Here is a 71,201-nt window from a genome sequence, read left to right as displayed (position 1 = left end):
TAGCATTACACGACTGGAACAGCGGTCTTTGAGCACAATCCCATTCTTCCATAATTCTCAGCACCAAATAGCTTTTCGGTGATGTTTATTAATACTCCTTAAATGTTACAGATTTGAGTCCAAGCACAGATAACTTCTCTACACAAGTGCCGATTATGTAGTTTATTGATTTAAAGACTTCCCTTCTCTGGGACCAACCACCTTCTCCAGTCTCCCCCGCTTCTTCATTGATTGGAGAGCTGGAGTCCAGCTTCTGCTTCATTATTAATAGGGGTGTGACTTTAAACAAGTCACATATCTGTACTTCAGTTACACCACCATTTTTTTTTTTTTTTTTTTTTTGAGACAGAGTTTTGCTCTTGTTGCCAGGCTGGAGTGCAGTGGCATGATCTCAGCTCACTGCAACCTCCACCTCCCAGGCTCAAGGGATCCTCCCAACTCAGCCTCCTAATCCGTTGGAACTAAGATTTAATGAAACAATTTATAACAGCGCCACAGTAAGTTCCGGGAGTGTGGTCAGGCATGCCTCCCTCCTCACTGGACCCACAAGAAGCTTTCAGGGTTCTGGGAGAAAGATGCCCAGGGTGCAGAGGCCAGGGTGGGGAATCCAGCACAGGGGCCTGGCCTCACAGGGGAGTGGGAGAAGGTTTTCTGAGGAAGCTGTGTGCAAGCCGAGATCCTTCCCGTTCCATGTGCTCCAGTGCAAGGCCCACAGGAGCCCTGTGAGTAAGGCCAACCTAGACCCTGCATGGGGGATTCCCTTGACAGCGAGGGAAGGGCATGGCCTGAGGAGCTGAGGGCAGTCTCAGAAGGATGGCATCAGAAGAACCCTCATCGTTTCTATCATCAACGCTTACAGTTTTGTATCCACATGGGGGTTGTGACTGGGTGATGTGGGGAAGGGTTTGTCAGCGGGTTAGGGGTCAGCGGGTTGGATGTTGTCTGATGAAGGAGGCTTGTCTCTAAGTTGGAAGCTGTCTGACGGAGGAGGCTTGTCACTAAGTTGGATGCTGTCTGATAGAGGAGGCTTGTCAATTGTTCCGTGTCTCAAGGAATCTTATCTGGAAGAGGGCAGAGGACTGCCAGGAGAAAGCCGTTGCTGGTAATGAGTTGGTTGCCACTCATTTTAACCAAGTGAGTGCAGTGCTTGGTATTTTAGGGGGTGATAAACTGATCTTGATATATTTTCTCTTGGAGGTCTCTGTTAGAGTCACTGCGGGGTAGGCGGTCTCTGTGGAGATCTCCATGTTGGTTTTGAAAGGTCTCTGTATGAGTCTGTGTCAGGGTTTTCTCTGCAGGGGGAGTTTCTCTGGGAGGTCTTCATGGGGGGTCTCAGTCAGAATCTCTGTTAGGGCCTCAGGGGGTCACTGTGGGGAATCTGAAAGTCTCTGTGAATATGGGGGTCCCTTTGGGGCTCTCTGTGGGAATCTTCGAGTGTGGGGCTCTACATGGGGTCTCTGCGGGGTTCCTCTGCTGCAGGTCTCAGGACCCTGTGTCCTATAGATGTTGGGCCCACACTGGAGCTGCCCAGGTCACCATCCCAGACAGGACTTGGCTCCAGCAGTAGCCTGGATACCCAAAGAGACACCAGAGCCTGTTTCCAACAGGTGCCCTGCATGGGTTCCACCAGGCCTGGGGACAGGCCTGTCCCCTCATCCTCAGCCTCCATCACCCCTGCAGATATAAAGCTCTCCCTGGGCAGAAGGGCCCTGGGCACAGCCCTTAGGAACTGGCTCTTGCCTGCTCAGCCCTTGCCTTTGGGCTCCCCCTCCCCTGGGAGTGGCACTGGCCACTTTTGATTGTAGCGGTCACCAGACTGCGAGGACCCTGGTTACAGCAGCGGGCAGCTTGTGTGTCCTGCACTTGCGAACTTATGTTCATCTTCCCTGATTCTTCTCCCACCTCCCACCCTGGGCCTAAGGTCCCCTTTGCTGGTTCCTGACCACAGAGTCCCACCAGAGGGGCAGGCAGCAGCCCTGGGTGCCCCTGACATGCCAACCCCACACTCATTAGTGGGCTGAGAGGCTCATCCTGGAGGCTGCTCTGGAGAGTGATTCAGGGGATACCAGATGCAAACATGGGTGTTATCAAAACTGAGCCACGTGCTGGCAGGGCCCCGGTCCATCCCAGAACTAGCAGGAAGGGAAGGTCCTGGGGAAGATGTCATCTCTTCCCCACCAGGAGATCAGGGAAGGAGCTGTCCCACCTCTGACCCAGGTCCAGTACAGGACACTCCCACATTCCCAGGCTACCATGGGGCAGGGAGGCTGCTGGATCCATCACTCCTCCAGCCTGAAGGGAGCCTACCACCCTCTCAGTCCATGAGGATCCTGCAGACCCAGCCGTACAGTAGCACAGAAGTCACCTTGGTGAGAACCGGGAATGCAGTCAGCCGGAGCCCAGGCAGGGTCTCCACAGGGTTTGCTGTCCTTTGAAGGCTCTGGGTCATGATCCAGTTTGGAAACCAGACACAGTGTGGGGACAGGGAGAAGAGGGGGTCCTCCACATCCCTGTCAGCTTCCTCCAGGCCCAGCCCTAGCCCTGCTGGAAGCCACGCTCAGGAGGAGCGGATGCTGAGCCCCTTCCTGTGCCCTTGCATGGCAAAAAACAGAAGCCACCACCTCTGCATTTCTGTTGAAAGGGGTCCCCCATGGCCGTGGCGTCAGAGACCTGCTGCGGACTGGATGGCTGCTGTGGTTGGGCTCTCTGGTTCCAGAAGGGATGGGGAGTCATGGCGTCCCACTCCTTCCACAGTGGTATCATCTGTGGGCAGTCCACCCCTGTCCCTTCTTTCTTCTGTCGCAGCTTCATCACTGCCTTCTTGGCGATGAGAGTCTCCAGCAGCTTCTGCACGTCAGGGTGGATGAATGTGCACTCACCTGCCTCCGTCTGCTGGGGTGTGGGGTCTCCCCAGAAGGAAGGCTCTGGGGGGTGGTCGGGAAGATGCTGTTGCTGGAATTTGCCATGTGAGCAGGTGGAGAGGCCCCACGTGGTGGCAGCCTCCTTCCACCAGGAGAGGTCCCCGGTGGGCTCGCCGGAGCACCCAAGGCCAGAGATCACCGTGGTTGGAGCCGGTGGCCGCTGCTGGTGTGGAGGGGAGCTGTGGGGGCCGGGGCGTGTTGTGGAGCCACACGGAATTCCAACCAGGCTAGAGACACGTGGGGGTGGAGAGGCGGCCGCGAGCCCATGGGGCTGTGGTGAAGGAAGAACAAGCACATGTGTCCAGGGTGCACGGCGTTTTAGGGGAGGGAGGCAAGGGCTCCGGTGGCCTGGCGGCACTCAGGGTTGAGTGTGATCCAAAAGGCTCTGAGGAGGTCGTCGGGCCTGGTGACAGCGTGGAGGCCAGAGGAGCCGGGGAAGCTGGTGGGGACGGGCAGGATGAGGGGCCCAGCAGCCGTGGGCCAAGTCAGAGGTAGGAGGAGGAGCTGGAACCTGACATGTAGGTGGCCTGGGGCAGGGAGGTGGGTGAGGTGGGGAGGTGGGGAGATGGGCTGGCTGGCACTGCTGTTTACTATACGTTGTTTATCCTCCCACATCGCTTTTTCAGTCTCCTCAGCCATGCATTGCTACCTATCGCCCCCATGTTGTTTGTGAATCCTTCCAAGGATAGGCGGGGACGTTTAGCGGGTGAGGGCCCCTCGTCTCTGCCCCACCTCCATTGCTCGGCAGGGACCAGTGGCAGCTGCTGGGGTTGCCCTGACCGTTTTGCTTGGCTGGCAGCTCTAGGTGGAGGGGGGCTGCCTACTACTGGAGCCGCAGGATCCTTGCGCTGGGTTTCCTTCCCCGGGATCTGCAAGCCTGAGGAGCTGGGTAGCTGCTCTTTCTCCAGCACCTGAGAGGCCACCTTCTCTGGCCAATGGGAGCAGTCAGGAACTGGGCCAGGGAGCACTGCTGGAGCTGGGTCAGGCTTCCCAAAGGGAAGGACGCCTCCTGCAGGGCTGTGTGCGCTGGGCACTCCATGGTCCTTGGATTGGACACTTCCCTTTAAGGCCCTGGGACTGCAGTCGAGGGAAGCGAGGTTTCCCTGAGTCTCCAGGGGCCTCGAGGTAGATGCTGTTGGTTCATTGCTACGGGGGCCCCCTTTCTCCTCCTCCTGCCCCTGGGTCTCTACCTCATCGTCCATTGGTTCTTCCATTGGTTCTTCCGGCTCTTCTGCTGTCGCCTCCATTGGTTCTTCTGGCTCTTCGGCTGCTGTCACCTCCATTGGTTCTTCCGGCTCTTCTGCTGTCACCTCCATCAGGGCCAGCATTTGTAGCGAAGGCAGCCTCACGGGGCTTCCGTGGGCCAAGTGCCTTGCAGACAGCACGACTTTCTTCCTTGAGGGGGGCCTCCACACCGCAGGAGGCAGGGCCCGCCGTAGGGCGCTCGAGGTTGGGGTGAAATTCCTTCCGGATGCAAAACGGGGCTGAAGACCTCGGTGGTGACTCAAAAATCGAGCAGGGTATCGGGTTTCCCGTTGAGGCACACACGCAGGAGCTGCAGGGTGAACCCGGCCAGCCAAAAAGTTCGAAGGAACAAGAGGAGACCATTGGGGTTGCCACTGCTGCCGGGGCCTGCGGTGGAACTGGTAAAAAAAGCTCCTGCATTTTCCCATATTGTGGGAAATTCCCACAGACGAAAGGTAAAACATCAGTAACAGACAGTATATGCGTGAGTCTACTACACCTGAGTGTGTACACCCACTAGTCTGTGGCCAGCAGGCACTGGGCGGCTGGGCTCTTATGACATCACAGTGGGGCTGGTGACAGAGCAGGGTGTGGGGCAGTGCACAGGAGCCCAGCAAGAGCACCTACAAGTTGAGTCACAGGGCACAGGGTCTTTGACTCCCCACCCGTCTAGCTGGACTCTAGCCCCTCGGATGTCCTGCTCTTGAGGGCAGGGGTATGGCCCTGGATGGGCCCCACCGTGGGGCTGTGGGGCATGTGTGGCTGATCTGCCAGAGCCCTTACCACCTGGTGCCTGGCCCAGGCGCTGGCTGGCACCCAGTGGCCATGTCTTGGCCGGCCTTGTCCCCTGGGTTACAGGGCCAGACCCTGCTGGAAGCAGAGCTCAAGACTAGCCAGATCCTGCCAGGCTCCCCTAAGGCCTCAGCACCTCTCTGCAGCCTGGAGCCAGGCCCGCCTTCTCCGTTGTGGTCCTGGCCTCTCCAGGCAGATTTCAGGAGAGGATGCGTGGCCTGGCTTGACTGGCTGCCGCCCCTTACCACTTCCCTTCCTGGCAGGCAGGGTCTCCACACAGCTCCAGATCACCCCACACAGAGGAAACTGGGCCCCAGCACCTGCCCCGGGAAGGGCTGATGAGCCAGGGCCGGGGCCTATCTCCCACAGAGCCCTGGCCCTCTCCTGAGCCTGTCCTCGCCACTAAGCCCGGTGTTGCTTTGTGCCCTGAAGCCTTCTGCCCACCCCACAGATGGTTTGGGAGCTGGGCATGGAATCCTCTGTGCGCTCTCACCCCACCTGCCCTGCCCTGCCCTGCCCTGAGGGACCATGAGATTTCCCATCACAGGAGCATTTCTCATTGCTTAGGAAAAGTGGAAACCAGGGGAGGAAAATGAGAGAATCTTTCTCTGTAGGGTAGGGGTGGGGGTGGGTCACTGGGGTGGTGGGGGAGTAATAGGCTCACACCCCAGTGAGGATAAGATCCATCACCCGGGGAGTGGAGCTGGGGCTCAGCCACGTGGCATTAGGGCTCTTCAGACGAAAGAGCATTTTTTCCATCTGAAGTGCAATGTCTCGTCAAGCAACTGAGCCTTGGGCATCCCCTTTGGGACTAGGGACTGGGGCCCAGGCCTGCATCACATAGCTGGGGCCTCCTCCTCACTAAGGGCTCCTGGGTGCAGGGGAGGGGCAGTGGGAGGAGGAGGCTGAAGCACAGCCCCTCCTTCAGCTCCAGCCCCTGGTCCCTCCACCCCACTGGGTCTACCAGATCCTACTCCAGCAGCTCACCCTGTCAGAGACAGGCCTGGCTCCATTTTCTATTCTGTCCCCTGGGACACCAGTGTCACCTTGTTCCCCTTGTCCCCTTAGAGATCTAGGCCTGAGCCCACCCATTTCATAGCCTTGGAAAACCTGAAGCTCTCCGAGGAATTCAGGTGGTTTCCTAAGGATTATTTCAGAATCTCCTCTGTTCTAGTCATTTCCCCACACCCTACACGTTTTCTACTTTCATCAACCCGGGATAGAGCTTTGAAATTCACAAAACTAAAAAGTATAATGAAAATACAAATGACATTTTTTAAATTAGGAACATAATTTTGAGTTACCCAATTATGGAGTTTGCTGTAACAAAACCACAGAAACACAAACACTTTGACAAATTATGTTCAAAACAAGAATGAAGCCTTTACTTATTGTCTTTAGATCTTTTGTATGTTGCCCTGACCCATTTCTTCTTACTCTGCCCCAAATACAGTCCTCACTGTCCTGGGTTTTGGAACATGTGCGCACCCACCATAAGCCAGGAGTGGCTTGAGACGATCCGAGGTCCAGCTCCTGTGAGTGGAGAGCGGGTCTGGGCACCCCATGCTTGGCTCCAGTCCAGCGTTCAGCAGCCTCTTCTGATCTCACTCATGTCTGTTTGCTTCACACCGTGTCCTGTCCTTCACCTCCCGCCCGCTCCAGACCCCTGGGGCCTGATGTCTGGCCTGTACCTGATAGGAAAGATGCTTTGAGCCCTGGAGGAGGTGTTCTCATTATACTATTAGACATCTTTTGGGCAGCAGAAACTCAGGATTAGAGACTGCACTGTTTAATCACTATGTGATAAATGTACGTAATACTTGAAAAGTGGCCTTGAAAATCATGTGTATCTTTGTCATGCGTTCTATATAGCCTCAATGGGAGTGAGACCATCTGAGTTTATGTGGGTCTGTTCTCATGAATGTGTGCTTCAAGAGCATTATCTTCCATCTACAGTCTCTTCCTTTATGATATTGTCACTGGGGAGGTGTGACAGTCCCTGACACTCCCTAATGTGGTCAACTGGGTTAACTGGCAAGAGTGGAGACCCCAGGGATGCCTGCTAGGTCATTGAGAAGCATGGGGGCCCTCATGCTTCATTTGCAGGGACCCTAAGCCTGAGAAGTGGATCTCGCCTTGACTACGTGATAGGGCTTGGGCACACAAGGAACCACCTGCCATCAGGCCACTGCCAGCTCAGTAGGTGCGCTCTGTGTGACGAACAGGGACCGGAGAGCAGAGGCAACGGGTCTCATTAATTCCACATTTAGGGAAGAGGTTTGTTTCAGGTTCCATTCCTCCTCAAACCTGATGCTCTCCTTTCCGGATAAACAAGAGGAGCGCATAGGTGTGGGGGTCCCAGGCTCTGGTGGACTGTGTCTGCATGTCCATCCATGCGCCTCTCTTTCCTCCTCCACTCTGTGGGCTCAGCTCTCAACTGCTGTTCATCCAATTGCCCATCCACCTGCCTGCTGCAACGAGGACGAGGCTTCCCAGAGCCAGGCTCGTGCTCCTGCTCCTTTGAGAAAAATGAGCTTCAAGGCCCTACATTGAAACCCCCACCACCACACACACTTCAGACACAGTGGCGCCCACAACAGACCCCTGGGGGCTTCTGTGGGACACCACACATACTTCAGAAGAACTGGGCCTCTCATCTCACCTGGGCCGACCTGGGAGCCTTCTTGTGCCTTCCTGCCTTTGTCATTCATCTTTTACTACAGACAATTGCCGTTCCTCCTGGTTCATGTAGGACCATCCTTCCTGCGTTCCGCAGGCTCCTGATGCTCAGGAAGCATCTCCCCGGTCCTGGGAATCTTTCTGGGCTCTGGTGTGGACTGGAATCGCAGCTTTGGTCTCCCCCACATTTCCACTGCAGGGAAGTGAAGGAAGGAGGAAGAATTCATTAGAAAATGTGAGTGAATTTCTCTTTGGAAGAACAGCTTCCCCTCCCCACCATAGTCTCTGATCACTCCTTAAGCATTTAAAACGAACAAATACACCTACACAGACATTTCCTAGTATGAAGCTTAAGTTCCTGGGAATATCTCTCGTGTTGCATACACATGAAATTCATGCACCTCAGCTGCACAGCCTTATCACAGTCAATGGCTGTCTGCCTCAGGAGAGGCCTTGAGGTACATTTCATAGTGTGTGTGTGTGTGTGTGTGTGTGTGTGTGTGTGTGCGTGTGTTTTATATTTACAAATTTTATTACTTTTTATCCCAAAAATACATATAAATGAAGACCTGCTCTTCAAATGCAGGGAGGCCTTTGCTTAACATTGTCATATGAAAATTAGTATCAGCTCTTTAACACACAATTTACATACATACATACACACTATATGTAAGCAGCTAATACGTTTCTACTTACACATATTCCTCTGGTGATGCTCCCTGCCCAGCATTACAAAACTCCTGCTGGTCTTCCTGAGCCTTCAGGTCCTGAGTGTCTCGATCCCGTCCCTGACCCTGCCTACTCCCAGGCCTCCCGTTAGACATTCTTCTTCAGAGGGAATGGCCCCAGTGTCTGTCCGGGTCACTGTTCCTAGCTCTCCTGTGTTCCCGTTCTCATGGTTCCCTGTGCTGTCGATCCTTCTGTCCTCCCTGGGGATGATCCTCACGCTCCTGCTTCACTTTGACTGTTGAGTGGTGAGGAGTTCGGGTCCTCTTACTCCAAGCAGACTTGCTTCTTCTCCCTGGGTACTTGTTTTTCTTTTTGTGTTGGGACCGGCTAAATCCTCGGGCTCGGTTCCCGCGGTGGCCCGAGTAGCCCGGCTCTCTGGCTACCGCCGAGCTGTCTGGATGATGGTGGGTGGGAGGGGCTGCTTCTGGTCTCTCTCACTAAACCATAAACTCCTTGATGGTGGACAGTGTCTGGGCTTAATTTCTTTCTTTAAGATAATTGGGGTGTACAGTACAGTGGGCAGAGGGATCGGTGGTGGGGGTCTCCAAGACTACCCTCAGGTTCAGGGACACTTCAGAAAAACTTGCAGAATTCAGAAAAGCTATTCTACACATGGTTATAGTTCATGACAGCAAAAGGACACAGAGGACAATCAGCAGAAGTAAAGAGCACATTAGTCAGGCCAGGCACGGCGGCTCACGCCTGTAATCCCAGCACAATTTTGCTCTGTCACCCAGGCTCTAATGCAGTGTCCTGATTTTGACTCACTGCCACATCAGCCTCCAGGGTTCAAGTAATTCTCCTGCCTCAGCCTCCCAAGTAGCTGGGAGTATAGGCACGTGCTACCATGCCTGGCTAATTTTTGTATTTTTAGTAGAGACAGGGTTTCATCTTCATTGTGTTGGCCAGGCTGGTATTGAACTTCTGACCTCAGGTGATCCATCCACCTCAGCCTCCCAAAATGCTGGGATTACAGGCGTGAGCCACCATGCCTGGCCTGGGTTTCTTTATAAACATGTCTTTAATATTTTACCACCTTGGAAATTTTTTTTCTTTTTACTATAAAAAGCATATACCTCTAGAAATTACGATATGAAATATTCATAAAATATGCTAATCTGCTACAAAATGCCGGCATATGACAATTCACAACTGTCTACTTCCTAGTTTTTTCTGCAAAATAAAGGTTACAAATAGATAAAAATTATATGTAAATGAAACTACTAGAAATAAGGTTGAAAAGAAACAAATTTGAGAGAGGGCCCAGTGGTTCACACCTGCAATCCCAGCACTTTGGGAGGACTAGGTGGACAGATCACCTGAGGTCAAGAGTTCAAGAGCAGCCTGGCCAACATGTCTGGCCAACATGGTGAAATCCTATCTCTACTAAAAATACAAAAATTAGCCAGGCATCATGGCACATGCCTATACTCCCAGCTACTTGGGAGGCAGAGGTTACAGTGAGCTGAGATCATGCCATTGCACTCCAGCCTGGGCAATGAGAGGGAAACTCCATCTCAAATAAACAAAACAAACAAACAAAAACCAACTTTGTACGTTATACAAAGGATACAAGGAATGTAAGATGGGTTTTTGTTAAGGGAAAAAGAGTATTTTTTCCTAAAGTGGTTGTAATAGTGATTATTCAAAGATTGTTCTAGAAGAAGCAAGAGAAAAGTGTACAATTGAATGGATATAGGAAGCTGTAAAATGTCCATGGAAAAGAGAAACAGAATCTTACCTCATGTGGTCAAGCTGATCACGATGAAGTGGATTTACTTATAAGGTATTGGAGTGAGCCTTAATGTCAACAGTACACTGATGCAAAATTAGAGTTTGGTTTTCTCTCTCTTAAAAATGACAATATGGGCTGGGTGCAGTGGCTCACACCTGTAATCCCAGCACTTAAGGAGGCCGAGGCAGGTGGATCACCTAAGGTTGGGAGTTTGCAACCAGCCTGGCCAACACAATAAAATCCCATCTCTACTAAAATACAAAAAGTTAGCCAGGTGTGCTGGTGGGCACCTGTAATCCCAACTACTCGGGAGGCTCAGGCAGGAGAATCACTTGAACCTAGGAGGCAGAGGTTGCAGTGAGCCAAGATCATGCCACTGCACTCCAGCCTGGGCAACAAGAGAGAAACTACGTCTCAAAACAAACAAACAAAACAAAACAAAAAAACAACGTATTTTGGAATTATTGGTCTGCTTCTAATAAATGGTCATAATAATTTTTCTTTACTTTTTAAATAATCCATCTGGGAAACAGATTCTGTGTTTTATCAGAATAATTGGTTGTGTTATCTTTATCATCTCCTCAATTATTTAAGAGAAGTGAATTTTCTCCCTTTTAAAAGCTAGGCTTTGGGGCTGGGTGCAGTGGCTCACATATGTAATCTCAGCACTTTAGGAGGGCTAGGTGGGAGAATCACCTGAGACCAGGAGTTTGAGGTTACAGTGAGTCAAAAATCACACTACTTCATTCCAGCCTGGGCAACAGAGACCCCTGTCTCAAAAAAAAAAAAATATATATATATATGAATCTAAACTTTTTTTAAAAAAAAGTCATGCTGCCTTCTATAGCTACCTTTAAAATATTTTATTTTCACTTTGGTTAGGTATTATTTCATGGTGACCTATGATCCTATGTTCAATCCTTTTGACATTTTGACAACTTGTGATATTTTGCCTTCCCAAAACCAAATCCTAAGTCAAATCTGTATCTCAAACTGACAGATTTCTTGGGGGGGGTCCCAGAAAATCTCAAAGGATTTGTTTTTTCACCTTTAAAAAGAAGAATGTTTGAAAATCGTTTTTTGATATGTTAAATTACATGAAAATCTTTGTTAAATAAGAAATGATACTTGATCTTCCATGTGTTGTATTAGCAAGAGAAAACATTATTAATACAAACAATTTAGGCATGTTATAAAATACCTAGAAATGTATTAATTTTTTTCCACCCATGATCATTCTTCATGCTGCTTTGCCTGATAGTAGAAAGTAATGATGTAATTGTCAGCAAAAAGCATCAAACTCTGTAAAATATTTTAAGAGATTTATTCTGAGCCAAATATAAGTGACCATGGCCTGTGACAGCCCTCAGGAGGTCCTGCGAACATGTGCCCAAGGTGGTCGAGGTGCAGCTTGATTTTATACATTTTAGGGAGGCATGAGACATCATATACATTTAAGAAATACATTGGTTTGGTCCAGAAAGGAGGGACAACTCGAAGCAGAGGCTGAGGGGAAGCCTATAGATAAATTTAAACATCTTCTGATTGATAATTGGTTGAGTTTGTCTAAAGACCTGGGATTAATGGAAAAGAAATGTTCAGGTTAAGAGAAAAGTTTGTGAAGACCAAGGTTCCTTTGAAGTCTTGTAGTGGCTGTCCTTAAAGGCAATAGATGACAAATGTTTCCTATTCAGATCTGAGCCATTTCACAATGTGTATAGAATCAGATATGACCAGACACTTTCATGGCACTAAGGTTGACTTTATGGAGCCACTATTCACAGAGTTCTCTGGCAAATATCAGCATGGTACATGGCTTGCGGTATTCCCAGAATTCCAGGTGAGTAAGGATGGCCACTTCCTGGCAGGCCAAAAAACGGCCCTTGGTTTTTGACGTATGAAAAAATAAAAATAGGCCAAGGGCAGTGGCTCACACCTATAATCCTAGCTTGTGGTGGGTGGCTTGAAGTCAGGAGTTCAAAACCAGCCTGGCCAAGGTGGTGAAACTCCCTCTCTACTAAAAATATAAAAATTAGCTGAGCATGTGGCTGGAGCCTGTAATCCCAGCTACTCAGGAGGTTGAGGCAGGAGAATCACTTGAACCCAGAAGGCAGAGGTTGCAGTGAACTGAGATTGCACCATTGTACTTCAGCCTGGGCAACAAGAGCAAAATTCTTATCTAAAAAAAGAAAAGTAAAGTAAAAGGAAAAATAAAAATAAAGAAGCTTATAATATTTTGAGCATCTTGAGAACTAAGGGGCCAGGAGCTGTGACTCACACCTGTAATCCCAGCACTTTGGGAGGCCAAGGCAGTTGAATCACCTGAGATCAGGAGTTCAAAACCAGCCTAGCCAACATGGTGAAACACTGTCTCTACTAAAAATACAAAAATTAGCCAGGTGTGGTGGTATGTACCTGTGGTCCCAGCAACTTGGGAAGCAGGAGAATTGCTTGAACCTGGGAGGCACAGGTTACAGTGAGCCAAGATCGAACCATCGTACTCCAGCCTGGATGACAGAGCAAGACTTCATCTCAAAAAAAAAGTGAGAAATTCACCCAAATCTATAGGTACAGCAGGTGCAGTTTGATATTGAGTTCTTCATTTGGCTTCATGGCCTGAAGAGGCTTTTAAAATCTAATGTGAGTCCAGGTGCGGTGGCTCACGCCTGTAATCCCAGCACTTTGGCAGGCTAAGGAGGGCAGATCACGAGGTCAGGAATTCAAGACCAGCCTGACCAACATGGTGAAACCCTGTCTCTACTAAAGATACAAAGAATTAGCTGGGCGTAGTGCCACATGCCTGTAATCCCAGCTACTTGGGAGGTGGAGGCAGGAGAACTGCTTGAACCTGGGAGGCAGAGGTTGCAGTGAGCCAAGATCACACCATTGCACTCCAGCCTAAGTGACAGGGTGAGACTCCGTCTCAAAAAAAATAAAAACAAAAAAATAAGGTGAGATTCCTTATAACAACTGCTACAAAACAAACTTTAATAAACCCATGTAGTCAATTACTATTCTTGTTGCACTTATATAATCAGGCCACACTTAATGAGATAAGACTTATTTTGTAAACAAGAATAATACTGCTTTATTTTTTATTTTTTTAATTTTTTATTGCATTTTAGGTTTTGGGGTACATGAGCAGAGCATGCAAGACAGTTGCATAGGTACACACATGGCAGTGTGTCTTGCTTCCTTTCTCCCCTTCACCCACATTTGGCATTTCTCCCCAGGTTATCCCTCCCTACCTCCCCCTCCCACTGGCCCTCCCCTTTTCCCCCCAATAGACCCCAGTGTTTAGTACTCCTCTCCCTGTGTTCATGTGTTCTCATTTTTCATCACCCGCATATGAGTGAGAATATGCGGTGTTTCATTTTCTGTTCTTGTGTCAGTTTGCTGAGGATGATGTCCTCCAGATTCATCCATGTCCCTACAAACGACACAAACTCATCATTTCTGATTGCTGCATAATATTCCATGGTGTATATGTGCCACATTTTTCCAATCTAGTCTATTATCAATGGACATTTGGGTTGATTCCAGGTCTTTGCTATTGTAAACAGTGCTGCAATGAACATTCGTGTACATGTGTCCTTATAGTAGAATGATTTATAGTCTTTTGGATATATACCCAGTAATGGGATTGCTGGGTCAAATGGAATTTCTATTTCTAAGGCCTTGAGGAATCGCCACACTGTCTTCCACAATGGTTGAACTAATTTACACTCCCACCAACAGTGTAAAAGTGTTCCTTTTTCTCCACATCCTCTCCAGCATCTGTTGTCTCCAGATTTTTTAATGATCGCCATTCTAACTGGCGTGAGATGGTATCTCAATGTGGTTTTGATTTGCATCTCTCTGATGACCCGTGACGATGAGCATTTTTTTATATGATTGTTGGTCTCATATATGTCTTCTTTCGTAAAGTGTCTGTGCATATCCTTTGCCCACTTTTGAATGGGCTTGTTTGTTTTTTTCCTGTAAATCTGTTTGAGTTCTTTGTAAATTCTGGATATCAGCCCTTTGTCAGATGGGTAAACTGCAAAAATTTTTTCCCAAATACTGCTTTAATTATCTGATCAGAAAGGAGGTGACTGTATAGAGATTTTATGTTGCCACAGAAAATCCGTTGTTATGGGTTATCAGATTCTAGTCCTGTTTGTTATTTCTAGGCTTCTATTATCTAACTGTATATTGGACTGCACCATGTTCCTTGCACACTTGTTCAGACCCCACCATTTCTCCATTCTTCTGACTTCCTTCAATTTCTGGTCACTGCCCTCCAAATTAACATTTCCAAATATCCTCCTACCCACTTGAGACTTGGCATCACTAAATACTGAGACCTGACTACCCAGATCTTTACTTGGGACCCTAGCTTGTCTTGTAGCTGCCCCTTTCCACAGAGGATCTGTAAAAGTCCTGCAAGCTTAATGGATTGTCTTGGTAAAAACTTAAAGGACTCATCACAGCAGATCACGTATGGGACGTCATCACCAAAGACATTCAAACTGCAAAATGGAAAATCCGCTGGATTGCCACTGCCATCCTCATTCCACTCTCTAAAAATACTGTAAACCCAATGTTTCAATTCTGGACCCAGAAATTCTACCTTTTTTTCATCTTTTCATCTTTTTCTTTTGTTTTCTACCTCTGTTTTTCTTTCTCTTTAACAATTGATTATCTCACAACTTCTAGTCCAAGCCTTCTGTCTACAGTAATCAGCTCAGCTTCTTGTTTGTGAAATATTTTAGGAAGTTTCAAGTGTTATAAATAAAGGGGTTAGCAGCCTGTGGCATAAAAATTGCTTTAAACAGCCAGCAACAGGAAGCTGCAGGAGCTGTCCAGAGAGTGACTCGCTGTGGCCACAGTGAGCACCTGCTGGGGAGACGACATGGGAAGAAAGGTATCAGTTAAGACCGGAGCAAGGCCAGGAGTGGTGACTCACATCTGTAACCCCAACACTTTGGGATGCCGAGGCAGGAGGACTGCTTGAGCTCAGGAGTTCAAGACCAGCCTGGGTAACATAGCAAGACTCAGACTCCACAAAAGGTAAAAATAAAAATAATTATCTGGGCGGGGGCACATGCTTGTATTCCCAGCTACTCGGGAGGCTGAAGCAGGAGGATTGCTTGAACTCAGGTGCTCTGGGCTACCACGAGCCATGATCATGCCACTGTACTTCATCTGGGGTGACAGAGCAAGACCCTGTCTCTATTGAAAACAAAGAAGAAAAGAAGAAAAAAAGAAAAAAGATTGGAAAAGGAAACTACAGAGGAAAAAACGTAACATCCCGCCATGCATGGTAAGGATTTTGAGCTTTATCCTGTGGGCAGGGAGGAGGGATGGATGGGAATGTCCTTCAAATAGCTCCAAGGTCACTAATCCGGCTCCTCACCCCTCAGGCCCCAAACCCAGAAATGGTGGGTGCCCAGGGGACTGCATTACCTTTCCTGGGACTCCCTATTCTTGCGCCTCACCAGTGACACCAGGGGAAGAATCTGTGAATTTAAACTAGCATTCAGCTCTGCTGCAGGGCCTTGAAGTCACTTAATGAATAGGAACGCGATAACCTGTTCTCCATAAAAGGAGGAATTAAGAACTCATTTATATCAGTGACAGGGTGGAAAGAAAACAGCAATCTCACTCCGGCCAGATAACGGAGATACCAACCGCTGCTTTGTGGATTCTTAATTAGATCTCCTCGGTCCTCTTGTTTTTATTTTATGTTTGCCTTTTTAAAAAATTAAGGGAGAACAGCCACAATCTTCCACGATGGGAGTGCATATTTTACGGACAGAACACGGGTGATGAGACTGCGCTCTAACAACTCACAGAGAGGTGAGTAGGGAGGGGAAGGTGGAATTTGTTACACCAACAGCACATGAATAATCACTTCTCGTAATGAACTCTCATTCTAAAAGCACCACAAGCTACCTGAGGACTAGGAGGGCCTGCTGCAGGAATCTGAACCAGGGTTTCCAGGGTGAGGTGGGGAACAAAGGCAGGAAGAACCAGAACCACAATAAACGGTCATGAGAAGAGAGTCCATGGGAGTCATTTGTACATTTCATGGCTTTTTTGCGCTGCCTTTCAGAGCAAAAGTGTGACCAACTCAGGAAATTCAGGAGTGAGACACTGTGGTGTTATGATCCGATGAATGGATGGATGGATGGATAGATAGATACATAGATAGATATAGAATTAATAGGTAGATTGGTAGGCAGATAGGTAGGTGGTAGGTGGTAGGTAGGCAGGCAGGTAGGTAGGCAGGTAGGTATGCAGGTAGGTAGGTCGGTAGGCAGGCAGGCAGGCAGGTAGGTAGGTAGGTATGCAGGCAGGCAGGTAGGTAGGCAGGCAGGTAGGTAGGTAGGTAGGTAGGTAGGCAGGCAGGTAGGTAGGCAGGCAGGTAGGTAGGCAGGCAGGTAGGTAGGTAGGTAGGTAGGTATGCAGGCAGGCAGGTAGGTAGGCAGGCAGGTAGGTAGGTAGGTAGGCAGGCAGGTAGGTAGGCAGGCAGGTAGGTAGGTGGTAGGTATGGAGGCAGGCAGGTAGGTAGGCAGGCAGGTAGGTAGGTAGGCAGGTAGCAGGCAGGTAGGTAGATAGGTAGGTAGGTATGCAGGCAGGCAGATAGGTAGGCAGGCAGGTAGGTAGGTAGGCAGGTAGGCAGGCAAGTAGGTAGGTATGCCGGCAGGCAGGTAGGCAGATAGGTAGGTAGGTGGGTGGTAGGTAGGCAGGCAGGTAGGTAGGTGGTAGGTAGGCAGGCAGGTAGGCAGGTAGGCAGGCAGGTAGATTTAGGTTTTCATTCGCAGTTTCCGGCTCATAACCCCCATGGCCCTGGTTACAGTCTTTTGCTGTAATGGTTGTGTTAGGCCTCAGGAAACAGAATCTCTTGACCTTTCCTATCCTCCTTTCACCTGTCCCAGGCAGGACCCTAATCTTCCCTTTCTGATTGTGGGTCGTAAGACCCTCCCCAGAGAAGGCCCTGTCTTATATCCTGGGGAAAGGAATGCTGACACCATGAAAATTCCACAGAAACCCAGGAGGACTGAGTTAGGAGTTTCCAAATGGCTGAACACATGGAGGTTCCTGGAGGGTGGCACCCAGGAAAGGCAGGGAAGCTCTGCACCCCCCTCCCATGCCTCACCCCATGTACCTCTTCATCTGTATTTCTCAGAATATCCTTTATAATAAAGAGATAAGTGTTTCTCTGAGTTCTCTGAGCCTCTCCATCAAATTTATCAAACCTAAAGATGGATCCCTGGGTGCCCCAACTTGAAACTGGTTGGTCAGAAATTCCGGAGGTCCCGACTTACAAATGGTGTCTTGGGGTGGGTGAGAGGGCATTCTTGGGATTGAGCCCCCAAACTGTGGGTTCTGACACTCTCTCCAGGTAGACAGTGTTGGAGTGGAATTGGAGGACACCCAGCTGGTGTCTGCCACTTGGTGTGTATACGAAAACCCCACACCTTTGATCACGGACATCTTCTGTGTTGATGATTGTTGCTGTATTGGTGTGAAAGTAGAGGAGAAACTCAGTTTGAGAGGTTCTTCCAAAACAGGGACCCAAAAGGGAAAAACACGGAAGAGGCAAGTGCCATGCCTGGGACAGATGTCAGCACCAAGAGGCTTGGATCTGAGTCTAGATCTGCTGTTGACCGGCTTGTGACACTGAGCAACTTAGTTTCTCCCTTGGAGATTTGGTTTATTCGCCAGTAAAATACAACAAAATTAGATCCAGTGACCCCCAGGCCCCACCCAAATCCCTCAGGCTTTGAGAGTGAGAGAAGAAGTTAACACCCCAGGCACAGTGGCTCACGCCTGTAATCCCAGCACTTTGGGAGACCAAGGCGGGTGGATCACCTGAAGTCAGGAGTTTGAGACCAGCCTGGCCAACATGGTGAAAACCCCGTTCCTACTAAAAATACAAGAACTAGCCGGGCGTGGTGGTGCATGCCTGTAGTCCCAGCAACTTGGGAGGCTAAGGTAGGAGTATTGCATGAACCCAGGAGGCGGAGGTTGCCATGAGCCAATATCACACCACTGCACTGCAGCCTGGATGACAGAGCGAGACTCGGTCTAAAAAGAAAAAGGTTATCACCCCGAGTCAACCTAGAGGCAAGGAGGGAGGCCTAGCCCAGCGGGAAAGAGCGTTACCCCTGGAGAGCTCCACTGGCTTCAGGTGACATCAGAGTAAAGCCAAGAGATTTCACCTCAAAGACATATAAGCCGGCCTGGACCAGAGGTCTATAAATCCCTCCCAGGAGAAATCTAACACTCTGGAGTTGGTTTTGAGCCAGGGAAACTCTAAATAGCAGTTTCAGCTGAGCTCAGAAAACAAGCCTGGCTGCTCTTCCTCCTCAGTCCACCCGAGATGAGCACTCACACCTTCTCTCTTGGGCAGCTCCACTCTCTGCTCACTGCTCTCCACCGGTTTCCATGTGCCTCTTCTCCATCTCCATGGGTGTGTGCCTGTGCCAGGGCCACTTGGAGCCAGAGTCCAGCCCAGGCAGCAGACACCACGGATATAGGGCCTGGGTGACTGGGTGAGGGTCCAGCACACAGACGTCAGGATCTGTGGGATTCAGCAAATAGAAAACAAATAGGTCAGAAACAGAGGGACCAAAATCAGCTTGTCAAATCAGAGATGTAAGCTTCCAGATGTTTCCAGAAGGAAATAGCAAACTGCGGCTGGTGGGCCAAATCCAGTCCATTGCACACTTTGCAAATAGAATTTTATTGGAAAACAGTCACACCCATACATTCGTGTATTGTCTGTGGCTGCTTTTGTGCTAAAACAGCCGAACAGAGTAGCTGCAACAGGGACCATAAGGCTCATAAAGCCCAAATGATTTACTGCCTGGCACTTTACAGCAAAGCTTGCCGACTGGTGGTTTGAGTGTAATCCAGCATGTGTAAGTAGCTGACCTGCTTTATATAGAGTGGTGGATTCTCCCTGTCTCTCTCCTTCACCCCCAGGCAGAGCTTCCTACAGGAGGCTGGCACCCTGCTCACGGCAAGTCTAGGCAAAGCAGCAGTCCCAGGTCTCCTTCCTACTCCCACCCTGTCTCCAGGAATGGAGAGAATGTCCTGCTTCCTCCCAGATCCACTGGAGGCCAGGAAGGTGATGGCAAAGGAGAAAGCCACAGGCCTCTGCAGGAGGAAGGATCCCTGGTGCAGCTCTCCCCTGCTCTGTGGATAGGGCTGTAGCTCCCCCGCTGTGGAAGAATTGACAGCTTTCCTTTTCTCCATCACTCCCATTGTGCCTGCTATTACCCAGGCCTGGCCAGAAGAGTACTTCCATGTCCATGGAGCTTCATATTAGAAGTCACCACAGTCTCAGGCATGCCCCTTCCCCAAGACAGGACTTTGTTAACCCATCGTCTTACTTGATCAACATAGGGACTTGAATGATTAAAGAAGCCACATTGATCACGTCCTTGCTGAATGGCTGCTGAGCACGTACCATGTGTGGCTGCTGTGCTCAGCTCTAGGGAAAGAAAGAGGTAAGACTTAGGCTCTGCCTCCAGGCCTGCTGCTCACAGTCCACCATCCTGCAGCCTCCTCACATGTCCTGCTGATCCTCTGCAAGCGGGAGTGCCAGGTTATGACAGGTTTCTTCACTGAAACACAGGTTTCTCACTGGTAAAAATAAATACCTTAATTGAGTTTGACTTTCACCTGCTATTTCTCAGAAGGCTAGAGAACAGGATGATTATGTTCCATGCCACATACCACTATCTGAGTATTGTACTACTAATTTAGCTCATTTTTTGAGACAAGAACCAGAAGCCTTGGGTTATTTGGTCTGTTATTGCTGATCTTGCTGTGAACAGCTGTCATGCCCTGAGTTGCTAACGCATTGTCATCCATAAGAATTGAATGTGGCCCATGGAGCTGTAAGGGCTGCTGTTGCCTTTGACTTCTCTCTGTGAAGCGAGATCATGTTTTCCTAGTCCCTTCCTCTTTGCTTTATCTTAAACATGTTTACTTTCAGTGAGAAATTCAGCTTGACTCTGAACTTCACCCTTGGCTATAGGCTGCTTCTAGGCTGGAAGTTTAATTCATTTATTTTAGAGGTCTACTCGTATACTTGTAAGCAAGAAAAAGCCACTTTTTCACATTTTCCACCATTTGTGGGGGTTATAATTAGAACTGGGGAGCTCAGAGGCTAGTCCCTATTGACAACCAATGGAATCGACATGCTGAGCAGGCCTGGAGGCTTAGAGGAAATTGATGTTGGAGACCTGAGCGGAGTCCTAGGGGGTGGTGGTTATTGCATCCACATGATCAAAGCCAGTCAGAACACTGAAGATATTAACTGGTGTGCATGATATTTAGGATATGGTAATCCATACTGACAAGTGCAAGTTGTTGGTTCTTTTAGGCATTTGAAAAAGTACGAATGATAAGAAGCCATTTAACATGACAAACTCAATCTAAGTCTGTGGCGCTCCTGTTTCTGACCTCATTCCTGTTCCTCACTCTCTAGATGTTAACCAGTATCTTCAATGTGGTGGTTACTGGTCTTAAAAATAGTATTTTTGTTTTGTTTTTAATAGAGGCAGGGTCTCATTCTGTCACCAGGCCAGAGTGCAACCACAGCTCACTGCAGCCTTGACCTGCTGGGCTTGAGTAATCCTCCCGCTTCACCGTCCCGAATAGCTGGGACTCTGGTGTGCGCCACCATGACCGCGTAATTTGTTTTTTGGGTCTTTTTTGAAGCGGAGTCTCACCCTGTCACCCAGGCTGGAGTGCAATGGTATGAATTTGGTTCACTGCAACCTCTGCCTCCTGGGTTCAAACCATTCTCCTGCCACAGCCTTCCGAGTAGCTGGGATTACAGGTGCACGTCATCAAACCCAACTAATTCTTGTATTTTTAGTAGAGACAAGGTTTCACCATGTTGACCAGGCTGGTCTTGAACTCCTGACCTCATGATCTGCCTGCCTCGGCCTCCCAAAGTGCTGGGATTACAGGTGCGAGCCACCGTGCCCGGCTGCTAATTTGTTTTTTGTCTCACTATGTTGCCCAGGTTGGTCTCAAACTCATGGCCTCACTGATCCTCCTACCTCAGCCTCCCAACATGCTGGGATTCCAGGTGTGAGCTACTGTGTCTGGTCTATTTCCAGAGATGTTTTTAAATCTGACCAAGTGTGTACCCCAAAATAATATGGTAATATGAGCTCTGTGTGTGTTGACTCATGGCATCAATTAGCATAACTCAGGACATGTGCTCATAAAACACGTTTATTTTTGTCTCTATATTTATTTGTTGAGGATAGTTCTTCCCCTGTCCCTGGACAAAAACTGATTACTGTTGTCACTCTGCTTAAATAAAAAAAAGAGTTCCATTATCTCCTTAAGTATCATTCTGTGAGAAGTTGAAAAGTTCTTTTTTAGAGTTTCCTTTCTTGTTAAAGAACAAGTCTGCTAATAACTTTGTTAAGCCCTATCCTGTGTAGCTGTTAGACATACCATGCTTATAGTCATGTAGTGCATTCTATGCCCTTGTGCTTTAACCGAGATATCTGTGCTGGATGTGCTCAAAGTCATGTCCCAGCACTCCATTGCTTTTACCCATTTAGAAAAGTTTTAAGTTATTAGCCAATAGAATTTTAGTTTAGATTGTGAGGTCTGGTTTCAGCCATTGGAGATCAGACACAGCAGTAAGGATGACCCCAAATGCATAAGGGATAAATTTGTCTGTTTTCCTTTGTTCATTGTACTCTTGTGGCAAGATCGCTAATGGGAGTACCCTTTCTGCAGAAAGAAAAAGAATTGCTTTGCTGAGAGATCCTTTGTCCCATGACAAATTTTCTTTTCGGCACCAAAAGAACAATTTTATACATAACACATTCAGTAATTAAAACATATAACCAAAACTCCCTCCTGGAAAATGGTGCCACATTGTGGGCTTAGCATGGCTCTCCATTGGCCAATTGGACTCCCAGCAGTAGCAGTGGCCAGGTCAACCATGATGGAAAGAAGCCCATGTTGCAGAGCCCCATGTAGGCTTCATCCTTGCTGTGTCCACCTTTTCACATGGACCCACTGAGCCAGCACCAGAAAGGCTGGGAAAGAGGATGACTGATATCAGAGGACTTTCCACTTCCTTTCCTGCAGTGAGAACCTTGCTACAGGGATGCTATGCAGTGGGCATACATGGCATATGAATTTCTTTACATTCTATGCCCACTTCTAGAGGTCCATCCACATAGGGTTCCTCTCCTCTTCCTTGCCAGCCTCCAGTTGTGTCTTTCCAGATCCCTAAGCAGCTGTCTAAATAGCCACTCTCATGATGCAGTGTCCCATGCTCAGGTCCGCTGCTGATAATTCCCTTGCCTGACCCCTACCAGAAGCCACAGGACAAGGGAGCCAGGTTGATGCAGCCTGCTCAGATTAGTCTTCTAGAACATAAAGAGCACAGGGAAGGAAAAAAGACATTAGAGACAAAAGGAGATGATCCAGAACACCATTCATATGTGCTGAGGTCTGCATGCAGGTCACTCTTCTGTTCCATCATCCGTGAGCCTACTCTTCCACCAATGAGACTACTACATTCAGCTACTACAACTTTATGTCTTGCTAGATACAGAGCATGTCTCTTCACCTTTTCTAGAACCAGCATGTCAATGGAAAACCTTGTTGGGACCTCGATTGCCAGGCAAATATTTTTCTCAATTTTTACTAAGCTTATCTGTTTTTTTTTTTTTTTTTTTTTAGGTGGAGTTTCACTCTTGTTACCCAGGCTGGAGTACAGTGGTGTAATCTCGGCTCACTGCAACCTCTGAATTCCTGGGTTCAAGTGATTCTCCTGCCTCAGCCTCTCGAGTAGCTGGGATTACAGGCGCCTGCCACCACATCTGGCTAATTTTTTTTTTTTTTTTTGGTATTCTTAGAATAGATGAGAATTCACCATGTTGACCAATCTAGTCTCGAACTCCTGATCGTGATCCACCTGCCTTGGCTTCCCAAAGTGCTGGGATTACAGGCATGAGCCACTGAGTCCAGTCAAGCTTATCTGTTAAATGAATGCTCAGATCAAATTTTATCCTCTGAACCTAAATGCTGGCTTTGGTCTCAGAGGCATCTTTACTTGCTTAACTGCTGCATGAAGTTAATATGCAGTGTGTATTACTCTGGCAACACACGTTTCCTTAAAGGAAAACTTGCGGTCAATTCAAAATCTGTACAGTACTGGGGAATAAGAAAACAAGAGTCACAAGCAAGTTTCTTCAGAACTTCTCAGGGAGTCCCTATCAGGGATCTGATTATTTTACTGTTGCTGGCAGAGGCTGGTGAAGTTTCTGTTGTCAGATGGCTGCTGTGGGGTTTCTGGTTACTTTTAAGTAACCTGCAATAGTCCCTCCATGTCATTAAATTTTAAGCGAAGATCTTTTCTGCGGTATTAAAAATGCCCAAAAACATGGTATTTGGTCTTTCCTAATTGTGTGTGTGTGTGTGTGTGTTGTTGTTGTTTTTGAGACAGGGTCTCACACTGTCACCCAGGCTGGAGTGCAGTGGTATGATCTTGGCTCACTGCAGCCTCGACCTCTCAGGCTCAAGTGATCCTCCCACTTCAGCCCCACAAGTAGCTGGGACCACAGACGTGGGCCACCATGCCCAGTTAATTTTTGTATTTTTTGTAGAGACAGGGTTTCACTGTTGCCCAGGCTGTTCTCAACTTCTGGGCTCAAGTAATCCGCCCACCGTGGCCTCTCAAAGTGCTGGGATTATAGGTGTGAACCCGGCCCCTAATTTTTTGTTTTTGTTTTGAGGAGTCTTGCTCTGTCACCCAGGCTAGAGTGCAGTGGTGCAATCTTGGCTCACTGCTGCCTCTGCCTCCTGGGTTCAAGCAATTCTCCTGCCTCAGCCTCCCAAGTAGCTGGGATCACAGGCATGCACCACCATACTCAGCTAATTTTTGTATTTTTAATAGAAACGGGGTCTCACCATATCGGCCAGCCTGGTCTTGAACTCCTGACCTCAAATGCTTAGCCCACCTTGGCTTCCCAAAGTGCTGGGATTATAGGCATGAGCCACCGTGCCTGGCCACAGATGTTGATTTTCAAGCACACAATCCTTCAAACATCTAAGAAAGTAGAAACTGGACTAAGTAAAAACATTTATAGATTTTATGACGTAAACAAAGATGTGCAGGTCGTGCACATGAATCCTGTCGCTGGGAGGAAAGATCACATCCATGTTTCTCAGTCCTTGCAGCATCTCAGAATCTCAGCTTCTAGTTACGTTGTTTGACACTCGGCTGCTCTGTGAAGAGTAATTACCAAAACATTTTCAATGCAAATTATTATCATTTCCTGGCAACAAACTGGTTTGTTAAAACATGAGGTGAAAGAATATATACATGAACAGAAACAAAGATCAAGAACAGATATGGCAGAGAATGGGTGAATTTTTAAGTCTCTCTCTCTCTCTTTTTTTTTAAAGAACTCTTTGTGGGTGAAACAAAGAATTTCTTCAAAGATAGTTTCTAATTCTGAAGATTAAAGATTTCACTAGCAAAGTAAAATGTGACAGCACAAAGTTAGATAAGTTACTAGGCCAATAAATCCTTTTATTGCTCAGATACTATTTTTTAAAAACCCAAAACATCCTGCTAGCATAAACTTGTTTTCACTTGACAATAACCCTTAACCAAAGATCTTGGTAGTGCCTAACTTATAAAAATTATTATTTTTTCAAAGTGGAGGCTTAAAAATGTAAAGAGTAGGCCGGGTGTGGTGGCTCATGCCTGTAATCAGCACTTTGGGAGGCTGAGGCAGGCAGATCATGAGGTCAAGAAATCGAGACCATCCTGGTCAACATGGTGAAACCCCATCTCTACTAAAAATACACAAATTAGCTGGGCATAGTGGTACACGCCTGTAGTCCCAGCTACTCAGGAGGCTGAGGCAGGAGAATCACTTGAACCCAGGAGGTGGAGGTTGCAGTGAGCCAAGATTGTGCCACTGCACTCCGGCCTGGCAACAGAGTGAGACTCCATCTCAAAACAAACAAAAAATGTAAAGAGTAGACGTTAAGTTCCCGTAGGGCTTCCTGGTTATAGGCAGGATTTCACAGAACTTCATATCTGCAGCATTTGAGATGCATATACTGGAAGAACTTAGGATGTAATTCAGAAGAGCTGAGGTCTTTATTTTGGTTCTGTAATTCTGTATCTACTCATTTTGGAGCAAAATACATGTATTGCTGTACCCTAACAATCCTAGCATGTAGGTGGGCCACAATCCCCATTTTGGCATTCCCAATAATTCACAGCAAATGGGATGCTCGTCAGAAGTTTTCTGTTTTCTGTACATTTTCAAGTTTTGAGTCCAGTTCCGAACAGTACTATCATAAAGCCATTTATTCCAGCTCTTGGGGGTGGGGGAGAATAAAATCCTTCACACTGACACCCTTGCACATTAAAGCTGGTCACTGTGTAACGGTTATAGTTATCGATGTATATCCTCTGGAAAGCACACATGAGGACAGGACCACTCTGGCCTGTTTCAGCTGGTATTTGCATTACAGAGTAGTCTCTAGTAATGTCAGACAAGCCTGTTTGATTCATTTTATCTAATGAGCAACAAGCACATTTTTCATATTGTTATTATAACTTTGATTTTACATAGAGAAATTCAGTAGCAAGAACTCAAATGAGTACAAAGTATTGTTTGTGCTTTATTTGGTCCTTAGAGAATTTTGAAGTGGAAATTACCTGAAAATAAACTTTTTTTTTTTTTTTTTTGAGATGGAGTTTCATTCTTGTTGCCCAGGCTGAAGTGCAGTGGCGTGATCTTGACTCGCTGCAACCTCTGCCTCCCAGGTTCAAGTGATACTCTTGCCTTAGCCTCCGGAATAGCTGGGATTACAGTGAAAATAAACTTTTATCAGAAGACTAAGTAAGTTAAAAGAATAGCTAGACTTAATGTTACACGGAGAATAATAAAGGACAAAGCATGAGCAGGAGGCTTATTTATTATTTACATTACCCAACTCAGAGGTTTGGATGCAATTCTTTTCCTTTCCCTGGGAATTCCTAATCTAGAATTAAAGGGCATTAGAACGCTCAAGGTACTTATCTCCAGGGAGAAGCCCACTCTATTGGAGGATAAGCCACAGATAATCTCCTCTCAGTTTCAGAAGACTTTACCAAGGGAGCACACAAATCACTGCCTATCAAAAGCCAGACTAACACCACACCAATCCAGGTGTAACACAGTAATTCTATTCTGATGTTAATGACCCGATGAATCAACTCACCTCTCATTCATTCATTCACTTTACAAATATGTGAGAGCGGCCGGGCGCGGTAGCTCACACCTGTAATCCCAGCACTCTGGGAGGCTGAGGCAGGTGGATCACGAGGTCAAGAGATCGAGACCATCCTGGTCAACGTGGTGAAACCCCGTCTCTACTAAAAATACAAAAAATTAGCTAGGCATGGTGGCGTGTGCCTATAATCCCAGCTACTCAGGAGGCTGAGGCAGAAGGATTGTCTGAACCCAGGAGGCGGAGGTTGCGGTGAGCCGAGATCACGCCATTGCACTCCAACCTGGGTAACGCTGTCTCAAAAAAAAAAAAAAAAAAAAACAAATATGTGAGAGCTAAGTATCTGTAGCACTGCGTATGAGGATGCACGGAGTGTGCGGTGGATGAAAGGGTAGGTAGGCAACCCCCTCTGCCCTCATGGAATGTGCAATCTCCTTTGTTGGGAGGGGTAAAGAAGCTGGTGGCAGGGAGGGGAGGTAAGTACATAAATCAGATATGGCACCAACACTCTGATCTCCTTTGACATGAAAACAAATAACAACAAACAAAGCATGTTATTCCTGGGAAACTGTAACTTTACCTTGTGCTAGGAACCAGGGCTAGGTAGAATATGGAAGGAATTTAATTGAGGTGTTATGACCTCTTTTTACTCCTGGCTACATATATTATCTACTATGAGTTTCACTGGATAAGGAGAGACACTGAACATTTTTTTTTTTCTTTCTACATTTTATTATTTCAAACCAGGTGAACAATTCCATAAAACATGTGAAAAAAAGCAAGGAAGTGTTCAACGCAGAAGGCCCCGTGCCTGGGACGAGGGCATGAGGGGTGTGGCCCCCCAGCAAGCAGCTGCCGTTCCCAGGTTAGTGCTAAGGAGCTACATTTAGGTTAATGGAGCCTGGGCCCAGGGCCGCTGGGGCAGGGCCCTCAGTGACGTTGGCATTTGTCTGGAACAGCCCTTGGAACCCAATTTTGTGGAGGGCAGGGCAGGGGTGCTGCTCACACAGGGGCGGCCAGGAGAGGGATGGGTGTAAACACGCAGACACACTCAAGGCACTGAGTCACTTGGAAGTGGGGCTGAGGGGGCTGCTGGTCAGGATCTGATAGTTTTAAATAGCTTTTCTCTAAAAAGTTTTCTAGATTTGCATTTTTTCCCTTTATTTTCATTTTTTGAAAAAGCTACGAGAATGAGCAGGTGGACTGTGGTCTCCAGGAATGGTGGCATCTCACGCTTCTTGTGCTTTTTCCTTTGGGGCCTCCAAGCGGCTGTGGGATGGGGAACTGGGCAGGAGGCTCCCGTAAACATTTGGACTTGGGCTGGGGCAGAGGCTGGTGTTGGACAAAGCTAGGGGTCCAGGCTGGCGAAGTGGGGGCTCCTCCAGATGCAGCCTTGGGAGACTCAGCATGTGCCCCCCTCCCCCCATCACAGAACTAGACAATGGTTAAAAACCAGAACAGATGCCCAGAAAGGGGGTACCATGGCCATTACTGGCACCTCAAACAAGGGCAGGCTTCAAACAGGGAGGCCTGTGGCAACCCCTCCCCTATGTCTGGAGCTGAGGGGATGGGGAGCTGAGAACAAAGAGAGGAAAGAGGAGAAAAGCGGCTGGGGGAACAAGCGGGGAGCGTGGTCTTCTTGCCCCCATCTTCCTCAGGGGTTGGGGGTACAGAGTCGGCGGCGGCCCATCCTGCCAGGCCCTGCTGCCCCTCAGAAGAGGCTGCAGTCCTTCAGGTTGTTCTTGATAATGACATCAGTGATGGCGTCAAACACAAAGTGCACGTTCTTGGTGTTGGTGGCACACGTGAAGTGCGTGTAGATCTCCTTGGTATCTTTGCGCTTATTCAGGTCCTCAAACTTACTCTGGATGTGGCTGGCTGCCTCATCATACTTGTTGGCCCCTGTGTACTCAGGGAAGCAGATGACCAGGGGACTGTGTGTGATCTTCTCCTTGAATAGATCCTTCTTGTTGAGGAAGAGGATGATGGACATGTCTGTGGACCACTTGTTGCAGATGCTGTCGAATAGCTTCATGCTCTCATGCATGCAGTTCATCTCCTCGTCCTCAGCTAGCACCAAGTCATAGGAGCTCAATGCTATGCAGAAGAGGATGGCTGTGCCACCCTCAAAGCAGTGGATTCACTTCTTTTGCTCAGACCGCTGACCACCCACATCAAATATCTTGAAGTGTAAGTCCTTGAAGGTGAAGTGTGTCTCCACGATCCCTGTGGTCTTTACGTGGGTCCTAGCACATCTTGCTGTGTGGGCATGTAGTCACTCTGTGCAATGCACTCCCGGTCATTCAGGTAGTAGGCGGTTGAGTCGTTAAGCAGGTATTCCCCCAAGTGGCCAAAGCAGGCCTGCACACCATGGTCAGCCCAGAGCCTCCGGATGACACCGGACAGGTCATCAGGGAGCACGCCCTGCTCCTCAGCAGTGCAGGACAGTGCAAACAGCTGCCTGGCATCATCCGCTCTGCAGGGGTCGGCGAAATCGATCTGCAGGTTGCCCATGGCCTTGACAATGGCCATGATGGACTGGACAGTGTTGCTGTAGACAACCGCCCTGTACTGCCGGCATTCCTCCTCGGAGTAGCCATCCTCCTGGATGATCATCTGCTTGACGATGGTGCTCTTCCCTGACTCCCCAGCACCCAACAGCAGCAACTTCACCTCCCGCGCCGCCTTCTCGCAGGTTCTTGTTGATCATCTTAGAGCACTCAGCCACCATCTTGTCCTCGATGCTCACGGTGCACCCCATCCTGCCATCCGCTGGCCTGGCCGCCGCCCGGACCCCACACTGCCCACGGCCCCGGCTCCGCCCCGCCTGACCCACTCCGCTCCCGCCACCAGCCCTATGCGGGAAGCTCTTGGGTCGGCAGTTCCGAGCGTCTGCTGAGACACTAAACATTTTATATAGGAAAATAAGCTTATAAAAAAAGTTGGAATATAGACTGTAACTTCTAAGTTGTTAATTTTCTACAAATCTACCCCATAAAAAAAATGGAGTCTGGGCCGGGTGTGGTGGCTCATGCCTATAATCTCAGCGCTTTGGGAGGCCGCGGCAGGTGAATCAGCAGAGGTCAGGAGTTCGAGATCAGCCTGGCCAATATGGCAAAACCCTATCGCTACTAAAAATATAAAAATTAGCCGGATGTGATGGTGCAAACCTGTAATCCCAGCTACTCAGGAGGCTGAGGCAGGAGAATTGCTTGAACCTGGGAAGCAGAGGTTGCAGTGAGCGAAGATTGCACCACTGCACTCCAGCCTGGGTGACAGGAGCAAAACTCCATCTCAACAAACAAAACAAACAAAAACGGAGTCTGCATTTGGAGTGTTTGTAACACAAAGGATAAATGTTTGAGGGGATGAGAGGCCTATTTGACATAATGTAATTATTATGCATGGGATGGCTGTATCAAAATATCTCATGTACACCATGAATATAGACACCTATGTACCCAGAAAAATAAAAATTAAAAAAAAAACTGAGTCATCAGGTGATCCAAGATAGTAACAATAACTGTGACACCTTTTTCCTAATGAAACATGCCAATGACTTATTTCTTTAAATACATTTTTTAGGCTGGGCACTGTGACTCATGTTTGCAATTCCAACACTTTGGGAGGCCAAGGTGGGCAGATCACCTGAGGTCAGGAATTCGGGACCAGCTTGGCCAACAGTGAAACCCCAGCTCTTACCAAAAATACAAAAATTAGCTGGGCATGGTGGTGGGCGCCTGTAATCCCGGCTACTTGGGAGGCTAAGGCAAGAGAATCACTTGAACCTGGGAGGCAGAGGTTGCAGTGAACCGAGACAGTGCCTTTGCACTCCAGCCTGGGCAAAAAGAGCAAAACTCCATCTCAAAAGAATATATACGTTTTTTTAATTACCATGGACTATTCCTTTTTTTTTTTTTTTCCCACCTCTCAACTTTTTATTGGCTTTTTGCTCCCCAAAGGGTACTGTTTCTGCTGGCTTAATGTCTCATAACTTCAGTGTCACTGGTCTCAGATACCACTTTGCCATTCACTATCTGGTCAGTGATGGTTTTAGATGGTTTGCATGGAGTTGCTGCTGTCCAGGGCATCACGAGTATTGAAGTCCTTGCTGTCTTCCAGCAGGCGGTGGTAGGTGGCAATCAGCCTCCAGCTTGACCTTGATGTTCATTAGGGTCTTGTACTCCTGGGCCTGGTGCTGTCCCTCAGCCCAGGTCTGTGCCAGCTCTGACTCCAGGTGCAGCAGGATCCTGTTGAGCTGCTCCATCTGCAGGGCATAGCAAGCCTCCACCTCCCTCAGGCTGTTCTCCAAGGGGGCCTTCAGATTTCTCATTGACTCCAGGTCGATCTCCAAGGATTGGACTATACGTCTCAGCTCCATGTCATCTCAGCAGCTCTGACCTTGGCAGACTGCGTGGTGACCACTGTGGTGCTCTCCTCAATCTGCTGAGATCAGCACTTGTCCACTACTGTTGGTTCTTCTGAGCCAGCTCATTGTATTGGGCCCTGATGTCTGCCATGATTTTGGTGAGGTCCTGAGATTTGGGAGCATCTACCTCCATGGTCAACCCAGAGCTAGCAATCTGAGTTTGTAGGCCTTTTACTTCCTCTTTGTGGTTCTTCTCCATGAAGAGCAGCTCCTCCTTGACAGCCTTGATCTGTCTCCTGCTGCAGCCGAGTGAGTGACACTGGTATCATCAATGACCCTGTGGAGCCTATGGATGTCGCTCTCCACAGACTGGCACATGGCCAGCTTTGTCTCGTACTTGACTCTGAAGTTATCAGCAGCGAATGTGCATTGTAGATCTGCAGAATGATGTCAATATTGTTCACAGTATTGTGAAGATCTGAGCCCTCAGGTCCTCAGTGGTCTTGAAGTAACGGCCCCTAGTCTCTGACCTAGGGTCCCTTCTCCAGATGCTCCCAAATTTTGCTCTTCAGCCTCTGGTTCTCAGTATCCAGGCTCCTCACTCTATGTAGGAGGCCAGGCAATCGTTCAGGCTTTGCATGGTCTCCTTCTCATTCTGGAGGCCCCCCATTCCTGCCAGACCCCCTGTGGCCAGGCCTCCAGACCCCAGAAATCGGCGGAGCAGGACACAGAGATTTGGGAGCCTGAGCCCCTGGCACCTGCACAGACGCTGGCCCTGTTGCTGACCGGCTGGGTGCCGTAGCTGGCTCAGAGCCCAGGCTGGTAGTTTGTGGAGAAGGTGTAGCGAGTGGTGAGGCTAATGCTGTCCAGGGAGGAGAGCAGGAGGACAGGACTCAGGTTTTGCCAATGACTACTCCTTGCTTTTTACCTATAATATACCAGCTCTGGTAAGATAAAACATAAGAAATTGAGAGGTATGACACAGAAATGTAAGATATTTTAAAACACTAAGCCTCACTGAATACTACACTACTACAATTCTAGTATTATCTGCCAAATTTACTGTCCTATCATTTACCACCAAAACCCACTAATATGACACAGAGACACTTTGTTTAAGAAAAGTTTTATTAATGTGTTAATATTTCAGCAAAGTTATTGCAACCGGTTGAAAATGCAGACACACTGTTACAGGCTGTAAGGTAACAAGTTTTACACAATTAAAATGTTACACATACTTACGGGCTTTATTGAATGACTAACAGACGCATAAAAGAAATTAAATCTGAAAGACGAAATCCAGTATTAGCACCTACAATATTTCTGACAGTGAAACTTTCAATGGTCTCCCTCTCTTAATGTATTTTTAAACTCTCTCCCAAATACAGTGCTCTCAAACCCAAGGATGAATGAAAGGCATAAGCAGCCCTGATCCTAGGAACATACAGTCAAAAGGAGAGCTACAATACTGACTCGGACTTGAGAGATTTTCTTAGAAATAACTTACTGTACTTGACCCAATCATAAGATTTCTTGTGCACTGAATACTGTATATGAGAAAATTCTGTGAGTCATAAGGTTCGCCAGTAGGGATAGTTAAAAATTAGTAATATACAGTATTGTTCCTATCAAATTTTTTTCTCATAAGTTATATTTATAACAAAACTATAATTATTTTTTATACTTGCTTATTACATATCCAGGGACATAGCAGGAACATCTAAGTGTTTGATGGTTTGGCATCCACTTTATTGTGCTTACTGATTTTTGATGAACAAGCAACACACATCACATCTTCTCAACATTCAGGGTAATGCAACGATGACATAAAATTCTCCAAAGAAATAACTGGAAATTGCATTAAATACTGCTTTAATTAGGAATAACTGCTCTGATAAAACAAATAACATTATACAGTATTTTTTCAATGAGCTTCGGTTTGAGAAACTAAATAGTAGAAACAGATCTTAAGATTTGAGTCATGGCAAAACCGGTAATTCTTTGAAATCTGGGAGATGAATTAGCAAAACCACAGTCACAGCCAACCCCTCACCAAAATCCTGGAGAAAAGCATTTTACTAATTTAGGGGAACAAGATGGAACACTGGCTAAGATACGACTCGTTGAGGTCTAAAGCCACCTGAGAAGCTGGCCCAAGGAATGAAGAGAACCAATGGTACGTACTGGTGGCAGATAAGAAATAAGCTTTGCACTGGGCTGACCAACTGTGTGTTTTATTAAATGGCTCTGAATAAAAAAGTGAAATGCTTCATTGTGTTTTCTCAGGAGCTAATCAAAAGATTACAGAGTCCTACACGATTTGGAGACACAAAGTGGATGCTGAGCGACGAGAGGTCACTCCAGGTGTGGAATTGTAGAAAGTGAGTCCTTGGAGTAAATGGCACCGTGGCTCTGGCAGCAGATAGAAAGGAATGATGCTCTGGAGAGGAGGTAGGGACACTCTGCGGTCGGCCAGTGGATACATGAGGGGCCCGGCTGGAAGTGGGATCTGTAATTAGATGGAGAGGTAAAGGTTTGAGAGAGATGTTGAAGATAATTTGTAAAACCATTTTTCTTCTATCAACTGATATGAGCTTATATGTGGTCTATGTTCTACTAACCCAGGATTTTATCTACTAAAATATCTTGGTACCATTTGTCTAAATGAGTCTACAGCTAAAAAGGCTAAAAATCTGTAAGTCCTATATATTCACATCTCTGACCAAACACACTGCCATGGAGCCAGGCTGCCTTGACTGCTGTCTACTAGCTGTTCTTCCTTGGGCCAGTAACTTCAATTCCCTGCCTCTGCTAACTCATCTGAAAACCAGAGGTAACAGTATTTACCTCACACGGTTGTTGTGATGATTAAAATTAAGCATTTAGAATAGTGCTGGCACATATGTGCCAACAAACAGCTGTTTTTATTGTCACTAATTAATTGTGATGGAATAATCATGTATTCCTTTTCTTTTTTTTTTTTTTTGAGATGGAGTCTCATTCTGTCGCCCAGGCTGAAGTACAGTGGTATAATATCGGCTCACTGCAACCTCCGTCTCTTGGGTAAAATCAATTCTCCTGCCTCAGCCTCCTGAGTAGCTGGCATTACAGGCATATGCCACCATGCTTGGCTAATTTTTTTTTGTATTTTTGGTAGAGACAGGGTTTTATCATGTTGGTCAGGCTGGTCTCAAACTCCTGATCTTCTGATCTGCCTGCCTCAGCCACCCAAAGTGCTGGGATTACAGTCATAAACTAATGCGCCTGGCCTTGTATATCCCATTTTTATATAAAGATGGAAATCCTAATTCACAGAGAAAACACCAGTGTATCTAACAATAAAGATGTAATAAAGATATATGCAAGATATTATAAAAATTAAGCTTAAGAACAGTGCTTTGGTTTAAAGCTCTTTTTAAAAATAACGGCCCTCCTCATGTTTGCATAGTCTTTTAAGTCACTAATTCCCATATATTGCTTCAAATTGCAGACAACGTGCAGACTGAAGAAAAAAAGAAGAAATGAATAAATTATGCTTAGAGTTTCCCTCCCTTCTCCAAGATCTCAGCCCACACTGTGTCCTGGACCTTGGGAACACATACTCCAAAAAGGAAATTGTGCTGAACAAATATATCTGCATTCCGGAAAGATGGTATCCAGAAGTTCTTAATGTAAATCTTTCCCACCGTAAAATCCCACAGTTATTTGAATATTGATAGATTAGCCTCTGGTGTGTAATTGCTCAAACCCCAACACATGATTACACAATAATAGCTGTAAAATGAGTCATGATAAAAGGGCTGTGCCAAGTCATCACAGCTGCAGTTGATACGAAAACTTATCCCATGGCATGGAACAAAAGCCACACAGAAGGTTCCTGGTTGTTTGTTTGAGAAGTATCAGTTTGAAAATTGTACAAGAGAAAGTGTATGAACAAGTAACACTAAGTATTCCGAAACAAAGGCTGCCCCCCTCCTTTTTTTTTGAGACGGAGTCTAGCCCTGTCGCTCAGGCTAAAGTACGGTGGCGCAATCAACCTCTGTGTCCCGGTTCAAGCAATTCTCCTGCCTCAGCCTCCTGAGTAGCTGGGATTACAGGCGCCCACCACCATGCCCAGCTAAAAGTTGTATTTTTAGTAGAGACGGGGTTTCACCATGTTGGTCAGGCTGTTCTCGAACTCCCGACCATGATCCACCCACCTCGGCCACACAAAGTGTTGGGATTACAGGCGTGAGCCACCGTGCCTAGCCAACAAAGCCTTTTTAAGGAAATAAAATGTGGCAGAGGATATCATGATTTAGATATCGGGCTTTCAGGAATTCAGGTGACACATTCCCTAGTGCTAAAGAAGGCAGCTCTGGAATGCTGCATGGGTTGCAGAATTGAATAAACTATACAGGAGCAGACAAAGTGTATTTTTTTTAAAGTACTGAACAAGAGAAGGGGATAAACCTCTAGCATAATCTGATGAACTCTTCCCTTTCTTCACAATCCTGCTGCCGCAAGTACTGAAAGGAAGTATGGTATAGAAGACAGGGGTTTAATGGTCAATCAGACTTGTGTTCACATCCCAATACTTGTTAACTGTGTGACCGTGGGAACATCATTTAATCTACTTAGAGCCAAGTTTGCTCATCTGTAAAATGGGGAAATACTATGCAGATTTCTTGTGAGATTCAGAAGTACCAATTGTATAATACCAGGCATATAGTAGGTGCCCTCAAAATCAGAGCTTTTATTAATGTTGCCCTAGGAATACCTATGTCTGCTTTGATACATTCTGTGTCTGTGCTGTCTATTAATTAGTGACAGAGACCTGTAGGCACAGTCAACTGGAAAAGCACAGCAGCAGAACACTTTCTACAGGAAGGCCACGTAACTGAAACTGGTAGAAATAGTGAACTGCTACTTCCTGTCACTTAGAAGGCTATGCTAAAGTACTTACGGCTTATGACTCTGCCTAGAGATTATTAGTATTAATTTGTTTCTTACTTAATAAAGGGTAGTATCTGAATATCTAAGGACATTAACACTGTAAACAAATGAATGAAATTTATGTTTCTACTCAGTAGGTAAGGTTTCTTCTACAGGGGTCTGAAGCTACTTAAATAAAATAAATGGAATATTCAGAATCTTCCTACTCCCCTCTGAAATGTTCCTTTGCTTATTAAAGCCATCTGTCATATAGGCAGACATCTCTCAACTCATTTTTATATGCAAAACCCAAGTATTTATATGCCTAGGATAGTTTTGAAATATTAAAACAAGCCAAGTAACCGCCTTCCCTCAGTCCCCCACCAAAGTAACAACAAAACCATTCTGAACACAATACAGCAGGAAAAAAAATCAGAAATTCTTTATCACCAAATAGAACTTGGGTTAAATAAACATTTTAAATATCAAGCTAATATGGCGACTAGCTTAAGTTAACACAGCAAATATATCACTATTTAACTGCATGATTTAATGATTTATTTGCCATAAGGGGAAGAATATTCATGCATCCTCTAAAATTGCAAAAGCTGCATACAGGCTATATCATTTCATATTTACCTTTAATTCTATGGTTTATCTTCCACTGCTCATGCCTCTGTCTTCATAAATGGTAATTTCAATCTAAACAGCATGGCTGTTAAGAAAACACACTACAGGACACAACAGATAAAGGGCACGTGGCAAGGTGGATGGTGTGATCTGCAGACTTAGCTTTCAGTTTGCTTTGCTTATTTTTAAATTATTAAATTTTTTTCCTACGTAAGTTTGCTTTCAATTTGCTGAAAATTTTAAGAAATATAATTATTTATAGTAGTCCGCATGTAGTTCCTTCACAAACACCGATGATTTATGTTTTGAAAACAAACAAAAAAATTCTGAAAAAGATGTTTTATTTGTAGAACTAGGGAGTTTTTAACTGAGAATCCATGGAGGTAATGAATTCAGGGATTTAAAAATGCCCTGAAATTATATGAAAACTTTTTTCTTGGGAAAGGAAGGGTTCATGACCCCTGAAAGTTAAAGAACTATTGTTGCAGAGTATAATAAAACTGCTGAAATTATCATCAGCTGGAAGGCCTAGGATTACGTGACCTAGGTTTTTTGAAATAATCATTTACCCATTGCTCAGTTATCAAGCTAAATTACTTTTTGCAATTTTATTTACAAAAATCATGTAGTGATTTTCAAAGCTTATTGCCTGTAAAAATATGCACAGTATGTCAAAGGTAATGAAATTATACATCTGGCAGCTATAACTGATTTCAACTAGTCAGATGAACCCATGGAACTGCAATTCATTAGGATGACAAGTCTCACCACACACTATGAGTTTATTCATTTCAAAGGGGCTTCAGGTTCAGGATTTCTGCAGCTGAAGTGCATTACTCAAACCACCCCCATTATTACTACAAGATGCCCTCAGAACCACCAGGAAAGATGGTGACTAAATTGGTAAACAAACCACAGAGATCTGCACCATCCAATGGAAGGAGAGCCATTGCCTTAATAGAAAAAAATGTTGGAGACCGGGGTGGGCGGGGGGTGGTTTACAGTAGGTATGCAATTCACATAGAAACTTCCTAAGGCAAATACAGGATGGGAGTTAATTCTCTCTAGCCGATGCCAAACAATATCAACATTTTCTTTTTATAAATATTTAGACCTTATGATCCAGACTAAAAAGATACAACTCGCAGTCCTCGCTCAATGGGGTCCGTCAGGAGGAGGCCTTGTGGAGCATATATCTTCTCATTCTGCTCTTGAATGTATTTGGAGACTTTCTTCAGAACCTGACAGAAAGAAATACCACAGCTTTTTACAAACTTCATCAGATTTCCCTTTAAGTGTTAGTGAGATCTCAAAATATTCAGGCAGTAGGAATTTGTTACTTGGCTCACATGAGTTACATATGACATATAGCAAAGTGTGAGGGACTCTTCAAGTCAAAAATATCTTCAATGTAATGTAAATAAATTCAAATGCATACACAGCATGGTGAGAACTAACCCCCTCCTTCCTACTTTCCACTTCCCAGTCACCTCAATCCTGCACGTACAGAAACACAGATGGTTATATACACAATGGCTGCTCATGCTTCTCTTTCCCTATTCATAAAGTGTTGTTAATGTGGCATCCTCTAAAATCAAGGACAGATCTTGGCCTTGCCATTTACAAAACTTAAAGGACTGCTTCTTTCCTCTGTACAAGTTCATCAATTTAAAGTAATGATGAAAGGTTGGTCTATAACAAAAGGTAGTTCCGTTATTTCAAAACCAAAAAGTTTATATCCTTTGTAGAGCATGTGGGCATTAGCTGCCAGGGAGTTTCTGATAACTCCAAGTGTCTTATGTCACTTCCATGAATGCATGTAGTGCTATTCCGCAGTTTGCTCATTTCCTAGACAGGAACTTCAATTTATAAGTTTAGTATTAAGCTTGTAAAAGTCAAAGCAAATGTAGACAAAAACCAGATAGGATACAAAGGAACTTCTGGAAATTGCCAAATCTCCAGCTTTAATAAGGGCAATCTGAGACAGATAAGCTAGAAGAAAATAAATCTTAATAGCTATATCCAAAATCAAAGCGTTACATGTTTTATTTCAGGCTCAAAGTCATCATAACCTTTTCCTGGCTCTAATGTTCAAAGAGGCTTTAATCCAGTTCTTTAAATTACCATATATTTCCTTAAATTCACACTATTAGGAAACAATAAAGTCACAAATGTGATCACAACTTAAAAGGGAAAAAGAACTGTATGAAAATAAAGTTGGACATTAAGCAATGATTTAAGTGTGGCTTATATAACATACAGACCAAACTAACAAATTAGGATGTTGCGATTTAGATGCTTTGGTATAAACTGATTTAGAATGTAAAAACTACATGTTTTGTATAAAAAATTTTCTTACTGAAGGAAAGTAATTTAAACAGTTTATTCAAGTATTCTTTGGGGATTAAAAAAATCCCATGTTTTATGCTTCTTTAAAAAAGCTTAAGATTATTGAAAGAGCAGTCTGCATGATTCTTATATACAATAAATTAAGAGTACTATTTCTAAAGAGAAGTTTTTTTTTTTTCATCTTAATTACCTGAAGCAATGCATGTATCATTCTCCTACTTTCAGCACTCAAAACATTTGAGCTGTGCTTGGTCTTTATGAGCAAAAAAACCCTTTAGGCACTATCTTCACATCAGAGTTTGTCAATCATCCTGAAATAATGAATAGAAGGAAGTAGCCCATAAAGGTGCCCAACTCAGGCTTCTCAATCTTTTCTCCAATTTCCTTCTCAGCTCACCTGCCAGAATTGGAAACTGGAGACTCAGTCTCCCTTCACTCCAGTCCATTAATATTAGGGAAGACACTCAGAAAAATGCCTGCATGGCTGGTTTCAAAGAAAGGATTCCTTCAGAATAGCCTTCCCTCCTCCTTTCTCTGGGTACAGGTTACTAGCAAAGAAACAGCATTCCTTTATTTGGTTCAAGCATAACTTCATTGGGCAAGGATTTTTTTTTTTAAATAAACTTTAGTAACATTGATGTGCACTTGGGTATCAGTTCAGAAAGAAAACAATTAGTTTTCTTTTCGTATAAGGGCTAAATCTTCTTATAATATTTCAGTGAAGGCAACACTGTCCTTAACAAGATGCTTTAAAACTCTTAGTCTCAAAATAAAAATTAAAACAAACAAACAATAGAACTCATAGTCTCTTTAGTAGTGGAAAAGCATTAATATGTGTAAACTCATACCATGATCTCATAAAGGACAAAGCACCACTCTCACCCTCAAGAAACCTCATGCTGACATTTTATTCACACTTTTTTATTTTTGGTAAATCGATGTCAAAGCAAACCATACTATTAAACAAAGTTATCTGTTACTCTCAAGTCCTCAATAAAACTTCAATTTGTATGATATTTACAAAGTTAAACACAAACTTGGAAAAAATCACTGCCCTCCCTGAGGATATTAAACTGGAGAAAGCCTACTAGACCTTCAAGAAAAACAGCCTAATGAGGCTAAGTAGCACCAGCGTCTTAAGTGTTTTCAGAACATATTCAAGTTCTCTCCTGTCTTCCTTCTAGAGATTACAGCGCATAGGCAGAAGGGATGTTTTCTAGTTCATGAACAAGGCAGAGAGATACTGAGAGGAGAACCTTCTACGAGCCTATTTGTTCCCTAATTATCATGGGTAGCAACAACAGAGAAATAACACTGAAGTCTTTATCTTCATTTTAAATCAATAAATAGTACATTCTAGGGAAAAATGCATGATTGTTCTAGTGAGTTTTAAAAGGCCTATTTACAATTTCAAAAATTTAATACACATGACAAAGTATAAGCACTGTTATATTTGGCTTACTGTTTGCAGACTAGGAATTTTGATGTTTAAAACAATAGAGACTAAATGACTCAACCCCATCCTTTCCTAAGTAGAAAATAATAACACAAAAATTCCTCAGAAACAAACTGGGGAACGGAGAGAGCAGCTGTGCTTACATTTTAATAATTTTATCAGAAATACAAATACACACTTCTGTTTAAAGTATATCATACCTTAACTATGATCATTCCAGTTACTAATGCTGCACAATACAGTTATCCATGTTCAGTTTCTACAAAATACCACCTATTTTTAAAATGTGGCCATGCCTTAAATTTGCTTTCTGGGTTACTTTTATTTGGTCTTTACTGGCTTTATAATATTGGCTCTATAAAAAGAAAGGGGCCTTACTTACACCTATAAAACAGTACCTTACACAACGTCTACAAATCCAAGTTAAAACATATATTGTGATCAACCCAATAACCATTGTATTTCTGGTATTAAAGACCATCTTCCAAGACTATTGACTGGAAAGATTTTAACTGAGATCTGCTAAGTGTTTTCAATATCCAAATAAACTAGCAGCTGGTTAAAAGATTACTTATACTTGAAAATAAAAAATCGTAAATGGGTGTACAAATATCTGATTAAAATTTATGTAGATAACTTCATTTAAAATCTATCTCGGCTGGGCATAGTGGCTCATGCCTGTAACCCTATCACTTTAGGAGGCCAAGACAGGAAGATGGCTTGAGGTCAGGAGTGCGAGACCAGCATAGTCAACATAATGAGACCCCATAGTTTTTTTTTTTTTTTTTTTTTTTAAGTTAAAGTAAAAAAGACTGGCTGCTGGGTGCAGTGGCTCACATCTGTAATCCTAGAACTTTTGGAGGCCAAGGCAGGTAAATTATTTGAGGCCCAGGAGTTTGAGACCAGCCTGGCCAACACGGCACAAAAATCACTGGAACCCAGGAGGCAGAGGTTGCACCTCAAGAAAATACTGTTTATTAAGCACTAACAACATGAGGCAAATTATTAATTCTAATATCCATTTGAGAGAATTCAGAGAGATTAATTTGTCCAAGATCTCATAATTAGCATACCCTGACTAGCACCCAATAACCATTTTTTTTAGAAATGACATCAGTACTTCTATTTCAGCAAATATACATTGACAAATACAAATTAAAATTTTATCAACAAAGTAATGACAAGCCCTTTAATACTTCACTAAGCATGAATAAAATACTCAAGAGATGTACTTCTACCTTAAACTGGCAATATTATGGACTGCTGTAAATATCCATATGAATTCAGCTTTACCCTCCCCTCCCACATTCAGGGCTGACTATCAGCATATCCCTTGGAGTTGGTCACCTCTTTACACCTCCCCTACTCCCTTCCTCGTCCAGACTATCACTCTTGCCTGGACTTCCATGGAGATTCCTATTTTGTTTCACTACGTCTACTCTTAGGCCTTTTTTCCACAAAGCAAAGAAATCTCTTTAAAATGAAAATCTTGCTCGGTGCTGAGGCTCATGTCTTTAATTATCACCCTCTCTCTGTTCCCAGGGCCCATCAAGCTCTCTGGGCCTTTGTGTATGTTCATCTTTCTGCCTCAATGCCCCAGGCTTTCCATCCTTCACTCAACAGCTTAAATGTTTCCACCTCAGAGGCCTCTTGTGACCACACATTCTAGGTTAGGTCCCGCCTATTATTTTCTATCATAGGCCAGTTTGTTTCCTTCAAGGCACTTATCATAATGTATAATTTTGTTGGCTTTATTTATGTTTCCTTGTTATCAGTTGTCACCACTTAATTATGAACCCCACAAGGTCAGCAACCATGTTTGACCTGCCAGCACTTTGCTTAGCATATAGGCTTTCAATAGTTACTGAGCAAACAAATCCCAAGCCTCACTCACTCAACATATTATTACAGAGGAGTTACACTAAAACAGACTGAAAACTGACACTGAGTCTTGATAACTTCTGATTCTGAAAGCAAACAGGAATGAAAGTTAGCTTCTCTGTGTGGTATTGACAAGGAAAGGAAGAGCGTGGTCTTTTTTTTTTCTTCTTGTTTTAAATCAATAGTTAAACACGACTTGGGTCCTACAAGCATCTGGACTGCAGGTCTGAGCACTGGAGTGTCTCACCTGGGGGCCCGAGGCCATGGTTCCCTCCCCCCACCCCGCTGTGATCCGGCACCGATGGCTGGATCACAGTGCACCCCCTTTTCTAAAACCTTCCCTGGCAGTCTACAGGCAGGATCCGGCTGGGAAAGAGACTGGAATTTCTGGAAGGTTGGTGGTCGGCTCGGTTGAGAATTCTGCGTGGTTGTGTTGGTGTGTGTGCGTATACATGTGTGCATGTGATGGCCGCGCCCTTAGATTACCTTCTTCAGCTCGTCGTACACAACCAGCACGAAGGTGCCCCTCATGCCATGGAGAACTTTGGACCAGGCACCCTTGAAGAAGGCCTTGCCCCCCTCGTCTCTGAAGATCTTCCGCCAAGAGTCGACGGTGCCCTTGTACATGATGTCAGCTCCTTTGCGGCCCAACTGCATCATGATGTGCCGGCGCACCGTGCAGAAAGGGTAGGAGACCACGCCGGCCCCAGCCGTCACCGTCTGCGCGATCATCCAGTTCACCACGATGTGCGTGTTCTTGGGGTCGGGCAGCATGCCCTTGGCCATGTCGGAGACGCCAAAGTAGGCGGCGCGGTAGATGATGATGATGCCCTGCATGGAGACACTAAAGGACCGACATGCGGACGCCGTCGGACTTGGTGATCTTCACCAGGCAGTCTCCCGGGCTGCGGAACTCGTGCTCCGTGCCCGACTTGCCCACATCGGCGGCCAGGCGGGTTCTGATGAAATCCAGGGGATACACGAAGCAGAGGGAGGTGACGCCGGCCACCCTGCCGGAGGCCAGGTTGCCCGCAAAGTACCTCCAGAACTGCGTGTGCTTGTCCACGCCCCCCAGGAAGATCTGCTTGTACTTATCCTTGAAGGGGAAGTTGAGGGCTTGCGTGGGGAAGGAGCGGATGACGTTGGCCAAGCTGCCCCTCCAGAAGGACAGCACGCCCTGCTCCTTGGGGATGCGGATGATGCAGTCCACGATGCCCTTGTACTGCTTGTCGGCGGCGATCTGCTTGCTGGCATGCTGGACCTGCAGCAGCAGCCTGACCCGCTCGATCGGTGCCATGGCCATCTTGGAGATGGCGATGCCTCCAGCCAGGAAGTCCTTGGCGAAGGAGATGGCCTGTTCCATCATGGTGGTGGGGCGGCCAGCGGAGCGGGCGGACAGACAGAGAGCAAGTGCAGAGAGTGAAGGGACGGTGTTGCTGGATCAGCCCTGCTGTCGCCGGGTCCGAAAGGCGAGCGTGGTCTCTTTAAATGATACAGAAAGGGGCAGGGAAGTGCTGGGTAGAGGAGGGTGTGGTCCCTGGCTAGCGCTCGGTCTCCAGGCCAGTGCCCAGTAGGTGAGGACAGGAATTGTTTTCCTGTCCAAATGTTGCATTTCCACCCTGGCCTGCCATGCCCCCATCCTCGCCTATGAAAACCGAGATCCTAGCAGGCAGATACATAGGTGGCTGAATGTGGAGAGGTGTACATCGGTGGAGGAACACACAGGATGTCGAGAGGAAAACACTGGCATAGGAGCTCACCGGATCGCTGGTAGGCAATCAAGTGGCGGAATGACGTGGAGTTTGGCCAGGGTGGTTGGAGAAGAGCTGGGCTGTTCAGCGACCTGACTCCAGGGGAAAATCATCTCCCTTCTGGCTCCCCCATCTGCTGAGAGCTATTTCCACTCAACAAAACCTTGCACTCATTCTCCAAGCCCACATGCGATGGGATTCTTCCAGTATACCAAGGCAAGAACTCTGGGATACAAAAAGCCCTCTGTCCTTGCAATAAGGCAGGGGTCTAATGAGCTAACACAAGCTGCCTATGGACCCTGTGAAACATGCTCACTGGGGCTTTAGGAGCTGTAAAACATTCACCCCTAGACACTGCCATAGGGTTGGAGCCCCACAGTCTGCCCATCTGTATGCTCCCCTAGATGTCTGAGCAGCAGGGCACTCAAGAAGCAAACCATGCCCCCACCGCACGCCCTGCGACGGGGGACAAGAGAACTTTTCCTGTTTCAACATGGGAAGGATATAAATAACGATATTAAATATACCTGTTTATATGAGATGGAATTATAATAACAGCATGGTAATGAAGAATACAGCAGCATTTTCAGCTACAAGCCCTAAAAACTGTGGCTGCAACTACATGCACTCGCCACTACACGGAGTGTAAGACATTTCCATCAGATGGGGTAAAATATATTCCTATAGCATTTCATTTTCTAAGCACTGTCAAAATTCAGTGATTAATTTACAGTCACTTATTTAACATACATTAAATGAGTGCCTGATATACCAAAGGCATGGTGTTAGGCATGAAGAGGGATACAAAATGGTTAAGGCATTGTCCTCAAGAAAAATACATACTTTAAGGGCAAATAAGACAAGAACATAAACTGCTACACTCCAAAGAAGAGTGAGGCAAGTACCAGAAAAGAGATACAAATAAAATGTTGAAGGGACAAAGAGAAGAGAAAGAATTCTGACTAAAAGAGAGAAAAAGTTAGATGGAAGTGAGACCTAAAGGACTGGTGGGATTTGAACCTGGGAAGATGGCATTCTAGGTGGAGGAGAACCACAGTGGCTATGTTTGCTCACCAGGGAGTGATGGAGTTTGGCTGAGAAAGTGAAGGAAGGAATGGTAGGTAGCGCTAGAAAGGTAAACTGAGGTCAGCTTGAGCAGGGCCTTGAACTTTATTCAGTGGCAAAAAAATGGGAAGCCAGGAAAGGTCTCTGACTTGGCAGAAGTAGTAGGGGAAGTAAATCTCTGTTTTATGAACACAGTAGCAGATAGTTTAGAAAAGCAAAAGGAGGGAAGAGATGAGACAAGTCAGACTATTTCAACAGTCTAGAAGAGAGAGTAAGTGCGTACCCTAGGACAGTGGCAGAGGAAATCACAAAAACTTAATGACTGGGAAAATGGAAGACATTTCAGTCTTTCCCTCTTCTTTATCCCCCACGCCCAAAGATGGTACCGGAAAGACAGGGGTTCTATTGACAAAATGGGGAGGTGGAAAGTTTGACTTCTGGTCACCTTAGGTTGAGAAATCAGCAATTGGGAGCTACCAGGCAGCTGGAAAGAAAAGTTAAGAACTCAGGGCGGGAGGACACAGTGAAACTTAGGGAAATAAAGTAAAAACATTCCCAGAAAGCTGAGTAGGAGAACATACAGATTTTCTAACAATATTCTTAAGCGTAAGCCAGTCTGAACACTGACATGTCAACTGCAACTGAACACACCAATTGTGACCTGTTTGGAAAGACTCAGGACTATGTGCTCTGTACACAGGTGCAACAACACAATTTGAATGATAAATGCCCCTAAATATGTTATGGCAACTATCACGATGTAAGCATCAATATGTAATAAACTCGCCTTTTTCATGATTTTAAGAGATTTTTGTGAAAACAAATGTAGCCTTACCTTCTCATAATGAGTTTCCATGCATAGGAAGATGGTATATGCTGTTAAACAAGCCAAACAACCTTCAAGATATGATTGGCCGCCAAGCTTCTCTGCTTCTGCATAAAGGTTATTTAGAGTTCGAACTGTTTCTTCAAACTGCTGTCTATCAATCTGTAGAGAAGAAAGAATTTAAAAGTACGTTTTGGAAAAAAATAAAAAAAATCAACGTACTAATGCATGCTCTCACTAATTTATCTTGTTTTGTCACCATTCGTAGCTAACAGTTGACCATTTTTTTGGTGATTAAATCTGGGTCTAAGTTATCGAAACTGCTTAGTTTTTAAAATTTTATCCCTTTTATAAATATTGGATAGCTTCAAGGCTCAATAAGGTACTTTATTATTCTTTCTACTGAATTTCAAGTAACTTTAGACTACTCCTCTTTCCATTGATTTAGATTCACATTTACTGAGCACCTACTATCAGATACTATGACAAATCTCAGAGAAAGATAAAGCATCTCTCAATCCTCAAGAGTTTAATTATGCAAGTAGAACAGGTATGTACACATAAAAATGCAGTAAGCTGACAGGGTACTATCGCATAGGCAAATATAAAGTCTAGTGGGGGCACAAGGCTAAGTTTTCTTTATCTGGGGAGAGCAGGTAATCTTAAATTGAGTAACTAAAAACTGGAATTTACTAGGTCAAAGGGAATGGTATTTTAGTAGAAGGATCAAAAGGCCTAAGTTCTGTATTCTGTTTAGTCAATCTATCTCTTTTAAAGTAACTATCCTGTTACTAAATAAGGTAAAATCTGTTAAGGTAAAATCTCAAGCTAATATACAGTTTTTCAAATAAAGTCATTCTTATTACTTCTTCCTATTTGGTGACACCATTATCTTAAATTTACACTAATACTACTACAGGCTGAGCATCCCTGATCTAAAATTCACAGGTCAGAGAGGCTCCAAAATCTGAAATTTTTGAGCACTGATATGACAAGTGGAAAATTCCACACCTGACCTCATGTGAGGTGTCACAGTCAAAATGCAGGTGCACAACACACAGTTTATTCAGTGTCCCCAAGGGAAAAAAGACCCTTCCAGCCCCAGTCAGCTGCCGTGTATCTTTTCTATGCAAAGCCAGATTCTCCCATGCAAGCATGTTCTCAAAGGGTAATAAGATGATTCAGTGTACACACATTTTGTCTCATAAAGTCATTTAAAATATTGTAAAAAATTACCTTCAGGTTATATACAGAAGGTGGATATAAAACATAATGAATTTTGTGTTTAGACTAGGGTCCCATCCCCAAGATAACTCATTAGTATAAACAAATATTCCAAAATCTGAAATACTTTTGGTTCCACACATGTCACATAAGAATCTGTACTGTCACCCATCGTTTCACTCAATCATCTGCTTTTACTTTATTCTTCCAATATAACTTTATTGCCTTCTAATAGTACTTTGTGTAACAGATTTCAAATTTCACTATTTCATCCCAGGACTTTCAAGGGCCCTTAGGAAAGCATTCATCCAATACTGCCATTCTTATCTGTTCACACTCTAGGCCTTCTCTTACATAAGGATTCCCTTATTTCTAAGATTAATAACTACTTATTTATGAATTCTCTCTTTTGGAGTCTTTCTTTAAAAACACTTTTTGTTTGGCCTTTCTTTCCCCCTCTTTCCTGGCTGCTATGAACCCTATTAAGTCTTTCTTTATAATAGAAATGACTCCAGAAAAAAAAAAAATCAGTCTGGTGTGGTGGCTCATGCCTGTAATCCCAGCACTTTGGGAGGCCAAAGTGGGTGGATCACTTGAGCTCAGGAGTTTGAGACCAGTCTAGGCAACACAGTAAAACCCTGCCTCTACTGGCCACAATTAGCCAGGCATGGTGGTGCAAGCCTATAGTCCAAGCTACTCAGGAGGCTGAGGTGAGAGGATCGCTGGAGCCTGGAAAGTGGAGGTTGCAGTGAACCAAGATCTCACCACTGCACTCCAGTCTGGATGACAGAGTGAGACCCTTTCTCAAAAGAAGAAGAAAACATATCTCACTCTTGTCACCTAGGCGGGAGTACAGAGGCACAATCTTGGCTCACTGTAACCTCTGCCTCCCAGGATCAAGTAATTCTCGTGCCTCAGCCTCCTGAGTAGCTGGGATTACAGGCATGCACCACCATTCCCAACTAATTTTTGTATTTTTAGTAGAGACAAGGTTTTGCCATGTTGGCCACGCTGGCCTTGAACTCCTGGCCTCCTGTGATCTACCCGTCTGGCCTCCCAAAGTGCTGAGATTACCAGCGTGAGCCACGGCACTTGGCCCCAAGAACCATCTTTCTCTTTCTTTCTTTTCTTTTCTTTCTTCCTTTCTTTCTTTCTTTTTTTGAGACGGAGTTTCGCTCTTGTTACCCAGGCTGGAGTGCAATGGCGCAATCTCGGCTCACCTCAACCTCTGCCTCCTGGGTTCAGGCAATTCTTCTGCCTCAGCCTCCTGAGTAGCTGGGATTACAGGCACATGCCACCATGCCCAGCTAATTTTTTTGTATTTTTAGTAGAGACGGGGTTCCACCATGTTGACCAGGATGGTCTCCATCTCTTGACCTCATGATCCACCTGCCCTGGCCTCCCAAAGTGCTGGGATTACAGGCGTGAGCCACCGCGCCTGGCCTAACATCTTATTTTGTGAGATAAAGTCTTACTTTGTCTCCCAGGCTGGAATGCAGCAGCAGGGTCTCGGCTCATTGCAACCTCCACCTCGTGAGTTCAAGTGATTCTCCTGCCTCAGCCTCCTGAGTAGCTGGGATCACAGGCGTGCACATCACCACGCCTGGCTAATTTTTGTATTTTTAGTAGAGATGGGGTTTCACCATGTTGGCCATGCTGGTTTCAAACTCCGGACCTTAGGCAATCCGCCCACCTCAGCCTCCTAAAGTGCTAAGATTACAGGCATGAGTCACCATGCCAGGCCAAGAACGTAATCTTTTAAAGTGTAAAACAAATCATGACCATCCATAAGCTATGACAATTCTTTATATTAGAAGCAGTTGTAGTCATTGTTTTGTCCTTTGTGTGGAAAATGTGAGGAGTCAATGAGCCAGTGGCATGCATTAGTTTAATGTAACCTCTAAAGTGGTGTTGGCTCTACCCATTTTTCAAAAGGAGTTATCTTAAATTTCCAGGAATATAAGAGTTTTGGACAAAGGCTAGGTAGGTAAAGATGGCCTTTAAGCAATTCTTCACTGAGCTACCCCTTGAAGATGTGGTGTCAAAGCTGGTCATCCGGCAACCTAAGTCAGAGTTCTCATTCCTGAAAACAGACTGAGGAGAGCCCAGTGAACAAAGATGGCAAGCTGTTATGTTCACCTAATTATGCCTAGGTTAATGCCTTCAATTTGTCCACCGATAAGTCTACAAAAGTCTAAATAATACCAATCACATTTGATGTGCCTATAATTCCTTGAATTATTTCTATTTCTTCATGTACAATACAATTTAAAATCATGCATTCAACCCAGAAACATCTTATTTCTTCCAAATTAGAATTACTATTTATCCCAGGAACCCTAATTATTATTTTTTAAGTTTAGAGACAGCGGCTCGCTATGTTGCCCAGACTGCTTTTGAACTCCTGGTCCCAACTGATCCTCCTACCTCAACCTCCAAGAGCAACTGGGATTACTTGGGTGCAAGTCATCAAGCCCAGCAAGAAACACTAATTCTTATGAGTTATTTTAAGATTACAAGGCCTTATAGGATGGAGGCAAATCATATGTCAGTTAAACAAACAAAAAAAAGGCTGGGCGCGGTGGCTCAAGCCTGTAATCCCAGCACTTTGGGAGGCCGAGGCAGGTAGATCACGAGGTCAAGAGATGGAGACCATCCTGGTCAACATGGTGAAACCCCGTCTCTACTAAAAATACAAAAACTTAGCTGGGCATGGTGGCGCCTGCCTGTAATCCCAGCTATTCAGGAGGCTGAGGCAGGAGAATTGCCTGAACCCAGGAGGCAGAGGTTGCGGTGAGCTGAGATTGCGCCATTGCACTCCAGCCTGGGTAACAAGAGCGAAACTCCGTCTCAAAAAAACAAAACAAAAAGGGGAATTTAAGCAAAGGTTAAATGGTTAAAGAAAAGTAAATGCCAACAAGTTTTTGAAAGGTTATTTTTAAAAAGGAAAATAATGGGTAACAATCACGGAAGGCATCAGTAAAGGCAAATGACAACCTTCACAAGAAAGGGCTCAAGAGAACAAAATTTTGGCATCTGTATCTCACTACTGTTAGGCTATGAAAAACAGTGGCCAGTGTTCTCCCTTAGGTTCCTGGACACTGATACAGGAGCTGTATCAAAATTTAGAGATATGAGAAGTTGGCCGGGCGCGGTGGCTCAAGCCTGTAATCCCAGCACTTTGGGAGGCTGAAGCGGGTGGATCACGAGGTCAAGGGATCGAGACCATCCTCGACAAATTGGTGAAACCCCGTCTCTACTAAAAATACAAAAAATTAGCTGGGCATGGTGGCGCGTGCCTGTAATCCCAGCTACTCAGGAGGCTGAGGCAGGAGAATTGCCTGAACCCAGGAGGCAGAGGTTGCAGTGAGGCGAGATCGCGCCATTGCACTCCAGCCTGGGTAACAAGAGCGAAACTCCATCTCAAAAAAAAAAGATACAAGAAGTCAGAGCCAAATAAAACTGGAACCCACAAACATCAAAAGTCAGAATGGAGAGAAATCAAGTTCATTTTCCCCGAATTTTTGTTTCTTGCTGAACTATACAATAGAAAGCATGGTGAAGCCTGCAGTGATCACATATCAAGGGTGGCAGGTCTAAGGTAATTACTAACCAGATGGGGAGACTTATTTTTAAAGGGAAATAAGGGAATAAGTGCCTCAATTAGAGTTCACTCATTCTTCTACCCAGACCACGGATAACTAAGAGATCTGTATTTTGGCTAATGAGAATAAAGTTTGCTTTAAAGAATTGTTCTGGCAACAAAACGCTTAAGCATCAAAGTATTACATTCTAACAGGCGGCAGAGAAAATGAACTTGTTAACAGACAGAACCTGTCCTTTACTCTCAAATTAAAGGGCACAAATGTGTGTGTATTTTTTAAAAATGCTTTAAAATAACACAGAACACTTGCATATTCATCTCTTTCTCTATTACGTTGCCAAGTGTGATGCTCTCACAAAAGGAAAATCAGCCCCAATGGCAGAGCAGTAAGAAAATTTCTAGGGTAAGTAGTAGAGTAACAGATTATCTTTCAGTTTTTCATCAAAGCAAGGAGAGTTTAAACCTATAATTAAAATTTAATCTCAACACACATACATGCATACACACACAATCAAAGCTTTTCTGGTGGTTTAAAGCATAAGCTAGTGTTTTAACCCAAACATTTAAAAAGAAAAAAAGAAATTCAAAGGCACAATTGAATAGCACCATGTAACATTCCATATCGTACTCAGTACCACAAGCAGTTCTGGGCTATATGAAGTTAAAAGAGGTAAAAGGACTCCAGAACTTAGAAACATCCATTTCCCAAGATCAGTGGAGCACTTACCTACACTGTACTTTTGTACTTAGATTACAAAATAAAGGTTCTGCCACACACAGAATGGAAAGCTGATGTCTGATTCTGCATACACACATTTAGCTCAAATATATGAGGTTTAAGTGCTGCTTTCAAACCTTAAAGCAAAGGAATCTTTAATGTCCAAATAATGGTGGTGAAAAAGAATATATTCTGAGTTTGAAGTACATAAACTGTATGTTATAGTTTCCAGAAGAGGCTTAAAAATAAAACATTTGTTTGACTCCATGTAAATCTTTTCATTTATTTTTCAAGACAAGTGTTGCTCTGTCGCCCAGGTTGGTGTGCAGTGGCATGATCTTGGCGCACTGTAACCGCCTCCCAAGGGTCAAGCAATTCTTCTACCTCAGCCTCCCAAGTAGCTGGGATTACAGGCGCCCGCCACCATGCCTGGCTACTTTTTCTATTTTTAGTAAAGACAAGGTTTCATTCACCATGTTGGCCAAGCTAGTCTCGAACTCCTCACATCAAGAAATGTACCTGCTTTTGCCTCCCAAAATGCTGGGATTACAGGCATGCCATGCGGCCCAGCCTGATTCCATGTAAATCTTAACATGTAAAGCACATCAATTGTGATAGTAAATTATTTTAAAATAGCATTCAGTAGCTCTAACCAACTGGCCAGTTGCTGACTTTCTACCTCTTCAAACCACTGTGGGTAGTTTCACCTACTGTGTCGCTGAGTTAACTCACAACATAGTTGACAACATACTGCAGCATTTAAATGACTTTTCAGAAACAAGTCACCTTGCCATCTTTTAAAGGCATATTTGATTAATTTGCAGTTAAAGAAACATATTTCGGCCACTAACCTGCCAATTATTATGTCAAAATGAAGGAGGCAATAATGGATCATTGTTGAATTCCCAACCATGGCAATAGGGCAGTACAACCCACCTCACTGTAAACTGTAAATAACTGCTACACATTTCTCTATACAGACTCATACACACCTACTTATCCCATGACCAGCATCTCTCAGCCCCACACCCAAGGAATGCCTAATCACCTCTCAGGCCCTGCCCTCCCTGTCACAGAGAGGAGAGAGCCACAAAACCTGCTCCCAGCTCATCAGAAATTGATCCCTGAACAGGAAACAGAATCTACGTAACATGGGTCAAGACCAAAAGAATCTTTGGTTGAGTGTACACACGTGGGCACACAAAAACACAGACAGGCACACACTCCATTACCGCTACAAGAAGATATAATGATTTTTTAAAAAAACGTTTTGCTAAGTCTGAAAAAAGGGGAAACAAATCCCATTCTTCCATTTTGCAGGCAATGCTGCTCAAAAGACCTATATCCTGATGACCATTTTGATATGCAAGACAAACAGGTAGCTCCCAATGGATGTGATAAGTTTAAGGCCTTGTTCTGAGATATTTTCCTGTCCAGGCCTATCTAACGCTCTGTCTCTTTAAGGTTCCACTGTATCGCCTGGCAACGCACTTAATAAACCCTTTCAACCAAACAGTGGGACCAGCACAGAGGCAGCAAATACCAGTCATGAGAATGATGATGATTCCTCATGCGCGGAAAGATAGGAGAATATAGCTTACAACCCGGTGACTGAAGTGGCCTGGAGCCTCAGGAATTGGCTCCTCATCGCTGCCGACAAAAACCCGGGGTGCGGATTTGGGGGAGTGCAGCAGAAGACTGCTGGGTCCAGATTTCCGGCACCTGGCAACAAACTTCTGTAAGGTCGTCAACCCCGGCGATCGGCCTATCATTCTTCCTCCTCCAAACACCTGTCTTGCTTAGTGGCTCTCTTCTCACACCTTTGGCCAAGGCCCCTTCTGTGCCTGGCCTTCCCCAGAACCGCGGGGCCCTCAGCGGCCCGGGTGTCGCCCACAGCCCTCCCGTCCCCGGTGAGTCTCCCCGCTCGCCCAGAGCAGGCGTGGGGAGCCAGGCTGCGTACCCGGTTCTCCAGCTCCGCAGGGAACTTGGTCTGGAACTGGCAGCGTGTGCCACTGCTGTAGTCTCGTTGAATGAACACCTTTCCCGACACCGGCGCCTGCTGCGGCCTCATGGCGAGGACGGGACGGGCCGCGCTGCGGGATCGGGGAAACACCAACCGCGGTTCAAAGCCCAGGCCTGGACCCGGGACTCCGGCCCACCAGCCCCTTGCCCTCACCCGCCGCCCAAAGCAGCCCAAGGCCTCCTCCGCCCCACTCCCCTTCACTCATGCTGTCACTGCGGGCCTTAGCTGCCGCCTGGCCTAGGCCCCGCGCCCCCCACAACCCGGTTAGGCCCGGGAAACACAAACCCGCCTCCTCTGCCCTCCAGTTGCTGTCGCGCTGCCTTCGCCGTCACTTACGTCCTGCCGCAAAAAGCCTCTTCCTCGCCCCTCAGTTGGGCTTCCTATTTCAAGCCTGGGAGCCACTCTCTCCTCCGGCCGTAAAGTGACCCTGCCGAAGCTGAGCGCTGTGGGGCTGGGCCTAGGAAGGGGAACGCTGTGGGAGGGGCCAGGGCCAACCCCGCCTTCCGCCCGGGCCAGGGTTGTTTCCGGAAAGAGAGGGGCGGGGCGAGCTGCGGGGCTGCAGCCGGCGAGAGCGCGCGGGGTCGTGAGGGGTGGAGCTTCTTTGCTGTGTCATTTCCCTAGTGATTGTGGCAGGTAGTTCCCGATCGCTTACTGTGAGGGGTTATTTTCGTTCTTGATTAGACTTCGCAGATTACGTGTGGGTTATGCCACCCAACTAATACACAAAACAAAAAATGAAACATAAAAAACAACACCCGCTCCCCAAACCTTCAAACACAAACCGCTCATCGTGTTCAGAAGTAGAAAGCAGGCGCGAGAGAGGATCCATTTAGTCCCTGGACTCGTGAGACAGGGCCAGGAAGCGAGGACGAAGAACCTACCTGGGCCCCAGCGTTGAGCGCCCCCGCGTTGAGCGCCCCCGCCCTGACCCTTCTTTGGGGATGGCTTTCCTCTCACTCCCCCCATTTCAACCCAGCCCCCACCACGCTCCTCAAGTGACCCAAGGGGGCAAGCAATTCCGCTCCCGTTGGCCACTGGCACTTACTTTACTCAGCATCTCTTTGCAAGGGATGCTTGTCTCTTGGTAATACAACCTGTTAGTACCACTGTCTTTTACATATTTTAGTTTAAATATGAAAAATTCTCTTGTATTTTAAAAACAGTTTTTTGCGAGATAGAAATGACATACAATAAACTACACATACTTAAAGCAGTGGATTTGACAACTTTGGACATATGAAATCACCCATAAACCATTGTCACAATCAAGGTAGTAAAGCTCCATTTCCCCGAAAAATTTCCTCCAGCTCCTTTGTAATCCCTCCCTCCTGCCTATCCCCAGACCCCATTTCCCAGGCACTGATTTACCTTCTGTCACTATTCATTAGTGTTCATTTCCTTGAATTTTATGTAAATTGAATCACATAGTGTATACCCTTTTTTTTTCTTTTTTGGTCTGGCTTCTTTCACATAGACTATTTTGCAGTCCATCTGTTGTTACCAATAATTCATTTCTTTTTGATGCTGGGTAGTTATTCCATTGTATGGCCATCCCAGAGTTTGTTTATCCATTCACCTGTTTGTGAAAAATGAAATAACTGAGAGTTCCTCTTCAAAACTTTCCTCTTATTAAGAATAGACAGTAGACAGTAGCTTCTTTAAAAAATTAATTTACCCCAAAACCTTTGCTGATATTCCTAAGTAGCTGTCAGTTATCATAAGGAAAGCAGTGTCTTCTGTGCTCTTGATTCTTACGTTTAGCCCAGATATTTGCCCTGACATGTCTGGACAAGCCCAGTCAAGCCTTAGATCATAGTTTCCTCCTCTTCCATATTTGGAAGTGTTTTTGTATTTCTCAGCATTCCACCAGTTACTTACTCTTTTCATTTTGTTCTCCTCTGCCTTTATGTCTTTAGGAAAGTTTTAAGCTGTTAGCCAATTGAGTGTAGCCTAGACTGTGAGATCCAGTTCTAGCCAATGGAATTAGGACACAGCTGTAGGGGCCAGGTGTGTTAGATATTATGCCTGCTTTTTCTTTGTTCATTGCACTCTCGTGGCAAGACTGCTGATGAGTGGTGCCCTTTCTACAGAAAGTAAAGACAGCCTTGCTGAGAAACCTTTTGTCTGAGTGCTGGTTCTTCCTTGTGATATCAGAAAATAAGCATTTATTTCCAAGAGTGATGACGGACATTTGGGTTGCTTCCAGTGTGGGGATGTTACAAATAAAGCTGCTATGGACATTCATCTGCAAGTCTTTGTATAAATGTGTAGACTTAATGCTTTCATTTCTCTTGACTACCTACCTAGGAGTAGAATGGCTAGATTGTACAGTAAAGACACGTTTAACTTTGGCAAACTAACAAACTGTTTTCCAAAGTGGTTACATGATTTTACATTCCCACCAGAGTTCCAGTTGCTCCACATCTTTGCTAACACTTGTGTAGTGATATCTCCTGTGGCTATAATTTTCATTTTTCCATGACTAATGATTTTGAGCATATTTTCCTGTACTTATTTGCCATCCATGTATATTCTCTGGTAAAGTGTCTATTCTGCCCATATTTTTTATTTGTATTTTATTTTCCTGCTGTTGAGAATTTTAATATTTTTTGCTCCTTTTGATTTATATCTTTATTGGTTGGACTTAAGGTCAGTTTTAGATTTTTTTTTTTTTGGGACAGAGTCTCACTCTTTTGCCAGGCACCAGGTTGGAGTGCAGTGGCACGATCTCAGCCCACTGCAACCTCCACCTCCCAGCTTCAAGTAATTCTCCTTCCTCAGCCTCCTGTCAGTTTTAAATTTTTAAGGAACTTTAATTCTTGGATTTTTGTATGTTTAAAAATGTTTTCCTGAGGCCTTTATATCTGCATGAGAAGTTGGCCAAGCTGTTTTTGAGTTTTGAGTTCTTTATACATTCCGGAGAAAAATCCTTTATCAGATATATGATTTGCATGCATTTTCACGCCTGTGATTTGTCTTTTTACTCTCTTAACATGTTAGGGGTTAGAGGGGATTAGGGTGTGTACCTCCTAATCACAATACCTCCTGGGGAGGGCATTTTGCCTGCCACAGGTATGTGTTGAAACTCTTCCCTCTCCAGCATCATTATTCAGTTGTTTATGCACCATTTGTTGAAAAGACTCTTATTTCTTCACTGAATTGCCTTTGTATCTCTGTTGAAATCAGTGGGATGTGTGTGCGTGTGTGTGTATGCGTGCATGTGTGTGTGTCTGTCTGTGTGCCTATTGTGGACTTTCTATTCTGTTTCATGATCTGATCCTGTTTCACATTAAATGTCTACTAGTGTTTGTCTCTGAAGTTGATGCTTCCTGTCTGACTCAGTAAGATCTCTTAGGAGCTGTTTTTCTACACATTTGTTACTTGCAATTGAGAACACCCTTAAACAGGTTAGACAATCTCTACCCTCAAAATTTCAGTCTAATGGAGTGAACAAGGCAAACGATTTTCATACATTGTTATTTGGAGGCTTTTCCTTCAGCCCTTGGCCACTGAGACTAGGTGGTGAAACAGATTGTTTTTGATGGAGGAAATTTGAGGGTGAATACAATCCCAAGGAAAACTCTGTTCATGTTTGGGAAGAGGATGCATCCTAGGTGAAAGAGCAATCAAAGACAATCAGCCATATTTTTATTGTCTACCCTCATCCCTAAACACACTCATGTGTCTAGATTCTTTTAGGAAGAAGCTGGTGAAGGAGAGACTGACTGAAGGGGCAGTGGAGATATCCATCTTTCTTATTGCTTGTCATGGTTTATTCCTGAAGTCCCTCTTTCAACACAGAACTGGAAACCAGAGTAATAGAGGTACCAGCTAGGTGGCAGATGAGAGATGGCTGAGACAGCTGAAACTGGGATGGTGCCTCCAAATCTCCTGTTCTGTGGTCTGTGCCTGTGACTGGGGAAACCAAAAAACCCTATGTGAAAGTACCAACAGATCCTATGACTTGGAAGAAGTCTGGAATGGGGCGAGGAGGCTACAGACTGTGAGGATGTTTGTCTGGACATGAAGACGCTGACATCCTTGTCAGCATGATGCTCAAAAGAACCTTCCACACATCAGTGAATAGCAACACAAAATGTCCAGACACTAGGCAGGGCTACCAGAAAAATCACCACAACCTGGGTTGCTTAAAACAACAATTTATACTCTCACAGTCTAGAGGCTAGAAGTCCAAGATCACACTGTTAGCAAGGTCATGTTCCTTCTGAAGGATCTAAGGAATCATCTTACTTTGCTTCTTCTACAGGATAGTGCAAAAGTAATTGAAGTTTTGCCATTAAAACTGCAATTACTTTTGCACCAACCAAATAGCTTCTGGTGGTCACCAGCAATCCTTGGCATTCCTTGGCTTATGGCGGCATAACTGCAATTTCTGCCTCCATCCCATGGCCTTCCTCCCTGTATCTTCTCTGGATCTTCAAATATTTCTCTCCTTATAAAGATCACCAGTCATTGGCTTTAGGGCCCACCTAATCCTATCTGACCATCTTAACCTGATTACATCTGCAAAGACCCTATTTGTGAATAGGGATCTGGGGTTCCTGACAGATACGGATTTTGGGGGACACTACTCAATCCAGTATGTCTACCTTGTAGACATACAATATCATCAATGTGATATTGTATGTAAAACACTTAGAATGTGTTTGGCACATAACAAATACTCAGTATATGGTACTCTGTTTTTTTTTTCTTATTACATCATTAGCAACATAGTCAAATGCCTTGCTAATGTTAACATCATAATAGTAACAGCTACTATTCAGTGGGTAATTAGTGTTAGGAACTAGGTTGAGCAATTTATATGCATTACCTCATATAATCTCTATTATATCTATTAATCTAGTAACGCTGGCCAAACAATGACAATACTATGGTTCAGATATGATCTATAATCTGAGTTCTACTAACCCCACACTATTATTTTATTTTTTATGTGTTTTCAACAGTCCTATGATATTTTAAGGAGCTGAAGTCAAGCTATTAATCTACAGTATTGAAAATTCATTCTTTCTTCCTTTTTGAATTTTGAGTTCCTTGTCTATGTTTAGTTTCTTTGAACCCTACATATTATCTATTTTATTGCTTTGTCCATAATAGATTCTCAAGAAATGCTTTGAAAATGAATTCATTCAACAAATATTTATTGACACTCATAAAAGCTGGTGATGAAAGGATAAACAAAGTGTGGATTATTTATGTCCAATGGAAATTCACATTCTTTTTTTTTTTTTTTTTTTTTTGAGACGGAGTTTCGCTCTTGTTACCCAGGCTGGAGTGCAATGGCCGATCTCGGCTCACCGCAACCTCTGCCTCCTGGGTTCAAGCAATTCTCCCGCCTCAGCCTCCTGAGTAGCTGGGATTACAGGCACGCGCCACCACGCCCAGCTAATTTTTTGTATATTTAGTAAAGACGGGGTTTCACCATGTTGACCAGGATGGTCTCGATTTCTTGACCTCGTGATCCACCCGCCTCGGCCTCCCAAAGGAAATTCACATTCTTATGGGTGACCAGGAGGGTAGGAGGAGGGAGATTATAACAGGTAAATAAACTTTGGATGAGGGGAGGGGTTTTAACAGAAGGAGAGATAATTGGCCATTCCAATCGCTCTGTCCAGGGAATAAGTATTCCTACCTGAAATGACTAGGATCAGACGTCTGCTTAGGTGACGGTGAGGTGGGAGTGGGGAGAAGAGATTTATAATAGAGAAGAGAGATGGTAATAAAAATCTTATATCCGGCCGGGCACGGTGGATCAAGCCTGTAATCCCAGCACTTTGGGAGGCCGAGGCGGGTGGATCATGAGGTCAGGAGATCGAGACCATTCTGGTCAACACGGTGAAACCCCATCTCTACTAAAAATATAAAAAAATTGGCCGGGTGCGGTGGCTCACGCCTGTAATCCCAGCACTTTGGGAGGTCGAGGCGGGTGGATCACGAGGTCAAGAGATCGAGACCATCCTGGTCAACATGGTGAAACCCCGTCTGACTTAAACTACAAAAAATTAGCTGGGTATGGTGGCGCGTGCCTGTAATTCCAGCTACTCAGGAGGCTGAGGCAGGAGAATTGCCTGAACCCAGGAAGCTGAGGTTGCGGTGAGCTGAGATTGCGCCATTGCACTCCAACCTGGGTAACAAGAGCAAAACTCCGTCTCAAAAAAAAAAAAAAAAAAATATCCTTTTACACACCCCTCTATCATTTCTTTTCCAAGGTAAATGAACCAGCTTCCTTTATCTTGTATGGTAGGATCTCTATTCCAAGGTTTCTGTTTTTTTGTATGACTCTCAGAACCTTCTTGTGTTTAGAACTAGATACTCCAGTAAGAGCATTAACCTGTGCTGAATATTATCAGTGAAATTCTTTTGTTCCTCCATTTTTAACTGTTTCTTTTCTCTATCGGAACAAAGCTAGCTTTTCAATGTGGGGTCCTATTCTGTATCACTTACTCATGTTCAACTTTTGACCCGTCCTGGATCATTTTCAGCCCTGCTTACAAACAGCTTCCCACGCTGAGTTGGTTTCTTCTCTTCAGCTACGATCCCTCCTGGGCTTTTTTCTCTTTGTGTCCAGCCACTTCCTCCCAAGTCCTCCATGAAGATCTCAATTGAATTGAAAGACGTCCTTATATTAAAGAAACTTTAAACCGTCTTCCTTGGGCATCTCACGTTGCTCACTGAAGCCATCTCCATTTCCTCTAACATGGTTTTTGTTGTTTTTTTTGTTGGTTGTTTCCCTCTAAAGCTTTGAGACATGGCTGGGGTGGGGGCAGATCAGATCTATTTTCGTTGTTTTCAGTTATGGTGTCTACTATGCACTAGTACAATGGGCAGAACTCCAAGGATCATTGTCTCTTTGTTTTCATGCATTTGCTGGTAATTTCAAGTCAGTTTCCCTTTTATAAGCTTGTATGTCTTTATTGCATTTCAAGAGGACATTATTGGCATACCTGAATTGATGACATCTGTTCCTCCCATTTAAATTTCAGCATCTAAAACAACATGTGGCCTAGTTTCAGGAAATAGGCTGAACAAATGCCACACAGTTGTACTGAATGCTCTCTCCGTGAAAGAGCTGCTATTGCCTGCATTTTTGTTTTTTTTTCATTGTGAGGGAGAAGAGCAGATTGAATGATGTCATTAATACGGGTCCTTTGCCTTTATTGTTTAGACTCCTATCGAAGATCTCTCATATCTGAAGTGGCTGGTGGCTGGAGGGACAAGAGGGTTTGGAGATTTCAGACTCTCTTCACCAGCACAGTATAGAATCGCAGAGCTGGAAGCAAGGCTGGCATCACGGGTGTGTGACTTGTATAGTTGCAAAGGGATCTGCACTGAGAAGGGCCCTCTGCTTGGCTTAATGGCCTACTGTCATCGTCTTGAAATTCTCAATACTTTCTGAACATGGGAGTCTGCATTTTAATTTTGCACTGGGCCTAAAAAATCATATAGCTAGTTGTGGATGGAAGAAATACGAGGGCTTCTAGTGGAAACACACCATTATTATCTGGGATAGATGATTAAGTGTCCATATCTTCTGTGGAATCTGATTCGATGGCAATTTTGACAAAAGTAAAAAGAAAAAAAGTCCAGGCATGGTGGCTCATGCCTGTAATCTTAGCACTTTGGGAGGCCAAAGCAGTTGGATCATGAGGTCAGGAGTTTGAGACCAGACTGGCCAGTATGGTGAAACCCTGTCTCTACTAAAAATATAGAAATTAGCTGGGCATTGTGTCAGGTACCTGTAATCCCAACTACTCAGGAGGCTGAGGCAGGAGAACCACTTGCAACTGGAAGGCAGAGGTTGCAGGGAGCTGAGATTGTGCCACTGCACTTCAGCCTGGGCAACAAGAGTGAAACTCTGTCTCAAAAAAAGAAAGAAAGAAAAAAAAGAAAAAGACTTCCCTCCTCAGAATAATACCTCCCTTGAGTTGGAGGGGCCTGGCGAACATCTGTAGGGCACTATTTCAACTATCTTTATGACCTCTAGGGATGGAAACTTCACAACTCGCTCAGTGGGTTCTTCCATGTGCACTGCATGTTATGTCTAGTTTTCCCACAAAGGAAAAATACTAACATGAAGGATTAATTTCTGCAGTTGCTTTATAGTAATATGCATTCTATGACATTTGCAAAATGGGAAATAAGGCTGTCTGTAAAATCCCCTCCACCCACTGAGAAATAGCATTACTGAAAAAGGGATGCATACTTTGGTCTTTCCTTTTCAGAGAGCAAAATTCCTGTTCTTTTGACATTTGTTCCTGGAGATACATTTATAGAGGGAATTAGTTGGACAGCTTGAGCTAGAAAAGAATCAAGATGAGGAATAACTGGAGTAAAGGATCTCAAAAAAGACAAAAGAGAAGATGGATGTGTAGAGGATGTTGTTTTGAGAAGGGCGCATTTGCGGCTACAGACTCAGAACCCGGCTTAATATGTATTAGAAGCTGCTCTGCTTTCCACACTATCCATTCACAAATGTTATCGAATCCTGCTTTGCAGAAAGCGCTCCGCGTTCAACTCAACCTCTACACCTGTCACACCTTTTCTGGCTGAGCAGGGCTGCACCAAGTGGTATCCATATCATTTGTCGTATGTTTTTCATTCTTTGATATGTCAACTTGAAATAATGGAAAGGATCAGAATCCAGTTTTAAAGAGTGTTTTCAAATGAAAACTTGGGAATAGCTTTCCAGGAAAACCGGACTCCAGAGAAACGGAGTGAGTGTTCCGAAGTTAAAAGTTAAGGTCTTGCCTATATAGACAGAAAACAAAGAAATTTAGTAGGATCATAACATTTTCTATACAGGGCTGGCTGATGAATGATAACAATTTAGTTTGTTTTCTATATGGCTTGTTTTCATTTCCTTTCCAATTTAAAAGAATATATTTGGACCGGGCGCGGTGGCTCAAGCCTGTAATCCCAGCACTTTGGGAGGCCGAGGCGGGTGGATCACGAGGTCGGCAGATCGAGACCATCCTGGTCAACATGGTGAAACCCCGTCTCTACTAAAAATTACAAAAAATTAGCTGGGCATGGTGGCGCATGCCTGTAATCCCAGCTACTCAGGAGGCTGAGGCAGAAGAATTGCCTGAACCCAGGGGGCAGAGGTTGCGGTGAGCCGAGATCGCGCCATTGCACTCCAGCCTGGGTAACAAGAGCGAAACTCCGTATCAAAAAAAAAAAAAGAATATATTTAACATTCCATCTTAAGACAATGCGATAGTTATAAAGTCTTTGTGTGGGAGAGGTAAGAGGTAATTTATAATGAATATCACTGTGAAGAAGGAAAGGAGCTTCCCTGGTGGCCCTTAGCCATTTATAACATTTTACAAAACAATGTAGGTGAGGAATAAGGCTAATCTATATTCAGAGAAACAAAGGTTACAGCTGCCTGTCTTGTGACTCAGGTCCCATAGTTACATCCTTTAAAGGCTCAAAATAATTCAAAGTTCCAACAGCTTAGATTTTGAGTTACTTATTTTCACAAATGTAAGACTTACATAATGTTCCTATTAAAGTCCATATTACCCTTGAAAATCAGTCTAATTTTTCCCTGCCTAATTTAACCAGCAGAGTTTCTACTCCATCATTTAAGTCACTGCTATAAAAGTAAGTAATAGGCATGGTCACTGAGTAACAGAGGTTAAAAAAATCACTGTGTAACTGAAAAAATGGCTCAAAGTTCTCCCACCCCTAAAATACATCTGCATTATTTGATTTACCTCTTTAATCTCAAACATCTTAACCAGGAAACCACAATTAATAAAATGTACATTTCTTACCCAAGGTATGTCTACATTCATGAATGTGTTAGCCTAGACTGACTTTTTTTTACAAGAAGTCTGGAGGGCCTGTCAGGGAACAGCAGGATGGGAATCAGTTTTGCTCCTGCAAAGTTGAGAGGAATTGGTGGGGGCACAGAGTGGCCCTAGGGAGTTCCCAGAGGGGCCATAGGCTGTCTAAAGGCACAGAGTGCCAGGACTGAGTACTTATCTAAGATGTCGTCACACACTCACAACTTGGCTAATGATAATCCAAGACAAGAAGTTATCCCCATCTTGTGTCTAATCTGCAGAGAAGGTACACCTCTCCACTGGCCCTCAGTAGCCAGTCACCAGGCAGGGCTGTAGAGAACCAAACAAAGGCCACCTGAGCCTGGACCAGGTGGAGGAAGAAGGAGCTCATCTGAAGCCCGGTGGGCTTTTGTATGATGATCTCTAACCGGTAGGTGGGGGAAAACATGGGAAACAGACAGGAGATGGGAGGCCTGATGACAAACTTGTTGCATAAGCAGTTTTCCTGGCATGGTTCTGCTATAACAGAAAAGGCTCCTCTCAGAAGTGAGCAGTCAGAACCAATGGCTTCAGGATTTAATGGGCTTGTAGAGGGGTGGCTGGGTTTGCAGATGTGAGAAGCTAGGTGTTCTCTGGTATGTCCTATATCCCGCCGGGTGAGGTGTGTTCATGTGAAAAACAGGCCCTTCATCCCACACTTCTGGGAATGAGATGAGTCCTGCCTGGTGGTCAGTCTCTAAGCTGTACCTATCCCTTGAGATCTTTCTTTCTTTTAGTTTTTTTCAATCCATCTAGCATGTTTTAATGGAGGAAGCTGCTATACTTTTAATTTCCTTGTATGAAATTAGACATAATTAGCTGCTTGTCTCACAGGTTGTAATGAATATAAAATAAGATGACCCAGGTAAAGTTCTTAACTCAGCTTCTGGCGGTGTAACTCTCAGATGCTAGTTTACTTCTCCTTCTAGCATTTCTTTTCATTTATTCTTTATTTCACCAGTATTTACTGAGTGCATATTATGTATCATCACTATTATGAATTTCTTCAAATAATTATTGCCTTGAAAAAAATCTAAAGTACTGGGTTGCCTATGGATTAGTTAATATTATATATCAATCATATCAATTAATAATACATTTATCAATCATATAATTAATAGTATAATGATAGTCATACAACTGATTAATAGCATGATTGATAATTATACTATGGTTTGTTTTTTTTTTTTGAGATGGAGATTTGCTCTTGTCATCCAGGCTGGAGTACAGTGGGGAGATCTCAGCTCACTGCAACCTCTGCCTCCTGAGTTCAAGCAATTCTCCTGCCTCAGCCTCCCAAGTAGCTTGGATTATAGGCACCTGCCACCAAGCCCGGCTGATTTTTACTATTTTTAGTGGAGATGGGGTTTCGCCATGTTGACCAGGCTGATCTCGAACTCCTGACCTCAGGTGATCCGCCTGCCTCTGCCTCCCAAAGTGCTGGGATTACAGGTGTGAGCCACTGTGCTGGCCATATACTCTGGTTCTGTAAGAGAGTAACATTTGAGGAAGCAAAGGGAAGGATATATGACTTTTTAAAACAACTTCTGATATAAATATTCCAAAATGAAAAGTTGAAAATAAAAAAATTTACTAGGGCTGGACTTGGTAGCTCACACCTACCTTGGTAGTCCACTTTGAGAGGCCAAGGTGGGACAATCGTTGAGGCCAGGAATTGAAAACCAGCCTAGGCAACATAGTAAGGCACTCTTCTCTACAAAAAAATTAAAATATTAGCCAGGTGTGGTGGTACGAGTGTGTAGCCCCAGCTACTCGGGAGGTTGAGACAGGGAATCACTTGAGCCCAGGAGTTAAATATTATGTTGAGTTGGGACTGAACCACTGCACTCCAGCCTGTGCAAAAGAGTGAGACTCTGTCTCTCTCTCTCTCTCTCTCTCTTTTTTTTTTTGAGACTGAATTTCCATCTTGTTACCCAGGCTGGAGTGCAATGGTACAATCTCGGCTCACCGCAACCTCTGCCTCCTGGATTCAGGCAATTCTCCTGCCTCAGCCTCCTGAGTAGCTGAGATTACAGGCATGTGCCACCATGCCCAGCTAATTTTTTGTATTTTTAGTAGAGATGGGGTTTCGCCATGTTGACCAGGATGGTCTCGATCTCTTGACCTCATGATCCACCCGCCTCGGCCTCCCAAAGTGCTAGGATTACAGGCATGAGCCACCGCACCTGGCCCGAGACTCTGTCTCTTAAAAAAAAATTACTAGGATCTCTTTGCTAAGTAGCAATCCACAGGTATTTATCTCTTGTCAATAGATGATGCTGAATGAGGGCACTGTACATTATCTTGGATTTCATATAGGGTAGAGATTCAGGAAGACAGACACTGGGGTGAAAGACCTCAAAGTCTGCAATCCCAAACTTGAGCTAATTCTCTTTTTCCTTTGCCTGCCCTCCTTTTTGTATTTCCTAAATTAGTACCTGGCTCCCTGTCTAATTTGTCACCATCGGTTAGTCATTGCAGCCTTGTCTGTATATCTGTATATTATCTCTGAAACTCTGCTCTCTCTCCATTCCTGCTTCCATGTCCAAATCTGAGGCTTAGCACCTCTCACCCGGATCCATTTTGGCTTCCTTCTTCAGGCCTGCATGGAGTGCTTCTGCTCTACCTTTCGTATTTCTGCAAGTGTCCTCTCCACAAGGCAAATTTTATTGTGTCACATTCTTGTTTAAAGGGCCTATCTGGCCCGGTGCAGTGGCTCACCCCTGTAATCCCAGCATTTGGGAGGCCAAGGTGGGCAGATCACATGAGGTCAGGAGTTCGAGACCAGCTTGACCATCATGGTGAAACCCTGTCTCTACTAAAAATATGAAAATTAGCCAGGCGTGGTGGTGGGCATCTGTCATCCCAGCTACTTGGGAAGCTGAGGCAGGAGAATTGCTTGAACTTGAGGCAGAGGTTGCAGTGAGCCGAGAACTTGCCACTGCACTCCAGCCTGGGTGACAGAGTGAGACTCTGTCTCAGATAAAAAGTAGGAGGGTGGCTCTCTGCCTATAGGATGTTTCAAAGTTCCTAGATGAGTGTCACAGGTTGAATTGGGTCTCCCCAAAATGGTATGTGGGAGTCCTAACTTCCAGGACCTCAGAATATGACTTTATTTGGAGATAGAATATTTACAGAGATAATCAAGTTAAAATAAGGTCATTAGGGTGGGCCCTAAACCAGAGGGGCTGATGTTCTTACAAAAAGGAGAAATGTAGACACAGAGGTGCATACATCGGACGAAAGCCATGTGAAACCTGGAGGTCTGTTGTTTTGAGCTGAGGCACTACCAGAGGCCAGGAGAAAGGCCTGGAACAGACCCTTCCCTCCCACCTTCAGAGGGAGCTTGGTCCTGCTGATGCCTTGATCTAGGACTTGTAGCTTCCAGAACCGTGAGACAATGCATTTCCGTAGTTTTAGCCTCCTAATTTATGGTGCTTTGTTTCAGCAGCTGTAGCAAACTAATACAATGAATCTCTGCTACATCTTCCAGTACTTTCTTCATTTATCCATGCAGCAAGTATTTGTTGAGAGCAGATAATATTTCAGATACTGTGTTAGACTTTGTTAGACTTTGGGATATAGCTGGAGACAAGACAGGCGGCTCTAAGTGGGGGCTGCGACAAGTACCCAGGCCATCAGAATGCAGCGAGAAGTCGCTTATTAGTATGGCCAGAGTGCATAAACGCAGGGCACCAAATCAGTACTTGAAGGCTGGGAAGGCTTCCTGGAAGAAGTGACATTTCAGCTTAGAAGTAATAAGTACTCTGGTTCTCGTACAAGATGTTTCAGATGAACTATGAAAAGAATGGGAACAAGGAGCAGCAAGCTATGATAAATGATGCTAATCATTCAGTCATTCCCCTGAGACTTTCATATACTCTCTCAAACGAGTGTTCCAGTATTGTGTCAGAAATCTGTTATAGTACTCTACCAAGTTTTAGGTACGTATACTAGAACATATATAACAAGATAGAACTATGCTAAGCGCTCCCCTCCTTTTCTCTCCCGACTGGCCACCCTTCCATTATGTTCCCTCCAAGGGGCACGCTTTGTGATTTATTTTTTCTTTCAAGGTTGACCTTACTCATTTTAACCAGATGTTGACTATTTATAAAACATGGCCAAAAGAATGAGAAGGCAAGTCACAAACTGGGAGAAAATATTTGCAATAGACACACCTAATGAAAGAATGTTATCCAAAATACACAAAGAATTCTTGAAACTCAACAATAAGAAAATGAACAACCCAATTAAAAAATGGAAAAGACTTGAATAGACACCTCCTCAAAGCAGATATACAGATGGCAAATAAGCATAGGAAAGATGTGCAACATTGTGTCAATCGGGAGATGCAAATTACTGCGACAGTGAACTATCACTGCCCCTAGTAGAATGATCAAAATCTAGAATACTGAAGACGCCAGAAGCCCGCAGTGAGTGGAGCAATAAGGACTCTCCGCTGCTGGTGGGAATGCAAAATGGTGTAGCCACTTGGGAAGACAATTTGGCCATTTCTTACTAATTTAAATATACTCTCAGCATACAATTTGTCAATCACACTTCTTTCATTTGGGTATTTACCCAAATGAGCTGAAAATTTATGCCTCCAAAAAAAAAAAGCCTACACACAGATGTTTACAGTAGCTTTATTAATAACTGCCGAAAGGTAAGCAAGAGGTCCTTCGGGAGGTGAACTGATAAACTGTAGTACATCCAGACAATAAAATATTACTCAGTGCTGAAAAGAAATGAGTTATCAAGGCATGAAAAGACATGCAGAGCAAACTTAAATGCATATTACTAAGTGAAAAAAGCTAATCTGAAAAGACTTATATGATTCCAACTATGATATTCTGGAAAAGGCGAAACTATGAAGATAGGAAAAAGATCAATGGTTTCCTGTGATGAGGAGGAGGGAGGAATAAACACGTGGCCCAGATAATTTTTAGGGTAGTAATACTATTCTGCATGATACTGGGATAGTGGATGCATGTCATTATACCTTTGTCCAAACCCATGAAATGCACATCACCGAGTGAGCCCAACTGTAAAGTATGGGCTTTGAATGATAATGGGGCAACACAGGTTCATCAGTCTCAACAAATGTTCAATTCTGGTGTAGATGTCCCCATTGGGGGAGGTTGGCTGTGTGTGGGGGCATGGGATATACAGGATCTCTGTACCTCCTGCTTGATTTTGCCATAAACCTAAAACTGCATTAAAAAATAAACTCAATGATTAAAAACAAAAGCATGGGTATATGTAGGTTGTGGATGAGACTTGTCATCTGCTCCAGGTTCTGTGCCTCTTCCTTCCAATCCACAACCCCATGAATGACGTTCTCAGTCATTTCTCCTGTTTCACCTCTGGCTTCTGTTTTCTTTACTTTGTCAGAGTCCTCAGAATGTCAGTTTCCTATTATAATGATGCTCCCACTGGCATCCAATTTCCCTTGAAAAGATTCTCTTCCTTTTCTGGTGCCCCATAAGCTATAACTCCCTTCTCAGATCCTTCAGACCATAGGCTCCCCGGTCCTTACCAGTCACTTGTTTAATTCTATGTAATTGAGTCTGTTCTTTTACACTGCCATATGGCTTCAATATGTATGTTTTCAGCATCTCCTAATAAGTGATCTCGGGACCCAGAGAATTTATAAAGATGCTGCAAATGAAATTTAATTAAAAACAGATGGATCCTCTTTGAAATGCTTCCTTATCAATTAACAATACCCAGCTGTCTTACTAATGCAATCCTAGAGAAGACAGAGACCATTTAATCTCCTTCCCTTTGCTGATGAAAAAACTGTTTGCTGATGTTAGTGTGCCTTCCCAAAGGTCATGCAGCGAGATAGGAACAACTCTGTGCTTGGAGTCAGAAGACCTGAGTTGCAAACCCAGCTGTGTTTCTACCAGCCTAGGCCACTCTCCAATTGGGATGTGACTCTGAAAGAAGCCCCCTGTGAGATGCTCCCTTGTAGGGTGCTCTAGCTACCTCTATGGCAACAATGCTTGCATGGAGCAAAGTTTACTTCCTGCTGGTATCCTCCTCGTTTTCCTTTCCTTCTTCTCTCAGCTAGAGGAGGCATATATACATATTTTAAGATCTCATATTTTGTGCCTTTAAAGAATAAGAATAAAAATGTCATCACAAAGACAAGGGGTCACTGATCTCAACTTGCAGGATTATGGGAAAACAGAGGCTCAGAAGGTTGAATTCATTTACCCCAAATCACACAGAGGATGGTAGATCTGAAATTAGAACCTAACTTTTCAGACCTCTGATGGGATAACCCCTCCACCCCCTCACTCCTCCCAGTACCCCAGCATAGCCTGACCTTGTGCAACCATCTCATTTAGCAAACGGGGTAGAAGTAGGGTTGGAGCAAATGGGAGGAGAGCACTTAGGAAAGATTTGAAAATACACTGTTCATTAATTTCCTGTGAAGGGGATCCAAAGCTTCTAAAAACATGTCCCTGGGTCAGAGATAACACTGTTGCCCTGGGCTGCTCGGAGGATGAAAAACAGACGTTTATATTGGCACAGTTTTCTTCAGTTCACAAAACAGGAAAAAAATGTCCTTTTTTTGTGCAAAGTCTGCATGGATTGTCAAAATTCATTGTGTTTTCCTAGGAATTTGAGACAGTAAGAACATATTGGCCATTATGTGCGTATTATTTCTCAGTTTATTTTGCTGATAAAGGTAGTATCATTTCCAGACCAATTAACCTTTGACCCCCAGCATCCTGCCTTTCACAAGCAAAAGCAAGATCAGAAGTTACTTTGCTTAATGAAACATCAGGATGGCCATTACTCCAGCTCAGCCACTCTAAAATGTAGCCTTTTCTTCCCTTTTTATATCTATTTTTAGAGGTTTCGTTTTTAAAACAAAAAGCCATGGGATTTTTATAAAAGGAGGCAATGTTAATTACTTGTGAATTAGAGCATTCTGTGCTAATACATTTGAAATAGAGATTTTAAGCTCTTAGGCTCAAAAATAGCATTTCTTAAAAATTTCCCTGTATTAACTCAAAGACATTTTGGACCTTTTAAATGCTTCATTAATGTTAGAGTTGAAAACTCAATTTCTATTTCCTAATCATCTTGATTTTAATCTAAATCAAATAGCAATTTCATCACCTTCAAGTGGGGACAGTGTTAAGGGTTGACTTGTGTCCCCTCTAAAATTCGTATGTTAGTCTTAACTCCTAGGATCTCAGAATTTGACTGTATTTGGAGATTGGGTCTTTGAAGAGGCAATTAATTAGCTAGGTTTGATAGCGCATGCCCCAGCTGCTTGGGAGGCTGAGGTGAGAGGATCACTTGAGCTCAAGAGTTTGAGGTTACAGTGAGCCACCGCCTCACCTCTACCAAGAGGGTGCTTAGAGAGCACAAAAAGTCCTTTTCTTTACTTTTTCCTTTCTCTCTCTTTCTTTCGAGACAGAGTCTCACTCTGTTGCCCAGGCTAGAGTGAAGTGGCTCATCTCTTGGCTCACTGCAACCTCTGTCTCCAGGGTTCAAGCCATTCTCCTGCCTCAGACTCCTGAGTAGCTGGGATTACAGGTACATGCCACCACGCCTGGCTAATTTTTATATTTTCATTAGAGATGGGGTTTCACCATATTGGCCAGGTTGATCTCGAACCCCTGATCTCAGGCCTCTCAAAGTGCTGCGATTACAGGTGTGAGCCACCACACCCAGAAAAACACTCTTCTTTATTAGATACTAGGGCACGTGTATTTTCTCTTACCTTGCAGGACTAACAAGGTTGTAGAGTGACACCGTGCATGAATCTGATTAGAAAGTTATGCCGGGCACGGTGGCTCACGCCTGTAATCCCAGCACTTTGGGAGGCCAAAGCGGGTGGATCACGAGGTCAAGAGATCGAGACCATCCTGGTCAACATGGTGAAACCCCGTCTCTACTAAAAATAAAAAAAGTTAGCTGGGCAGGGTGGCGCATGCCTGTAATCCCAGCTACTCAGGAAGCTGAGGCAAGAGAATTGTTTGAACCCAGGGGGCGGAGGTTGCGGTGAGCCGAGATTGTGCCATTGCACTCCAGCCTGGGTAACAAGAGCGAAACTCGTTTAAAAAAAAAAAAAAAAGAAAGTTACAAGTCACTGTCTAGCTGTGTAACCTTGGGTAAATCTCTTTGGTCT

At 44.7% G+C, this 71,201-nt stretch overlaps 1 protein-coding gene, 1 long non-coding RNA gene and 3 pseudogenes across 5 annotated transcripts; all 5 read right to left on the bottom strand.

Moving 5' to 3' along the window:
• Nucleotides 1–13,385: 13,385 nt before the first annotated feature.
• LOC128929443 (uncharacterized) lies at nt 13,386–18,801 on the bottom strand. The gene is made up of 3 exons (XR_008475960.2): nt 18,487–18,801; nt 17,415–17,604; nt 13,386–13,531 (listed from the first exon to the last, which is right to left on the bottom strand). It is a non-coding gene; the product is annotated as an uncharacterized LOC128929443 (long non-coding RNA).
• Nucleotides 18,802–27,956: 9,155 nt separating this feature from the next.
• On the bottom strand, nt 27,957–29,409 carry LOC100412532 (guanine nucleotide-binding protein G(i) subunit alpha-2 pseudogene; annotated as a pseudogene).
• Nucleotides 29,410–30,340: 931 nt separating this feature from the next.
• On the bottom strand, nt 30,341–31,984 carry LOC144578833 (keratin, type I cytoskeletal 18 pseudogene; annotated as a pseudogene).
• Nucleotides 31,859–53,621, bottom strand: GOLGA7 (golgin A7). 3 transcript variants are annotated; one of them, XM_008979377.4, is made up of 6 exons: nt 53,526–53,621; nt 53,127–53,259; nt 45,630–45,782; nt 37,432–37,533; nt 36,302–36,364; nt 31,859–33,257 (listed from the first exon to the last, which is right to left on the bottom strand). In XM_008979377.4, exons 2-5 carry the CDS (start codon nt 53,235–53,237, stop codon nt 36,317–36,319), a joined length of 414 nt encoding a protein of 137 aa, XP_008977625.1. In that variant the 5' UTR covers nt 53,238–53,259; nt 53,526–53,621; the 3' UTR covers nt 31,859–33,257; nt 36,302–36,316. The 3 variants fall into 3 exon arrangements, with proteins under 3 accessions (XP_008977625.1, XP_008977626.1, XP_008977624.1); XM_008979378.4 differs by lacking the exon at nt 53,526–53,621 and adding an exon at nt 53,475–53,513 and having other exon boundaries at nt 36,302–36,369; XM_008979376.4 differs by lacking the exon at nt 53,526–53,621 and adding an exon at nt 53,475–53,513.
• LOC100415405 (ADP/ATP translocase 3 pseudogene) lies at nt 41,054–43,495 on the bottom strand (annotated as a pseudogene). The gene has a single exon (XR_013525632.1). The product of XR_013525632.1 is annotated as an ADP/ATP translocase 3 pseudogene (transcript).
• Nucleotides 53,622–71,201: the final 17,580 nt, after the last annotated feature.

This window comes from Callithrix jacchus, chromosome 13, assembly GCF_049354715.1.
Source record: "Callithrix jacchus isolate 240 chromosome 13, calJac240_pri, whole genome shotgun sequence".
NCBI classification, from domain to species: Eukaryota; Metazoa; Chordata; class Mammalia; order Primates; family Cebidae; genus Callithrix; species Callithrix jacchus.
This window is presented reverse-complemented; position numbering and strand designations above follow the sequence as displayed.

Bases quoted from the DNA above. Each gene is read 5' to 3' on its own strand.
- GOLGA7 (XM_008979377.4), bottom strand. From the start codon at position 53,237: ATGAGGCCGCAGCAGGCGCCGGTGTCGGGAAAGGTGTTCATTCAACGA. The intron at 45,783-53,126 runs GTACGCAGCCTG...TCTTCTCTACAG, and splicing joins CTGCGGAGCTGGAGAACCGG to ATTGATAGACAGCAGTTTGA. The intron at 36,365-37,431 runs GTATCTTTTTAG...CATGCTGTTTAG, and splicing joins TTGAGCGAGGACTGCGAGTT to ATTGAAATTACCATTTATGA.